The sequence below is a fragment of the Protomyctophum bolini genome, assembly GCF_963924005.1.
Source record: "Protomyctophum bolini genome assembly, chromosome: 5".
Taxonomy (NCBI): domain Eukaryota; kingdom Metazoa; phylum Chordata; class Actinopteri; order Myctophiformes; family Myctophidae; genus Protomyctophum; species Protomyctophum bolini.
Genome location: NC_137866.1, coordinates 1,240,239 through 1,312,327, shown reverse-complemented (window position 1 = coordinate 1,312,327; position 72,089 = coordinate 1,240,239). Strand labels below are relative to the sequence as shown.

At 43.4% G+C, this 72,089-nt stretch overlaps 2 protein-coding genes across 2 annotated transcripts; both read right to left on the bottom strand.

Moving 5' to 3' along the window:
• Positions 1 to 3,241: 3,241 nt before the first annotated feature.
• kif3b (kinesin family member 3B) lies at positions 3,242 to 23,880 on the bottom strand (the record flags this gene model as incomplete). Its single annotated transcript, XM_080764445.1, has 8 exons — positions 23,654 to 23,880; positions 20,604 to 21,063; positions 19,175 to 19,417; positions 15,325 to 15,752; positions 6,978 to 7,536; positions 4,339 to 4,440; positions 3,683 to 3,805; positions 3,242 to 3,271 (listed from the first exon to the last, which is right to left on the bottom strand). The coding sequence occupies exons 2-8, from the start codon at positions 20,823 to 20,825 to the stop codon at positions 3,242 to 3,244; spliced, it is 1,707 nt and encodes a 568-aa protein (XP_080620571.1). The 5' UTR covers positions 20,826 to 21,063; positions 23,654 to 23,880.
• A 6,787-nt stretch (positions 23,881 to 30,667) lies between these two features.
• On the bottom strand, positions 30,668 to 56,784 carry pofut1 (protein O-fucosyltransferase 1). Its single transcript, XM_080763842.1, has 7 exons — positions 56,615 to 56,784; positions 54,660 to 54,781; positions 44,073 to 44,255; positions 39,994 to 40,106; positions 36,302 to 36,494; positions 33,162 to 33,404; positions 30,668 to 31,420 (listed from the first exon to the last, which is right to left on the bottom strand). Exons 1-7 carry the CDS (start codon positions 56,766 to 56,768, stop codon positions 31,226 to 31,228), a joined length of 1,203 nt encoding a protein of 400 aa, XP_080619968.1. The 5' UTR covers positions 56,769 to 56,784; the 3' UTR covers positions 30,668 to 31,225.
• Positions 56,785 to 72,089: the final 15,305 nt, after the last annotated feature.

Genomic DNA, 72,089 nt, shown 5'->3' with positions numbered 1-72,089 from the left:
TAGACTGTGCATTACATTCACCCATTCATTCACACATTCACACTCCTTTACATAGACTGTGCATCACATTCACCCATTCATACACACACATTCACACTCCTTTACATAGACTGTGCATTACATTCACCCATTCATTCACACATTCACACTCCTTTACATAGACTGTGCATTACATTCACCCATTCACACATTCACACTCCTTTACATAGACTGTGCATTACATTCACCCATTCATACACACATTCACACTCCTTTACATAGACTGTGCATTACATTCACCCATTCACACACACATTCACACTCCTTTACATAGACTGTGCATTACATTCACCCATTCATACACACACATTCACACTCCTTTACATAGACTGTGCATTACATTCACCCATTCATTCACACATTCACACTCCTTTACATAGACTGTGCATTACATTCACCCATTCACACACACATTCACACTCCTTTACATAGACTGTGCATTACATTCACCCATTCATACACACACATTCACACTCCTTTACATAGACTGTGCATTACATTCACCCATTCATTCACACATTCACACTCCTTTACATAGACTGTGCATTACATTCACCCATTCACACACACATTCACACTCCTTTACATAGACTGTGCATTAAATTCACCCATTCATACACACACATTCACACTCCTTTACATAGACTGTGCATTACATTCACCCATTCATACACACACATTCACACTCCTTTACATAGACTGTGCATCACATTCACCCATTCATTCACACATTCACACTCCTTTACATAGACTGTGCATTACATTCACCCATTCATTCACACATTCACACTCCTTTACATAGACTGTGCATTACATTCACCCATTCATACACACACATTCACACTCCTTTACATAGACTGTGCATTACATTCACCCATTCATACACACACATTCACACTCCTTTACATAGACTGTGCATTACATTCACCCATTCATTCACACATTCACACTCCTTTACATAGACTGTGCATTACATTCACCCATTCATTCACACATTCACACTCCTTTACATAGACTGTGCATTACATTCACCCATTCATTCACACATTCACACTCCTTTACATAGACTGTGCATTACATTCACCCATTCATACACACACATTCACACTCCTTTACATAGACTGTGCATTACATTCACCCATTCATACACACACATTCACACTCCTTTACATAGACTGTGCATTACATTCACCCATTCATACACACACATTCACACTCCTTTACATAGACTGTGCATTACATTCACCCATTCACACACACATTCACACTACTTTACATAGATTGTGCATTACATTCACCCATTCACACACACATTCACACTCCTTTACATAAACTGTGCATTACATTCACCCATTCACACACACATTCACACTCCTTTACATAGACTGTGCATTACATTCACCCATTCATACACACACATTCACACACCTTTACATAGACTGTGCATTACATTCACCCATTCATACACACACATTCACACACCTTTACATAGACTGTGCATTACATTCACCCATTCACACACACATTCACACTACTTTACATAGATTGTGCATTACATTCACCCATTCACACACACATTCACACTCCTTTACATAAACTGTGCATTACATTCACCCATTCACACACACATTCACACTCCTTTACATAGACTGTGCATTACATTCACCCATTCACACACACATTCACACTCCTTTACATAGACTGTGCATTACATTCACCCATTCATACACACACATTCACACTCCTTTACATAGACTGTGCATTACATTCACCCATTCACACACATTCACACTCCTTTACATAGACTGTGCATTACATTCACCCGTTCATTCACACACATTCACACTCCTTTACATAGATTGTGCATTACATTCACCCATTCATACACACACATTCACACTCCTTTACATAGACTGTGCATTACATTCACCCATTCATACACACACATTCACACTCCTTTACATAGACTGTGCATTACATTCACCCATTCACACACACATTCACACTCCTTTACATAGACTGTGCATTACATTCACCCATTCACACACACATTCACACTCCTTTACATAGACTGTGCATTACATTCACCCATTCACACACACACACATTCACACTCCTTTACATAGACTGTGCATTACATTCACCCATTCATACACACACATTCACACTCCTTTACATAGATTGTGCATTACATTCACCCATTCATACACACACATTCACACTCCTTTACATAGACTGTGCATTACATTCACCCATTCACACACACATTCACACACCTTTACATAGACTGTGCATTACATTCACCCATTCATACACACACATTCACACTCCTTTACATAGACTGTGCATTACATTCACCCATTCATACACACACATTCACACTCCTTTACATAGACTGTGCATTACATTCACCCATTCACACACACATTCACACTCCTTTACATAGACTGTGCATTACATTCACCCATTCATACACACACATTCACACTCCTTTACATAGACTGTGCATTACATTCACCCATTCACACACACATTCACACTCCTTTACATAGACTGTGCATTACATTCACCCATTCACACACACATTCACACTCCTTTACATAGACTGTGCATTACATTCACCCATTCATACACACACATTCACACTCCTTTACATAGACTGTGCATTACATTCACCCATTCATACACACACATTCACACTCCTTTACATAGACTGTGCATTACATTCACCCATTCATACACACACATTCACACTCCTTTACATAGACTGTGCATTACATTCACCCATTCACACACACATTCACACTACTTTACATAGATTGTGCATTACATTCACCCATTCACACACACATTCACACTACTTTACATAGATTGTGCATTACATTCACCCATTCACACACACATTCACACTCCTTTACATAGATTGTGCATTACATTCACCCATTCACACACACATTCACACACCTTTACATAGATTGTGCATTACATTCACCCATTCACACACACATTCACACACATTTACATAGATGGTGCATTACATTCACACACATTCACACACCGATTGTGGTGGAAACCATGCAAGGCACCAACCAGCACATCGGGAGCAATCTGGGGTTCAGTGTCTTCTTGCCCAAGGACACTTGACACAGGAGGAGGAGCCGGGATTCGAACCGCCGACCCACGGATCATTGGACGACCTGCTCTACCTCCTGAGCCACAGTCGCCCCGCGGTCTGTGCGTCAGATCACATGTGTTAACACATCTCACACCGGGTGAGCAGCGACGCGGCAACGCCCGGAAAATAGAACGGTGGCGTATCGGAGCGTCAGGCGAGGCGCCGGCGCGTGTCGGACGCCGCCGGTGTGCGATATAGGTTCATTGAAAATAACGGAGGCGGCTGTTTTGACGCGCGGCGTTCGCAGACGGTGTGTGTTGGGCTTCACAGTGTGTCCCACGGTGTGTGTGTGTCAGATCAGAGGTGTTACAGTAGAGGGAGCACAGTGTGTCCCACGGTGTGTGTGTGTCAGATCAGAGGTGTTACAGTAGAGGGAGCACAGTGTGTCCCACGGTGTGTGTGTGTCAGATCAGAGGTGTTACAGTAGAGGGAGGAGATAGAAGCTACAGTAGGGAGGAGATACTGTACCTTTTTCAACTTCTTGGTCTTGATGTCCACCTCCTGCTGCAGAGAACTGTAGGTCTCCTTCAGCTCCAGGGTCTCCTCATCACGACACTCCACCTGCTGCTGCATCTCACGCTCTCTCCGTTTCTACGCGCACACGCACACACAGGCACAGGCACACACACACACACACACACACACACAGGCACACACACACACACACACACACACACACACACACACACACCTGCTATTTTTCAATAGCTAGAGCATAACCTAATGCTAACACCAGAATGGGTTAAACAGGTTGAGAATCACTTCTAGAGCCTCACAAATCTTCTCTTATGGGGGTTGTCGTCATATCTTTTCAAACGGGGGTCCGCGGGATAATAAATGTCAATTTAGGGGTCAATTTACAATTTAGGCATTTATCAGACGCTCTTAATCCAGAGCGACTTACATTAAGCGAGAACAAAAAAGCATGGGAATACATCACATAAAAACATTTATCAAGAAACATGCGTAAGCTAAGAAAGTAACAGTGGAATATCTATATAATGAAACTATACATATAAACTATACATCTATACTACTATGCTATACATATGTACTATGACGTGCTATGAATATATATACCCTTAGACACCCAGGACCATGGTGTGAATGGCCCATAACTGTACCTGCTCAGCGATCTCCTGTCTCTTCTGCTCCAGGATCTTCTGCTGTTCGTTGGTGTGGTCTACGATGTTCTTCCCCCCAACCAGGAGCTTACTCTCCATCGCCTGGATGGAGAAAAGGTCAAAGGTCAAAGCCACACGAGGAGAAAAGAAAGGGTTTCTCTCCGAGGTCACATACTTCCGTAGACTCGATGCCAACGGGCCGTTCTGCCTTCACACTGCGCCGTCATCCGCAGAAATTGGAAACGCAGCGCAGGGACCTTATCAATGTGTTCAATTAATAATAAACTAATAAACTACTAGGCATGTAACGATACTCTCAACTCACGATACGATACGTATCACGATATTTTCAACACAATTATTTTCCCCCAAGCTTTTTTCACAAATTTTATTTAACTACATTGCAAAAGTAGCATTACTTTTCATGTAAAATGACTTAATTTCTGTGCAACAACTGTAAACATGCTTTCATGTTTAAACCTAGCTCGAGTTAACATTTCTTAGATGGCATCTTAGGATAGATGTAGACCTATTTGACAGTGCAGAAACATCTTAGGATAGATGTGGACCTATTTGACGGAGCAGAAACATCTTAGGATAGATGTAGACCTATTTGACAGAGCAGAAACATCTTAGGATAGATGTAGACCTATTTGACAGTGCAGAAACATCTTAGGATAGATGTGGACCTATTTGACAGAGCAGAAACATCTTAGGATAGATGTATACCTATTTGACGGAGCAGAAACATCTTAGGATAGATGTAGACCTATTTGACGGAGCAGAAACATCTTAGGATAGATGTAGACCTATTTGACAGAGCAGAAACATCTTAGGATAGATGTGGACCTATTTGACGGAGCAGAAACATCTTAGGATAGATGTAGACCTATTTGACAGAGCAGAAACAACATAATTGCCTTCCTGGATGTATTAATGAGCATCAATAACGACCATCACCTGTGTCACACACACAGCAGGCTACTCTCTACTACTGAAAGTGACTGCATGGAGTCTGTCTCGTTTCTCTCCAAAAGCACGTGAATATGATGGAATATGATTACAGCTCACATTTCATATCACACACCAACCCCATCAACAACAAAAAAACGATATTCATTTTTAATTCTCCCCTGCTCTCCCCTGCTCCTCGTACAGTGAGGTCGCTTCGCTCGCCTATTGTCGGAATATAATATCGATAAATATCGATAAATCGATATATACAATATATCGTTACATGCCTATAAAAACTATGGTGTTAAAATTATACTCATAACATGCAAGTGTCGTGACTGGATCTCTTATAAAAATGTTTAACCCATTCTCTTATAAAAATGTTTAACCCATTCTGACCTGAGATCAGATTCATACGAGGTTTCCACTGGACACACACTGGATCTGATTGACCCATTCTGACCTGAGATCAGATTCTAAAAATGTCAGTCGCTCTTCGAATTTTCAAAAATAGCAGACCTACAAGCTCGTATCGCGCCACTCGGTGGCGCGATATGAGCTTGTAGATCTGCTATTTTTCAATAGGTAAAGCATAACATGATGCTAACACCAAAATGGGTGCCCGGTCAGAATGGGTTAAGGAGATGAAGACTCCATGTTTACGCAGACAGACAGACAGACAGACAGACAGAATATGCTGTGTAGGCTGCAGTGTTTTTATGCGTTTCCTTGAGCAATGAATGTCCTATAATTAAGGTAATGTTCCATCGGACAGAGACTCAGGCCTTAAAGTGGGTTAAAGTGCTCCGGCTGTGCATTAGGAGGAGTAGCTAGATAAGTGCAGGTTCCCCAATGATGCTGGCATGAGCGTACAGAATGCCATTAACTGGCGGGCAAACGTCCAATTTAGCAAGAGCTAAATCTGCCTACCGTACCTTGACTTTGGCCGACAGAAGCTCTCCGGCCTCCTCCTCCTTTACGGTACCTTGACTTTGGCCGACAGAAGCTCTCCGGCCTCCTCCTCCTTTACCGTACCTTGACTTTGGCCGACAGAAGCTCTCCGGCCTCCTCCTCCTTTACGGTACCTTGACTTTGGCCGACAGAAGCTCTCCGGCCTCCTCCTCCTTTACGGTACCTTGACTTTGGCCGACAGAAGCTCTCCGGCCTCCTCCTCCTTTACGGTACCTTGACTTTGGCCGACAGAAGCTCTCCGGCCTCCTCCTCCTTTACGGTACCTTGACTTTGGCCGACAGAAGCTCTCCGGCCTCCTCCTCCTTTATCGTACCTTGACTTTGGCCGACAGAAGCTCTCCGGCCTCCTCCTCCTTTACGGTACCTTGACTTTGGCCGACAGAAGCTCTCCGGCCTCCTCCTCCTTTACGGTACCTTGACTTTGGCCGACAGAAGCTCTCCGGCCTCCTCCTCCTTTACGGTACCTTGACTTTGGCCGACAGAAGCTCTCCGGCCTCCTCCTCCTTTACGGTACCTTGACTTTGGCCGACAGAAGCTCTCCGGCCTCCTCCTCCTTTACGGTACCTTGACTTTGGCCGACAGAAGCTCTCCGGCCTCCTCCTCCTTTACGGTACCTTGACTTTGGCCGACAAAAGCTCTCCGGCCTCCTCCTCCTTTATCGTACCTTGACTTTGGCCGACAGAAGCTCTCCGGCCTCCTCCTCCTTTATCGTACCTTGACTTTGGCAGACAGAAGCTCTCCGGCCTCCTTCTCCTTCCTCAAGTCCTCCATCTTCTTCTCCTTCTGCCTGAGCAGGCGGACCTTCTCCTCGGCCACCAGGCTGTGGTCCTCCATGATGGCGTTCCGCTCCCTCTCCAGCTTTTCGTGCTTCTCGCGCCAGTAGTCCCCCCCGCCGCCGCCGTCGCCCCTGTCCTCCTCGCCGTCCTCGTCCTCCCCGTCCTCCCCGTCCTCCTCCTCCTCCGTCTCCGTCTCCCCGTCCTCCTCCTCGTCGCCTTCCCTCCTGACGCGCCTCCTCTTCCTCCTCTTCCCCGAGCACCTCCTCTCCAGCTGCTCCTTGAGCCGGGCGATCTCCTCCTGGAACTGGCGCAGCAGGGCGTCCTTGGGGTCCTCGTTGATGCGCGGCTTGTTCTTGATGTTCTTGGCGCGGTTGGCGTAGCGCAGCGTGGTCAGCGTCTCGTCCAGGTTGTAGGAGGCGGGGCCGATGTTGGCCACCATCACCGTGCGGGCGTTGCCGCCCAGAGAGTCCTGGAGGAGACGCGTCAGCTTGGAGTCCCTGGATGGACAGAGAGAGGTCACTTACTACCACTACTACTACATCCCTAACGCTAACCCTGGATGGACAGAGAGGTTACTTACTACTACTACTACTACCACTACATCCCTAACCCTAACCCTGGAGGAGACGCGTCAGCTTGGAGTCCCTGGATGGACAGAGAGAGGTCACTTACTACTACTACTACTGCTACTGCTGCTGCTGCTGCTGCTGCTGCTGCTGCTGCTGCTGCTGCTGCTGCTGCTGCTGCTACTGCTACTACTACTACTACTACCACTACCACATCCCTAACCCTAACCCTGGAGGAGACGCGTCAGCTTGGAGTCCCTGGATGGACAGAGAGGTTACTTACTACCACTACTACTACTACTACTACTACTACATCCCTAACGCTAACCCTGGAGTAGCAAAAACCTTTTTATTTACGCTAAAGAGGAGAGGCTGGTCTGCATTCATGCGAGCGGCGGAAGTTGAGAGTAACATAGCTCTAAATGAAACGCATTGGAGCTATATGGACCAGAGCTAGGGACGCGGGTGATTATGGAAAAATATAATATCACAAAACGATACTTTTTCAAGCAGTATCACAAGCTTCGTTTTTCTTATTACCCCCTCCCCTCCTCCCCCCTACATCTACAGTTGATTTAGTCGACTAAAATGTATTTTGTATTGATGCCGTCGTAGTGACTGACTTGACTTTACACTTGCTGAAAATAGCCGATCTACAAGCTCACACTTGTTAGCCTGGGCACCATTTCATTTAGGGTATATGATCCTGTCGGGAGCGGATGATATCGTTACGTCATGTTGTAGTATTGTGCTGTTCGGTGTGACTGGGGAGGCGTTGGTTCACTTCTACAGAGCCACTGTGGAGAGGGTCCTCGTCTTCTCAGTCACAGTGTGGTATGGAAACACCACTGACTTAGAGAGGAAACGGCTGGACAGGGTGGTACGCACAGCGTCAAAAATCATTGGCCTCGACCTCCCATCCGTCTCCTCTATCTACACCATACGCACTAAGCGCAGAATGCAGAAGGTGATCGCCGACCCCTCCCACCCTGCCTGCTCTCTGTTTGCACCCCTGCCCTCAGGTAAGAGACTCCGGTCTCTAAAGTGCAACACCTCCCGCTTCAAGAACAGCACTTATCCCGAGGCTGTTCGCCTCTTGAATGCTGACCCTCTTTTCACTCGCACTTTACAGCGTGAAGCTGCCTTGTAAAACGATGAACTGTGATGAATTTGCTATTTATTTATTCAACATGAATTGTAACGTTTTGCATTCTTCTTATTTATTGATCCCCCTCAGTGGCGGAAAGTTCTTATAACGGCAGGGGGTTCATGCAGCCCCCCCCCCCCCCAGCGGTGGAAAAAAAACGAGTTTTGTTTTTTCGGTTGGTACCAACACCTATCTTGCCCAAGCGCCCCCAACCCCCTAAAGGTATGTGACTACGTGCATGACAACATGACCACTGGGGAAGGGAAATTTCAGTGGACAGTGGGTGCATATACTGCATATTGATATATTTTGCCAAAATGCCAGTGGGTTCAGTCGCGCCTCTGAACCCACGGAGTTTCCGCCACTGATCCCCCTCATATGATGTCTGTACTTTTGTATCGTGTTTTGTCTGATTATGTGATGTGAATATGTGTATGTATCGTATGTATGTTTTTAGTGCACTGAAACTAATTCCAATCAACTCTGTTGACATGGCAAATAAAGTCTTGAATCTATCTTGAATCTTGTAGTCGACAGGCAGGAACAACAGGCGGCAACTTCCTTTCCTTCCCTCAAACCGATTTCTCTCAATAAAAGCTACAGGCTTTACGAGAGCTTTTATTGAGAGGGAAAAGGAAGGAACCTTCCTTTTCTCTCAATAAAGTTGCCGCCTGTTGTTCCTGCCTGTCGACTACAAAACAATACTACAACATGACGTAACCATATCATCCTGATGACTACAAAACAATACTACAACATGACGTAACGATATCATCCTGATGACTACAAAACAATACTACAACATGACGTAACCATATCATCCTGATGACTACAAAACAATACTACAACATGACGTAACCATATCATCCTGATGACTACAAAACAATACTACAACATGACGTAACCATATCATCCTGATGACTACAAAACAATACTACAACATGACGTAACGATATCATCCTGATGACTACAAAACAATACTACAACATGACGTAACGATATCATCCTGATGACTACAAAACAATACTACAACATGACGTAACGATATCATCCTGATGACTACAAAACAATACTACAACATGACGTAACGATATCATCCTGATGACTACAAAACAATACTACAACATGACGTAACGATATCATCCTGATGACTACAAAACAATACTACAACATGACGTAACCATATCATCCTGATGACTACAAAACAATACTACAACATGACGTAACGATATCATCCTGATGACTACAAAACAATACTACAACATGACGTAACGATATCATCCTGATGACTACAAAACAATACTACAACATGACGTAACGATATCATCCTGATGACTACAAAACAATACTACAACATGACGTAACGATATCATCCTGTCGACTACAAAACAATACTACAACATGACGTAACGATATCATCCTGATGACTACAAAACAATACTACAACATGACGTAACGATATCATCCTGATGACTACAAAACAATACTACAACATGACGTAACGATATCATCCTGATGACTACAAAACAATACTACAACATGACGTAACGATATCATCCTGTCGACTACAAAACAATACTACAACATGACGTAACGATATCATCCTGATGACTACAAAACAATACTACAACATGACGTAACGATATCATCCTGATGACTACAAAACAATACTACAACATGACGTAACCATATCATCCTGATGACTACAAAACAATACTACAACATGACGTAACGATATCATCCTGTCTACTACAAAACAATACTACAACATGACGTAACGATATCATCCTGATGACTACAAAACAATACTACAACATGACGTAACGATATCATCCTGTCGACTACAAAACAATACTACAACATGACGTAACGATATCATCCTGATGACTACAAAACAATACTACAACATGACGTAACGATATCATCCTGTCGACTACAAAACAATGACTACAACATGACGTAACGATATCATCCGCTCCCGACAGGATCATACGGACTTTTGAAACAGAGACCAGGCTTTCCTCCGAGGTGGTGGAAAGCCTGGTGAGGCGAGGTTACACACTTGTGGGTTTGTAGATCTGCCATTTTCAGCATGCAACCAAGTGTAAAACGACTTGCATGCATGTTTTACTTAGATATACTGGATCTCCTGTCTACTAGTCCTTTCCTAACATTTTAGTCTAGTTGTTGACGAAATTGTCAATATATTTAGTCTCAGTTTCAGTCATCGTAGCTTAGTTCTCATTTAGTTCTCATTTAGTTTCCATTTAGTTTTCGTCAAGTGAAAAAAAAAAGGTAGTCTAGTCGACGGAACATTTTTCGCCTTAGTCTTTAGTCAAGGAAATCAACAACCACCGATCGACCTAGGGTAGGTACCCACTACCCACTACCCACTACCCTCACATGTTCTCCCCTAGGGTAGGTACCCACTACCCTCACATGTTCTCCCCGTGTCCCCTAGGGTAGGTACCCACTACCCTCACATGTTCTCCCCGTGTCCCCTAGGGTAGGTACCCACTACCCTCACATGTTCTCCCCGTGTCCCCTAGGGTAGGTACCCACTACCCTCACATGTTCTCCCCGTGTCCCCTAGGGTAGGTACCCACTACCCTCACATGTTCTCCCCGTGTCCCCTAGGGTAGGTGCCCACTACCCTCACATGTTCTCCCCTAGGGTAGGTACCCACTACCCTCACATGTTCTCCCCGTGTCCCCTAGGGTAGGTACCCACTACCCTCACATGTTCTCCCCTAGGGTAGGTACCCACTACCCTCACATGTTCTCCCCGTGTCCCCTAGGGTAGGTACCCTCACATGTTCTCCCCGTGTCCCCTAGGGTAGGTACCCACTACCCTCACATGTTCTCCCCGTGTCCCCTAGGGTAGGTACCCTCACATGTTCTCCCCGTGTCCCCTAGGGTAGGTACCCTCACATGTTCTCCCCGTGTCCCCTAGGGTAGGTACCCACTACCCTCACATGTTCTCCCCGTGTCCCCTAGGGTAGGTACCCACTACCCTCACATGTTCTCCCCGTGTCCCCTAGGGTAGGTACCCACTACCCTCACATGTTCTCCCCGTGTCCCCTAGGGTAGGTACCCACTACCCTCACATGTTCTCCCCTAGGGTAGGTACCCACTACCCTCACATGTTCTCCCCGTGTCCCCTAGGGTAGGTACCCACTACCCTCACATGTTCTCCCCGTGTCAACTAGGGTAGGTACCCACTACCCTCACATGTTCTCCCTGTGTCCCCTAGGGTAGGTACCCACTACCCTCACATTTTCTCCCCTAGGGTAGGTACCCACTACCCTCACATGTTCTCCCCGTGTCCCCTAGGGTAGGTACCCACTACCCTCACATGTTCTCCCCGTGTCCCCTAGGGTAGGTACCCACTACCCTCACATGTTCTCCCCGTGTCCCCTAGGGTAGGTACCCACTACCCTCACATGTTCTCCCCGTGTCCCCTAGGGTAGGTACCCACTACCCTCACATGTTCTCCCCGTGTCCCCTAGGGTAGGTACCCACTACCCTCACATGTTCTCCCCGTGTCCCCTAGGGTAGGTACCCACTACCCTCACATGTTCTCCCCTAGGGTAGGTACCCACTACCCTCACATGTTCTCCCCTAGGGTAGGTACCCACTACCCTCACATGTTCTCCCCGTGTCCCCTAGGGTAGGTACCCACTACCCTCACATGTTCTCCCCGTGTCCCCTAGGGTAGGTACCCACTACCCTCACATGTTCTCCCCTAGGGTAGGTACCCACTACCCTCACATGTTCTCCCCTAGGGTAGGTACCCACTACCCTCACATGTTCTCCCCTAGGGTAGGTACCCACTACCCTCACATGTTCTCCCCGTGTCCCCCAGGGTAGGTACCCACTACCCTCACATGTTCTCCCCGTGTCCCCTAGGGTAGGTACCCACTACCCTCACATGTTCTCCCCGTGTCCCCTAGGGTAGGTACCCTCACATGTTCTCCCCGTGTCCCCTAGGGTAGGTACCCACTACCCTCACATGTTCTCCCCGTGTCCCCTAGGGTAGGTACCCACTACCCTCACATGTTCTCCCCGTGTCCCCTAGGGTAGGTACCCTCACATGTTCTCCCCGTGTCCCCTAGGGTAGGTACCCACTACCCTCACATGTTCTCCCCGTGTCCCCTAGGGTAGGTACCCACTACCCTCACATGTTCTCCCCGTGTCCCCTAGGGTAGGTACCCACTACCCTCACATGTTCTCCCCGTGTCCCCTAGGGTAGGTACCCTCACATGTTCTCCCCGTGTCCCCTAGGGTAGGTACCCTCACATGTTCTCCCCGTGTCCCCTAGGGTAGGTACCCTCACATGTTCTCCCCGTGTCCCCTAGGGTAGGTACCCTCACATGTTCTCCCGTGTCCCCTAGGGTAGGTACCCACTACCCTCACATGTTCTCCCCGTGTCCCCTAGGGTAGGTACCCACTACCCTCACATGTTCTCCCCGTGTCCCCTAGGGTAGGTACCCACTACCCTCACATGTTCTCCCCGTGTCCCCTAGGGTAGGTACCCACTACCCTCACATGTTCTCCCCGTGTCCCCTAGGGTAGGTACCCTCACATGTTCTCCCCGTGTCCCCTAGGGTAGGTACCCTCACATGTTCTCCCCGTGTCCCCTAGGGTAGGTACCCTCACATGTTCTCCCTGTGTCCCCTAGGGTAGGTACCCTCACATGTTATCCCCGTGTCCCCTAGGGTAGGTACCCTCACATGTTCTCCCCGTGTCCCCTAGGGTAGGAACCCTCACATGTTCTCCCCGTGTCCCCTAGGGTAGGTACCCTCACATGTTCTCCCCGTGTCCCCTAGGGTAGGTACCCTCACAAAAAACATGCGGTAATCCTGGTCTCTAAACTGCCTCCCCCTGGCCAGCCGGGGCGCCTGATGGAGGGGAAAGGAACTGGTTGGAATAACGTGTTCCTTCCACGCACTACGTCTAACCAGGGAAACTCCCCCCTGTCAGGTTGTAAAGGAGCAACTTGGACACTCAGGCATGAAGGAAGCATGAGTTCAAGTCCGTTGCTCTCCCCAGGTTGGCGGAGGGTGTGTAGAGCCCAGGATCACAGGGTTCAGGGTTAAAATGGGTTACAAAATCGTTGGATAATTATCATAAATACCTGTAGGAGACGTGGGTGTTATTATTAATTATTATAAATACCTGTAAGGGACGTGGGTGTTATTATTAATTATCATAAATACCTGTAGGAGACGTGGGTGTTATTATTAATTATCATAAATACCTGTAGGAGACGTGGGTGTTATTATTAATTATTATAAATACCTGTAGGAGACGTGGGTGTTATTATTAATTATTATAAATACCTGTAGGAGACGTGGGTGTTATTATTAATTATCATAAATACCTGTAAGGGATGTGGGTGTTATTATTAATTATTATAAATACCTGTAGGGGACGTGGGTGTTATTATTAATTATTATAAATACCTGTAAGGGACGTGGGTGTTATTATTAATTATTATAAATACCTGTAAGGGACGTGGGTGCTATTATTAATTATTATAAATACCTGTAAGGGACGTGGGTGCTATTATTAATTATTATAAATACCTGTAAGGGACGTGGGTGCTATTATTAATTATTATAAATACCTGTAAGGGACGTGGGTGCTATTATTAATTATTATAAACACCTGTAGGAGACGTGGGTGTTATTATTAATTATCATAAATACCTGTAAGGGATGTGGGTGTTATTATTAATTATTATAAATACCTGTAAGGGACGTGGGTGCTATTATTAATTATTATAAATACCTGTAAGGGACGTGGGTGCTATTATTAATTATCATAAATACCTGTAAGGGATGTGGGTGTTATTATTAATTATTATAAATACCTGTAGGGGACGTGGGTGTTATTATTAATTATTATAAATACCTGTAAGGGACGTGGGTGTTATTATTAATTATTATAAATACCTGTAAGGGACGTGGGTGCTATTATTAATTATTATAAATACCTGTAAGGGACGTGGGTGCTATTATTAATTATTATAAATACCTGTAAGGGACGTGGGTGCTATTATTAATTATTATAAATACCTGTAAGGGACGTGGGTGCTATTATTAATTATTATAAACACCTGTAGGAGACGTGGGTGCTATTATTAATTATTATAAATACCTGTAAGGGACGTGGGTGTTATTATTAATTATTATAAATACCTGTAAGGGACGTGGGTGCTATTATTAATTATTATAAACACCTGTAGGAGAAGTGGGTGTTATTATTAATTATCATAAACACCTGTAAGGGACGTGGGTGTTATTATTAATTATCATAAATACCTGTAAGGAGACGTGGGTGTTATTATTAATTATCATAAATACCTGTAAGGGACGTGGGTGTTATTATTAATTATTATAAACACCTGTAGGGGACGTGGGTGTTATTATTAATTATCATAAACACCTGTAGGGGACGTGGGTGTTATTATTAATTATCATAAACACCTGTAAGGGACGTGGGTGCTATTATTAATTATCATAAACACCTGTAAGGGACGTGGGTGTTATTATTAATTATCATAAATACCTGTAAGGGACGTGGGTGCTCCGCCCGTCCACCAGGGCGGAGATGACGTTGCCCAGCGCCGACAGCGACAGGTTGATCTTGGTGGCCTCCTTCAGACGCTCGCCCTGCGCGCCCGACTTGGCCTGCCGCTCGCTGCCCGCCAGGTCCACCAGGTTGAGCTTGCCCACGCGGATGTGGTCCTTGCCGTCCACGCCCAGCTCGCTGCATTCCACCGTGATCACGAAGATGGCGTGGGAGCGCGAGCTGTGCTCGTTCATGTTGGTGGCGCCCACCGAGCGGTTCTGGTTGCCCACGTTCATCACGTGCTCGATCTCGCGCACGCTCTTGGTGACGAAGGACGAGAGGTCCTTGACGTAGACGCCCGTGTCGGGGCGCTCCTTGAGCTCCAGGCGCCGCCGCTGGTCCTTGGCGAGGAGGTCGCGGATCTCCTAGTAGTAATAGAGTTAATTAATTTGTTTTGGTCATTATAACAAATCAATCAAATCAATACTTTTTGCAAAAGAAACAGACCAAAAAGGTGTAGGCTGAAGCCGAAGCTTATAGTGAAAATAAATGGCTTTCATAAGTAAAATAATACAACGAAGCAAACAGAAGGGGGAAAAAACTATACAGTTAACAGGAACAAGACAATAAAAAAGAACAAAAATATTTGGTCTGGTATTGCAGACTTGGTTAACCCATTCTGACCGGGCACCCATTTTGGTGTTAGCATCATGTTATGCTTTACCTATTGAAAAATAGCAGATCTACAAGCTCATATCGCGCCACCGAGTGGCGCGATACGAGCTTGTAGGTCTGCTATTTTTGAAAAATTCGAAGAACGACTGACATTTTTAGAATCTGATTTCAGGTCAGAATGGGTTCATCAGACCAGTGTGTGTCCAGTGGAAACCTCGTATGAATCTGATCTCAGGTCAGAATGGGTTAAGGACATGATTTAGTCATTATTATGTATTTATTGTATGTTCCCATTGCACAGTGGTAGGAGCCCTGACATTGTCTTTTCGTGGCATCTTTGGCCCCGGGGGGGGGGGGGGTGGGTGGGATTGTTTGTTTTTGTGTTCCTTGCTTTTGCTGTTATGTGTTGTTTTTACATGCGTTTTGTTTTCTTTATTCATTCATGGTGTTAACATCTTATTGTGAAAATTAAAAAAAGAACAAAAATAGAACAAAACAAAAAAAAACACAAAACGAGAAAACAAAACATCATATCAATGTTCTATAATTGTGTTTCTACTATTTTTGATCTATACAATTTTTTTAATTTTTTTATTGTACTACAGTTTTTTAATTCATCGTCTAATCCATTCCACAGCTTGACCCCTCTGACCCATATGCACCTCTCTGACTGATATGCACCTCTCTGACTGATATGCACCTCTCTGACCCATATGCACCTCTCTGACCCATATGCACCTCTCTGACTGATATGCACCTCTCTGACCCATATGCACCTCTCTGACTGATATGCACCTCTCTGACCCATATGCACCTCTCTGACCCATATGCACCTCTCTGACTGATATGCACCTCTCTGACCCATATGCACCTCTCTGACCCATATGCACCTCTCTGACCCATATGCACCTCTCTGACCCATATGCACCTCTCTGACCCATATGCACCTCTCTGACTGATATGCACCTCTCTGACTGATATGCACCCCTCTGACTGATATGCACCTCTCTGACCGATATGCACCTCTCTGACCCATATGCACCTCTCTGACCCATATGCACCTCTCTGACCCATATGCACCTCTCTGACTGATATGCACCTCTCTGACCCATATGCACCTCTCTGACTGATATGCACCTCTCTGACCCATATGCACCTCTCTGACCCATATGCACCTCTCTGACTGATATGCACCTCTCTGACCCATATGCACCTCTCTGACTGATATGCACCTCTCTGACTGATATGCACCTCTCTGACCCATATGCACCTCTCTGACTGATATGCACCTCTCTGACTGATATGCACCTCTCTGACCCATATGCACCTCTCTGACCCATATGCACCTCTCTGACCCATATGCACCTCTCTGACTGATATGCACCTCTCTGACCCATATGCACCTCTCTGACTGATATGCACCTCTCTGACCCATATGCACCTCTCTGACCCATATGCACCTCTCTGACCCATATGCACCTCTCTGACTGATATGCACCTCTCTGACCCATATGCACCTCTCTGACTGATATGCACCTCTCTGACCCATATGCACCTCTCTGACTGATATGCACCTCTCTGACTGATATGCACCTCTCTGACCCATATGCACCTCTCTGACCCATATGCACCTCTCTGACCCATATGCACCTCTCTGACCCATATGCACCTCTCTGACTGATATGCACCTCTCTGACCCATATGCACCTCTCTGACCCATATGCACCTCTCTGACCCATATGCACCTCTCTGACCCATATGCACCTCTCTGACTGATATGCACCTCTCTGACTGATATGCACCTCTCTGACTGATATGCACCTCTCTGACTGATATGCACCTCTCTGACCCATATGCACCTCTCTGACCCATATGCACCTCTCTGACCCATATGCACCTCTCTGACCCATATGCACCTCTCTGACTGATATGCACCTCTCTGACCCATATGCACCTCTCTGACCCATATGCACCTCTCTGACCCATATGCACCTCTCTGACCCATATGCACCTCTCTGACTGATATGCACCTCTCTGACTGATATGCACCTCTCTGACTGATATGCACCTCTCTGACTGATATGCACCTCTCTGACCCATATGCACCTCTCTGACCCATATGCACCTCTCTGACCCATATGCACCTCTCTGACCCATATGCACCTCTCTGACCCATATGCACCTCTCTGACTGATATGCACCTCTCTGACCCATATGCACCTCTCTGACCCATATGCACCTCTCTGACCCATATGCACCTCTCTGACTGATATGCACCTCTCTGACTGATATGCACCTCTCTGACTGATATGCACCTCTCTGACTGATATGCACCTCTCTGACCCATATGCACCTCTCTGACTGATATGCACCTCTCTGACCCATATGCACCTCTCTGACCCATATGCACCTCTCTGACCCATATGCACCTCTCTGACCCATATGCACCTCTCTGACCCATATGCACCTCTCTGACCCATATGCACCTCTCTGACTGATATGCACCTCTCTGACCCATATGCACCTCTCTGACTGATATGCACCTCTCTGACTGATATGCACCTCTCTGACCCATATGCACCTCTCTGACCCATATGCACCTCTCTGACCCATATGCACCTCTCTGACTGATATGCACCTCTCTGACCCATATGCACCTCTCTGACCCATATGCACCTCTCTGACCCATATGCACCTCTCTGACTGATATGCACCTCTCTGACTGATATGCACCTCTCTGACCCATATGCACCTCTCTGACCCATATGCACCTCTCTGACTGATATGCACCTCTCTGACCCATATGCACCTCTCTGACCCATATGCACCTCTCTGACCCATATGCACCTCTCTGACTGATATGCACCTCTCTGACTGATATGCACCTCTCTGACTGATATGCACCTCTCTGACCCATATGCACCTCTCTGACTGATATGCACCTCTCTGACTGATATGCACCTCTCTGACTGATATGCACCTCTCTGACTGATATGCACCTCTCTCTGATGTTTATTCTAGTATTTGTTTGTTTGAATAATGGAAGTGTCTCTAAGGTTGTAGCGGCTCTCTCTCTCTCTCTCTCTAGGCCAGAACAGCTCCTGGATACAGCTCGGGAGCAGGTGACCGTGTGCCTTGTACATCGTTATTGCGGTATTTAGATCTACTGTACCTCCTGGTAGATCTCCAGGTAGGAGGCGCGCACCAGGTACTTCTGGCCCTGCGAGCGGGAGATGTGCGTGAAGACGTGGTCGAAGGAGTTGGGGATGACCCCGCGGCGCTCCGGGTCGTTCTTCACGCCCTCCATGGTGTAGGTCTTGCCCGTGCCCGTCTGCCCGTAGGCGAAGATGGTCCCGTTGAAGCCCAGCAGCACCGAGTCCACCAGGGGGCGGAAGGTCTCGTCGTACAGATCCACCTGGAGACATTATAGTACAGGTACATTACAGATTACAGTACAGGTATATTACAGTATGTCCACCTGTTATTTGTATTTGTATTTATTTATTCGGCACAGTACAGTGTTGTTTTCGTCGACTAAAACTAAGACGAAAAATGTTCGTCGACTACCTTTTTCCACTGACAAAAACGAATGGAAACTACATGAAAATTAAGCTACGATGACTAAAACTATAAGACTAAATATACTGACAATTTCGTCAACAAATAAAAACTAGACTAATAATTTAGGGAGGGACTATAGTGGACAAGAGTTCCAGTATAAGTAATTTTACACTTTGGTTGCATGCTGAAAATAGCCGATCTACAAGCTCACAATGTGTATTTTCAGCAAGTGTAAAAACACTCATTACGACGGCATCAAGACCCGCCAAAATACATTTTAGTCGAAAGAATAGATGATACAAAGAAATATAATTAATTAGGTAATCTGGTCAATTAAGTGGGTCCTAAACTTATGTTTGAAATGTTTTAATGAAGTAGAATTTGATGAGATTGCTGTATAGGTGTTCCATAGCTGGGCCCCCCTGTATCTTTTTTTTTTAATATATTTTTATCCCACGATTTTGTAACCCATTTTTCACCCCTGTGTCAATCATCTACTGTGATCCTGGGCTCTACACACCCTCCGCCAACCTGGGGAGAGCAAAGGACTTGAACTCATGCTTCCTTCATGCCTGAGTGTCCAAGTTGCTCCTTTACACCTGACAGGGGGGAGTTTCCCTGGTTGGACGTAGCGTGTGGAAGGAACACGTTATTCCAACCAGTTCCTTTCCCCTCCATCAGGCGCCCCGGCTAGCCAGGGGGAGGCAGTTTAGTGACCAGGATTACAGCATGTTTTTGTGAGGGTATCTACCCTAGGGGACACGTGGGAGAACATGCAAACTCTACACAGAAAGGCCCTTTCGCCAACCCCGCCTTCGGGTATGGGCACTGATGACGCGGAGGAGGAAACACGCCACCAGCACCCACAGCGGGAATCGAACCCAGGACCTTCTAGCTGTGAGTCGACAACACTACCAACTGTGCCAGCGTGTCCCCCGCCTGTTATCTGACGGAGAACTGACACAGACTGCAGTACGGAACTTTGGGAGATGTAAATGATGTGCCTGTCGTGATCGTATTGAAGTGGTGCAAGACGTCACCTGCTTGGAGCTCTGGTCGTAGACCGAGTCGAAGGTGAACACCTTGGGGTGCTCGCTGTGCGAGGCCGACGCCTCCTTGGGGTTCCGCACGATGATCTGGCCCAGCTTCACGTCCACGGAGACCACGCGGCTGTGATTGGCCGCACGCTCCTTCTCGTTCATGGGCCGGAGACGCACCACCACCTTCACCGCCTCCGGGCTCTTGTTGAGCTTAGACGTCATGGTGGTGGGGAGGCCGTGTGGTGGGTGGGCTGACCACTACCCCGGTGGTGGTGGGGAGGAGGCCGTGTGGGTGGGCTGACCACACCCCTCAGTGCTCCGGCCTCTCTATGGTCCAAGTCCGGCTCGGATTCCAGCGGCTGGTAAACGCGTCCCAGACGTCCACAGCGTCAGAACCTCGGAGAGCAGCCGACGATGGTGTCCGTCCGCTCAGCGACCATCATGGTGGTGACACGCCCACCTTTAAAACCACAACACATGAATGACTCAACAACACCTTTAAAACCACAACACATGAATGACTCAACAACACCTTTAAAACCACAACACATGAAAGACTCAACAACACCTTTAAAACCACAACATATGAATGACTCAACAACACCTTTAAAACCACAACACATGAATGACTCAACAACACCTTTAAAACCACAACACATGAATGACTCAACAACACCTTTAAAACCACAACACATGAATGACTCAACAACACCTTTAAAACCACAACACATGAATGACTCAACAACACCTTTAAAACCACAACACATGAATGACTCAACAACACCTTTAAAACCACAACACATGAATGACTCAACAACACCTTTAAAACCACAACACATGAATGACTCAACAACACCTTTAAAACCATAACACATGAATGACTCAACAACAAAACACCTTTAAAACCACAACACATGAATGACTCAACAACACCTTTAAAACCACAACACATGAAAGACTCAACAACACCTTTAAAACCACAACACATGAATGACTCAACAACACCTTTAAAACCACAACACATGAATGACTCAACAACACCTTTAAAACCACAACACATGAATGACTCAACAACACCTTTAAAACCACAACACATGAATGACTCAACAAACAAAAGCCATAATAGCAAAACTCACAACACAGACAATCAAATGCACGAACCAACTGTACTACAGACCTATATTAAACGCTACCTTTCTCTCTACGAGTCTACACCGACATCTTACATTTAAACATGATAATAAAGCCCGAAAAGTAACGCTTAAAGTGTAACCGGCGTTGACAGCTGTCACCTCCAGGTTGGTTCTTTGTCTTATACTAGGTTGATGTGACTCAGTGTCTCATCAGAAATGTACTCTGTGTGGAATGGACTCACTGCCAGAGAGACGGTTTGACTGCTTTATGTAAGAACAGCCCGTGGCGAGTATTGAGTAATGATCCCAACTATAAAAACGTTATCTAATGTCCTGTAATGGAGCGTTATTTAACACAGCTATAGTCAGTGTTGGGCAGTAGCTAGCTACAAGTAGCGAAGCTACATAGCTTACTACATTTATCAGTAGCTTGATGGTAGCTTCACTCCTTTTGAACCAAGTAGCGTTTTTTGTAGTGTAGCTATTTTTAGACCCAAGTAGTGACGTAGCTTTCAACAAAAGCTATAAGTTACAAATTGACTGTTAAATAAAGTTTTGTGGGGGGAAAAAATTCCTGGAAAGAAATCCATGATTGGTTGGTTTAGATAAGAAGAGTCTGACACAAACAGTTATGTTGTTAAGCAGCAAGAGGATCCCACGCAGCAGCTGTCCTTTTATCTCTAGCACAACACAATGAATTACTCACCTAATGCTCCCTGCAGGTTCCATGTTTAATTCCAGTGTGTGTAACCTACATTATTGTCTAAGTGAAAGTTTTCATATTGTAAATTTGATCGCTAACGTGGTTTAGGACTAGTACTTTGACAGCTCATTCATCGTAGCTTGTTTACAAGTCAAACGGACTTCTTGTGCAGAAACTGCCCCATCAAAATAAGAGCCACTTGTATTGATTAGTCAACACTAGTTTTATTTCTAAGTCTACCTACAGGACATTAACATCTCATTTAAGTGCCTGTCAGCATTCTCTCAATCAAATATTCTCTCAATCAAATATTCGGTAAAACAGTGCCTCCCCGAGGCAACAGGCTGTCTTGAGAGACCACCCGCATTCTCTAGTCTAAATCCCTGTCTCTCAGCTGGTGCGCAAATGGCTAGGCTGTGGCAATAATAATAGAACAAAAAATAACTAAAATCGTTCATTTTTTGGAACCATGAACTTTAGTTCAAAATGTTGAATTATGAACTGAATTAGTTCCTTTAAAAAAAAATAACTGTGAACTGAACTATAGTTAATAAAAAAAAGAACTTTCCCAACACTGAACACATGAATCAGCCACACCGCAAGGTACATTAATACAAGTAAATGTGAAAAAGTTGACACCAAAAGCCAGACAGAGGGCTTGTTTCCAGTTTGTTTTTTAATAAACAACCAAACTCAGCATTTTTGCCTGCCTATTAGGCTTTTTGTTCGGTGGAAACTTGATCATGAAGTTGATAAAAAATATTTAAAAAAAAAGTAGTGTCCATGTAGCTAGCTACTTTTGCCATGTAGCTTTTAGTGTAGCTTGCTATAATTATCTGGGGATAGCTTTGTTGTAGTTGAGCTATATTTAATAGAGAGTAACTGGTAGTGTAGCTTACTACATTTTCCAAGTAGCTTGCCCATCACTGGCTATAGTGTACATTTAGCTCCAGTTGTGATGAATGATCACCCTGCAGTCTCTCTGAAACGTCCGCCTCACCCTGTCAGTCCGTCCGTGTATAACAATAATAACACTTTAACAGAATAAATGCATGTCACAAATAATGCCAACAACAGTGCCCTGCCCGGTGACACACACACACACACACACACACACACACACACACACACACACACACAGGCCGCCCTATAGCAACGATCACACCGGCCTAGCAACGACAAAACAGACCGGGGGGGAACCGACGATACCTTACCCGGCTAAAAGGAAATGCTAGCAGATCGGTGTCATTCATGAGCGAAACATCTGACCGCTCCGTGGCGACTACACTGGCGTCTCAGAGCCGTCCGACGCGCGGAGGAGGAGGTTAACAGGTGTCCGGGTGGATCGGATATAACAATACATACATTAGTAGTATTATTAAAGCACCGTTAGCTAATCCAGAGCTGCTCCCAGTCAGCCGTTAGCCGCTGTGTGTGTCCATCATCATCCCCCGAGTGGGAATGGTTGCCAGGTTGTGCTGCTGCTGGCGCTCAGTCAGTCAGTACGATGCCTGGTGTAGTGTGGTGTAGTGTGGATTCTGAATAGATCTAGGGACAATTAAACTATTTAGTTTTAGTTTTTTTATATATATTTTATATAATGTTTTAGCTGTTGCCTGTTCGTATACATTTCTCGCCCTAACTTCAGTCACTGCCCCCCCGGTGTTTGTTTTCTTTTGTAAAAAGCATTGGAAGCGGAATAGCGGCCAAACCTGGCAACCCGTATGACAACTAGGCAGCCTTGCCAAATTGAACACATCAGCTGATGAATCCACTATGCTTATTGCTTTGTCACGGTGAGTTGAGCATATAATATATAATAATATATGTATTATAATACAATAATATGTCATATATAATATGACAATAATAATAAAACAATAAATTAATAATAAGGAAAGGCTGATGTTTATATATATGGAAAAAATCTATTTATTGATTAAAAACATTAAAAATACAAATAACATCACTGCATTCATTGACCGCACACAAAACACAACCACTTTTGTCATTCATTCATAAATTCGCAGTAAAAAACAGTTAAGAGCCATTTTCAGACTTCGGACAGTATAATTAATATAATCAGTTTTCTGGTCCCGTTAGCCCAACAAACACCACCCATGTGTTCTCATTCAGAAACAGTAGCAGGGACGTGCAGAGAGGACTGAAATCTCCTAAGAGGGCACTTTTGAAGAAAAATAGCAGATCTACAAGCTCACAACGCGTCGCACTGCGACGCGTTGTGAGCTTGTAGATCTGCTATTTTCAGGGGTGCAACCCCCAGCACTCTTTATTTACTGGAGATGCGGTGTGTAACGACCTGGGTTTAGAAACAACGCAAAAATGCTGAGTTTCAAGTTCAGGAGACTTCGGGGAAAAAAAGCTATATCTCCTGAACGCTGCCTTCCTTCCAGCATGGCATGGAAAGGAGAGGAGAGGAGAGGAGAGGCGTTTGCATTTATTTCACCATGTAGTAAACGCTGCATTCGTGGTCTGGAGACGGGCAGTTGTTTTACAGACGGGTAAAAGGGGCAGTTGTTTTACAGACGGGTAAAGGCTCATACATATAGTCTAGATTTTCGGTGGTTATAGGTGACCACCCAACTACAACATGACGTCACTGAGCCGCGGTGAAGAGCAAACCACCGCCACCGCTCCAGCCCTTCTCTCTGTTTTTACTCACCACCGCTCAACGTTATTTCAGCTCCGGTGGTCAGCTCACCACCGGAGCGGTGGTCAGCTCACCACCGGAGCGGTGGTCAGCTCACCACCGGAGCGGTGGTCAGCTCACCACCGGAGCGGTGGTCACCTCATCACCGGATCGGTGGTCAGCTCACCACCGGAGCGGTGGTCAGCTCACCACCGGAGCGGTGGTCAGCTCACCACCGAAGCGGTGGTCAGCTCACCACCGGAGCGGTGGTCACCTCATCACCGGAGCGGTGGTGGTCACCTCACCACCGGAGCGGTGGTCACCTCACCACCGAAAATCCAGACTATGAATAAGTCCTTTAAAGGGCAGTTGTTTTACAGACGGGTAAAAGGGCAGTTGTTTTACGGGGGCTGAATCCCTGATCAGTGTATGGACATGTCGGTGCACACAGAGTCTGTGTATACTGATCCCTGATCAGTATATGGACATGACGGTGCACACAGAGTCTGTGTATACTGATCCCTGATCAGTGTATGGACATGTCGGTGCACACAGAGTCTGTGTATACTGATCCCTGATCAGTATATGGACATGACGGTGCACACAGAGTCTGTGTATACTGATCCCTGATCAGTGTATGGACATGTCGGTGCACACAGAGTCTGTGTATACTGATCCCTGATCAGTGTATGGACATGACGGTGCACACAGAGTCTGTGTATACTGATCCCTGATCAGTGTATGGACATGACGGTACACACAGAGTCTGTGTATACTGATCCCTGATCAGTGTATGGACATGTCGGTACACACAGTCTGTGTATACTGATCCCTGATCAGTGTATGGACATGTCGGTGCACACAGAGTCTGTGTATACTGATCCCTGATCAGTGTATGGACATGACGGTACACACAGAGTCTGTGTACACTGATCCCTGATCAGTGTACGGACATGACGGTGCACACAGAGTCTGTGTATACTGATCCCTGATCAGTGTATGGACATGTCGGTGCACACAGAGTCTGTGTATACTGATCCCTGATCAGTGTATGGACATGTCGGTGCACACAGAGTCTGTGTATACTGATCCCTGATCAGTGTATGGACATGACGGTGCACACAGAGTCTGTGTATACTGATCCCTGATCAGTGTATGGACATGTCGGTACACACAGAGTCTGTGTATACTGATCCCTGATCAGTGTATGGACATGTCGGTGCACACAGAGTCTGTGTATACTGATCCCTGATCAGTGTATGGACATGTCGGTACACACAGAGTCTGTGTATACTGATCCCTGATCAGTGTATGGACATGTCGGTACACACAGAGTCTGTGTACACTGATCCCTGATCAGTGTATGGACATGTCGGTACACACAGAGTCTGTGTATACTGATCCCTGATCAGTGTATGGACATGTCGGTACACACAGAGTCTGTGTATACTGATCCCTGATCAGTGTATGGACATGCACACAGTGGTATAGGAGGAAGCACATATACGTTTCCTTCCTATAATTAGTATGCACAGGATCCGTTACTGGCTTCTGACCCAAGTATCCTATTATAGGACGAACAGAGAGAGAGAGAGAGAGAGAGAGAGAGAGAGAGACAGGGAGACAGGGAGACAGGGGGAGAGAGAGAGAGAGACAGAGACAGAGAGACAGGGGGAGAGAGAGAGAGACAGGGACTAGGGAGACAGGGAGAGAGAGAGAGAGAGAGAGAGAGAGAGAGAGAGAGAGAGAGAGAGAGAGAGAGAGACAGGGAGAGAGAGACAGGGAGACAGGGGGAGAGAGAGAGAGAGAGACAGGGAGAGAGAGACAGGGAGACAGGGGGAGAGAGAGAGAGAGAGAGAGAGAGAGAGAGAGAGAGAGAGAGAGAGAGAGAGAGAGAGAGAGAGAGAGAGAGAGAGACAGAGAGAGAGAGACAGGGAGACAGAGAGAGAGAGAGAGAGACAGAGAGACAGAGAGAGAGAGACAGGGAGACAGGGGGAGAGAGAGAGAGAGAGAGAGACAGAGAGAGAGAGAGAGAGAGAGAGAGAGAGAGAGAGAGAGAGAGAGACAGAGAGAGACAGGGAGACAGGGGGAGAGAGAGAGAGAGAGAGAGACAGAGAGAGAGAGGGAGAGACAGAGAGAGAGAGAGAGCATCACAAGTTCACAACAGATTGACATCACCATCAGTCTTTCCCAGGAGGGTTCAATGGGGTGACTCGACAGGAATGCAAAACATGTGGTTACAGCTACTAAATATGTTACTGTAAGACAGTAAGAAAGAAAGTGAACACATCATGTCAGGGTGAATAGTGTACGGTACTTTGATCCCAGATAAAAGGAACACCTGTTTTGATATCAACAACTATGAAGAGTCCAGACATTAGTGCAGACAACACACTAACGTGTGTCGTAAACGATGCACGACAGGGTATGACATAATTATGGTACAGTGACAATGTGTAATTTAATCCTAAACCAAAATCCATTCCAACGATCTAGGCTGCACCCTGACTGACTGTTCCCAATGCCACTACTTCAGACCAGGGTTGGTTTCGTCGACTAAAACGAATGTGCAAAAATGTTCGTCGACTACCTATTTCCTGCACGGACGAGAAGAACTACATGGGAAACGGTTAGGAAGGGACTAGTGGACAAGAGATCCTTTTAGGAAGGGACTAGTGGACAAGAGATCCTGTTAGGAAGGGACTAGTGGACAAGAGATCCTGTTAGGAAGGGACTAGTGGACAAGAGATCCTGTTAGGAAGGGACTAGTGGACAAGAGATCCTGTTAGGAAGGGACTAATGGACAATAGATCCTGTTAGGAAGGGACTAGTGGACAAGAGATCCTGTTAGGAAGGGACTAGTGGACAAGAGATCCTGTTAGGAAGGGACTAGTGGACAAGAGATCCAGGTAGATCACATGACATGACTTGTCCCTATAAAAAAATAAGGGATCTACCACTTGAATTCAGGCGACTTGATTGATTGATATCAAAAAGGTCCTCTCGACTCAAACCCACAATGAAATACGTTGATGTTGTGTTGCACACAAATGTCAGTTCAGTAGCATTAAAGAGACGTACAGGGGGAAAAGCCCTGGTAGTTAAATTCCCACGTCCCTGTCGGTCTCATATGTAACGCCAACACCACTATATTCCAAAGGCCCCTCAGGTAGACATTCTTTGCGTATTATTGTTCTGTATGTAGAGCTTGTTGAGCCGGTCATTTTGAAAGTAGCTGTCAAGTAAAAAAAAACAAGTGTGGGCACCTCTGCTCTACATTCTACACTGTATACAGTGTAGTATCTACACTGTATACAGTCACTTAGTGTGGTCACCTCTGCTCTACATTCTACACTGTATACCGTCACTTAGTGTGGTCACCTCTGCTCTACATTCTACACTGTATACCGTCACTTAGTGTGGTCACCTCTGCTCTACATTCTACACTGTATACTGTCACTTAGTGTGGTCACCTCTACTCTACATTCTACACTGTATACAGTCACTTAGTGTGGTCACCTCTACTCTACATTCTACACTGTATACTGTCACTTAGTGTGGTCACCTCTGCTCTACATTCTACACTGTATACAGTGTAGTATCTACACTGTATACAGTCACTTAGTGTGGTCACCTCTGCTCTACATTCTACACTGTATACTGTCACTTAGTGTGGTCACCTCTACTCTACATTCTACACTGTATACAGTCACTTAGTGTGGTCACCTCTACTCTACATTCTACACTGTATACTGTCACTTAGTGTGGTCACCTCTGCTCTACATTCTACACTGTATACAGTCACTTAGTGTGGTCACCTCTGCTCTACAGTCTACACTGTATACAGTCTCTTAGTGTGGTCACCTCTACTCTACATTCTACACTGTATACTGTCACTTTTCACTTGTTCACATTCATGCCACAGTTTGGCACTCAAACCGTCTCGAAATATGTAGTTCCAGGGACCCCCCCCCCCCCCTCCCACCGAGAAGCAAAGAGGAGTAAAAAACGTTGGCTCTGAAAGTATTTTTCAAAAATAGCAGACCTACCAGCTCGTAGCGCGGCAATCGGTGCTGTGCCGAGCTTGTAGATCTGCTATTTTTCAATAGCTAAAGTATAACATCATGCTTAAAACACCAACAAGGGGTTCAGAATGGGTTTAATGGTGCTTTTCTACTGCATAGTACCAGCTCCACTGAACCCTTTTTGCAAAAAAATATATGTTAATGACGTTTAGAAGCTTTAGATCACTTTCCTGGGGGTATTTATGTGTGTAATATGTGGTTTTAGATATTTTAGATAGTAGCAGTGAGCCTGTTGTTTCTGATGTCATGGACACTGGTCTCACTACCTTCCTGGACTACAATTCCCTAAATTCTTTGGTGCACTCCTTGTGGATAGGGGGGAGAGCTGTCTTACTGAGACAACATGTAGTCCAGGAAGGAAGTGAGCCCAGTGCCACTTTCCCCCAGGAAAGTGTTCTAAAGCTTCGAAACGTCATTAACATATTTTTTTTGCAAAAAGGGTGAATTGTCCCTTTAAGATAAGACATTTCCTGGTTTTAATCACTCAGTACAATGCAATACATGTAGACCGTGTGTGTGTAGATCTTTGGTCAAAAATATGACATTTTATTTTGTTCCCAAAATCTGTCGCCCAGCCGTACCTGAACTGCACAGCAGCTCCCCAATACTGTCAAACGTATCAATTAACCAATCAGTGTTGAGCAATTATCGCACGGCCTATTTCTCAGCTAAGAGCAACACCATCATCAGAAACGTGTGTTGGACCCCGACGGGTGAAATAAAGATGGTTTCCATGTTCCAGACACTGTTGGACGTCACCTTGAAGAAGGGCTGCACAGCCTACTATCGGCCGTGGAAAGTGAAGGCGGTGATTTTAACCCATTCTGACCTGAGATCAGATTCTAAAAATGTTCTTCTACATCCTGACAGTTTTCTGAAAAAGCTACGTTTCTATGTCAGTCGTTCTTTGATTTTTTTCACAAATAGCAGACCCTACAAGCTCGAGAGACAACGTTTCGATCTCGCTGACGGAGATCTATCGAGATCGAAACGTTGTCGTTTGTTAATTCAATAAAGTAACTACCAAAATAATGTTGTGTGGGCCCTATACCTCCTTCCATAATAATTGCCTTATTGTCCCTGCTCCCACTGTTGAGGTGCGCTGAGGTTCCACACATACAATCTTTCGTTGCAGTCACAGTCGGGGGGTAAATAAGCATAATGCCGTTGATCACAACCGTCCGGTTCACAGCTCTCACTGAGTAGAAGTCTGGCATTGAACCGTTTCACCAGGTAACGATGAAAGAGTAACGACAGACAGAAGAGAAAGAAACATCCACACACTAGTTCGTAGAGCTCAGAGACAGCACATCCTGACAGTTTTCGACCTTTTTGACCTGAGATCAGATTCAAAAAATGTCTTCTACATCCTGACAGTTTACTGAAAAAGCTATGTTTCTATATGTCAGTCGTTCTTTGATTTTTCAAAAATAGCAGATCTACAAGCTCGTAGCGCGCCACCGAGTGGCGCGCTACGAGCTTGTAGGTCTGCTATTTTTCAATAGCTAAAGCATAACATGATGCCAACACCAAAAGGGGGTTCCCGGCGCCCAAAATGGGTTAAAACGTTAGCAATGTGTTGCCTCTCTAAATAAAGTAAGTCTCAGAGCTCTACAAACTGGTGGGCGGAGGTTCTTCCTCTATACCTTGATGTTTCAACTGTAGATTTAAATCGACTAAAATCTTATATTTAATCGTCTTCTACGCTGATGTTTGCCTCGATGCCTGACATCCAGGACCTGGCCTGAATATACGTAGGCATTGAGATGTGCACAGTCTTCTCTGTGCCAGGTCTGTATCAGAACAGAGCCTCCCCCCACTCATACCTTTAGAAATAATTTGAAAGGCGCACTGGCGTTAACGTTGACAAAGAAAAAAACAATCTGCTCAAAAAGGTATGAGTTAGCATGGCGGGCGGCACAACGGGCCGGTACAAGTCTAGGGGTAAGGGAAAAAAAAACACTGCATTTGAGAACGAACGAACGCTTTGAGATAGAACGAACGCCGCGCAGAACCAGAACGACCCGCCCTGATCCAACAGCGCTCTGCGGTCAGAGCTCCTCCCTGGCGTTGACCTTCCCGGGCTTGTCCATGCCGAAGAAGGAGGAGGGGCGTCCGTGCACGTCCCGCTCTCTCTTCACGAAGGCGGAGAACGAGGACACACAGTTGCCCACGAAGTGGTCGGCCTGGCCGAGCAGGTACAGGTCCATTTGGGCCGAGTCCGAGCGCAGGTTCACCACCTTCACCTGGAGGAGGAGACACGTTACAATGAGCGTCATAATGAGGTTCACCACCTTCACCTGGAGGAGATATGAGCGTCATAATGAGGTTCACCTTCACCTGGAGGAGGAGACACGTTACAATCCTATGAGCAGCATCTAACCCATGTAGACCGGAGGCCGATTCTTAAAAGAAAAGTGGGCTTCTAAATCCTAATGGTTTTCTGAAAAAACCTGTGTTTCTGTGTCAGTGGTTCTCAAACGTTTTCATGCCAAGGACCCCCAGAATGATATGAATTTGGCCGCCGACCGCCATCTGAAAATATGTAGTTCCGGGCCACTGGCAACGCCTGCACCTCATTAGGGACAGGGTTAAATACCCTCCCTGTAACCATGGCAACCTGAACTAGATTGACAAATGACAATAATAATAATAAAACTTTATTTGTATAGCACCTTTCATGACATGAAATGCAGCTCAAAGTGCTTTACAGAAAAATGGAGAATAAAAGAAAAGCAAGGCAACAACATTAAGAACAAGCAGTAATGCAATACAGTGAGGACATGAATAACAAAAACAAATAAAAGATCAATAAAAGCAATGTTGTAGAAGTGGGTCTTGAGCTGAGCTTTAAAAATGTCTACAGAGGCTGCCTGTCGAAGGTACAGTGGGAGCTTGTTCCATGCCGTCGGCCCATAGAAGCAAAAAGCTGCTTCCCCGTATTTCTTAGTTGCCATTTTTTTTGGCAAAGCGAGCAGGCCAGCAGTGGAAGACCTTAGGGGGCGGTTTGGGACATATTTAGGCAGGCAGTCATGTAGGTAGGAAGGTGCGAGACCATTGAGAGCTTTATAGACAAGTAAAATAATTTTAAAATCAATCCTAATAACAACCGGAAGCCAGTGCAGTGAAGCCAAAACTGGAGTAATATGTTCTCTCATCTTAGTTCTAGTTAAAACTCTGGCTGCTGCATTTTGGACAAGTTGTAATCTGTCAGTTGTTGTCTTAGACAGTCCTGAAAAAAGTGCATTGCAGTAATCAAGCCGAGAAAAAACAAAGGCGTGGATTAGCGTTTTTGCATCGTCCAAAGACAAATAGGCTCTGATTCGTGCAATATTTCTAAGGTGAAAAAAGGCAATCTTGGTAACATGATTAATGTGTGAATTAAAATTCAATTCAGAATCAATAATAACCCCCAGGTTCTTTACTGTACTGTTACTTTCTACAGTCAGGTTACCAAGTCTGCTTATTATTGATTCTTTCTGCTCACTAGAACCGATGAGAACTTCTGTCTTATCCTCATTTAGCTTGAGAAAGTTCTCACTCATGAGGTAGAGGACAGTGAACCTCACCTTGCTGTGGGACTGAGGTAGAGGACAGTGAACCTCACCTTGCTGTGGGACTGAGGTAGAGGACAGTGAACCTCACCTTGCTGTGGGACTGAGGTAGAGGACAGAGAACCTGTCCTTGCTGTGGGACTGAGGTAGAGGACAGAGAACCTGTCCTTGCTGTGGGACTGAGGTAGAGGACAGAGAACCTGTCCTTGCTGTGGGACTGAGGTAGAGGACAGAGAACCTGTCCTTGCTGTGGGACTGAGGTAGAGGACAGAGAACCTGTCCTTGCTGTGGGACTGAGGTAGAGGACAGAGAACCTGTCCTTGCTGTGGGACTGAGGTAGAGGACAGTGAACCTCACCTTGCTGTGGGACTGAGGTAGAGGACAGAGAACCTGTCCTTGCTGTGGGACTGAGGTAGAGGACAGAGGACCTCACCTTGCCCTTGAAGAGCCTGTCGATGTCCCTGCTGTGGGACTCGGAGTCCGTGGCGATGAAGACGGAGCGCGCCGCCGTCTTCCTCACCCACAGCCGGACGGCGCGGCGGATCTCGGCCAGGTCGGGCAGACACATGGTCGCGGTGAGAGGCAGCGCCGTCTGGCGGTGGTGGCCCACGCACTGGGGCGACGCCATGAAGTGAGGACCCGTCTCCCCACTCTGGAGCATCTTACAGGCGTTTTGCTGTGGGGGATGGGGGGGGGGGGGGGGGCAGGAGAGAGAAATGGAGAATCAAATGTATTCTTTGGCCCGACGTCGAAAAAAAAAAAAAGATTTGTGCCGCATTTTTACGATATATATATATATTTTTTTTAACCCATTCTGACCTGGCACCCATTTTGGTGTTAGCATCATGTTATGCTTTAGCTATTGAAAAATAGCAGATCTACAAGCTCATATCGCGCCACCGAGTGGCGCGATACGAGCTTGTAGGTCTGCTATTTTTTGAAAAATCGAAGAACGACTGACATTTTTAGAATCTGATCTCAGGTCACAATGGGTTAATCAGACCAGTGTGTGTCCAGTGGAAACCTCGTATGAATCTGATCTCAGGTCAGAATGGGTTAAGGAGCTTGTAGCCAATAGCTAAAGTATAACATAATGCTTACGGCCAAGCTACACCAGGTTTTTCTCGTGCGGGCGTGGCCGTGCGGACCGTGCGGGCATGGCCGTGCGGACCGTGCGGGCATGGCCGTGCGGACCGTGCGGGCATGGCCGTGCGTGTGTAAGCCAAATGCCCTGCAGGCTACATCCATCTGTCAGACGCGCGGCAGGTTTGTGCGGGACCTTCCGGGAGGATATATAGATACGTGCGCATGGGGGGCATTATACGCACGTAAAAAAATTAGAACCGATCCTATTTTTAGAGCACGCGTAGGACGGCCCGCGGTATCCGTGCGTCTGGTGTAGCTGGTATCATTGACATATATTGGTCCTATCCAAACGCACTGTACGCGCGCAGTAAACGCATACGCACGCGCGCAAAATTGCCTGGTGTAGCTTGGCCGTTAGTTAAAACACCAAAAGTGTGTGTTGTGGCCAAGCTTGCTGTTGCGGACATGCCCCTCCCTACTGCTTGCCTTGCTGTCATGCACGCACGCACGCACGCACCTACATGACACATCGACATCACATCGCCATGAATGGAATACGTTTGTAGGCTGGCCTATATTAATTTTACCCATTCGTGTGCAGTGCACGGCGAAGGCGTGAGACTGCGCACTGCTGTGATAAGTCCTGTGGGTGAGTGATGCCTGCATGAGAGATAGGCTATCATGTCGTCAAGGCAGTCATAATCAACGTTTATGTAGTGATTTGATCATTGATGAACGAATCATAAACATATGGATGAAGGCGTGCCGCTTGCATGTGTGCTGGTATGTGTTGGCGACGCACGCCGCGGTCCCGTCCTCCCGACCCCCGAAAATGATCTCGCTTTTATCTGAACTGTCAAAGCACTTATTTAAATGGTGAATGATTAAGCCCCTTACGCCTATAGCCTGCTACAATTGCAAATAGGCAAGCTGTATGCTTGTCATTGTCACTTGGAAATTAACCTCGATACCCAGGCTTTCATTTCGTCTGCGCGAAAAATGAAAGCCTGGATTTACGATTTTACGAGCGAGTATTTTTTGAGCGGTGTGCACCGCTCAAAATAACACCGTGAGGAAATCATTACCAGTGGAACTTCAAACGAGGCAATGCGAGAAAATGAGGAGAGACCGGGGCTGACGGACAGATCGTGAACCAATCAGGGTGCGCGTTTTTCTGAGCCGCGGCCCTCCCATCTAGGCCAGAAGTGTCTAGCGTTAGCTAAGGCTACTTGGAAATAAAGGCGTGCAGTCCATTTATGCCTTTTTTCCATAATATCACAGTACAGTGATATAGGCATCTGATGTCATGCCGCATGCGCTCCCAAAATCATCTCACAAGTGCGCTCGCATAACAAGGCCGGTAAAGCACCGTTAGATTAAGCACAAACTAATACATTGTAAAAACATGTTTAATTGCGCGAATTGAATTACTTGTAAAGTTGGAAATCTCTCTTTTTTTTTTACATGTATATACATAGTTTTATATTAACATTTTAGGAGTGAAAACAGATGTTTAGATGCCTGTGACAGCGTGTCAGCAGTTCAGACAAGGCTGCTCCGCTTGTGTACGACAGAAAAACAGCCGAGGACAAAGCGTACGACAGCTCCCAGCCAGACGTGACTTTTTGTCCTACTCAAGTTCAATTTCAAGCTTTGGCGGAAATGTTATAAATGCCGAAAGTTTGGGTAATTTCGGCGTGCACCCATATTTTTGCGTACGTATGGTTGATAAATGAGGGCCGTAGGGTTTTCAGAAAACTGTCAGGATGTAGATCAGCCAACGCAGGGAAGCTGGAAGTACCCTCACTAAAAACGCCGGGACAACAACGCTCCACACGTCCCAAACTCTTCTCCCTTCTGGCTCCAAAACTGTGGAATGCACTTCCCATTGCAGTCAGAACTGCAGCATCACTCCCAATCTTCCGCCGTAGTTTGAAAACCCACCTTTTCAGACTCCATCATGGCCTATAGCACTTACCCCACCCCCTTAGATAGCATTTCTGTAGACTTAGATAGCATTTGATACAGACTTATAGCATGTTATGTAGACAGCACTATAATTGCATTGTATGTAGTCATAGCACGTCATAGTACATATGTATAGCATATAGTATATATGTATAGTTTAAATATGTATAGCTTCATTATATAGATATTCCACTGTTACTTTCTTAGCTTACGCATGTTTCATGATAAATGTTTTTATGTGATGTATTCCCATGCTTTTTTGTTCTTGCTTAATGTAAGTCGCTCTGGATTAAGAGCGTCTGCTAAATGCCTAAATTGTAATTTGATGTAGAAGACATTGGGCTGTATTTTGCGTGTCTTAAGTACCAGGTCTTATTACCTAACTTGAGTAAACTAAAGACCTGGAGGCGTGATCAATCCCATTTGGCTATTCTGAGTGGCCAAAGACACGCAAAATACAGCCCTTTGTGTAGAATCGTCCTCAGGTCTAAATGGGCTATATTAATAATATCATCTCACCCAGTCGATGCCGATGCGTAGGTGGATGCCCACGTAGGGCCGGGCCAGCAGGGCGGCGATCTTCTCCTCCCCCTCCCGGACCATGCTGTCTGACCACACCACGTAGCGCTGCAGCGCCACATGCTCCTCCAGCACGGGGAACTGGGCCGGGGCGCCGGGCATGGCCAGGACCGGGTGTTCTGCTGGGGGGAACCTGGTCAACAGGGAGGGGGTGTTAGAGGGGAAATGTGAACTGGGCCGGGGCGCCGGGCATGGCCAGGACCGAGTGTTCTGCTGGGGGGAACCTGGTCAACAGGGAGGGGCTGTTAGAGGGGAAATGTGAACTGGGCCGGGGCGCCGGGCATGGCCAGGACCGGGTGTTCTGCTGGGGGGAACCTGGTAGGGCAGGGAGGCACGGCAAGGCATTTTTTTTATATAGCACCTTTCATACTCAAGGCAATTCAAAGTGCTTTACAGAATAAACACAAACACAGAGTGCAACAGTGCACTTTAAAATGAATACAGATAATAGATACAATTACATTACATTACAACAGATACTCCCACCTTTAATAGAAACAGTTAATTGGGATATGCAATGTTAAATAAATACGTTTTTAAATTTGACTTAAAAACGGCTATGGTTGGGGATTTTCTAATGTAACCTGGAATGCTATTCCAGGTTTGTGGTGCATAATGGTGGAATGCTGCTTCACCATGTTTTGTTCCAGATATCGGGGTGAACTATCAGTAGGCCAGCCTCAGATGACCTAAGGGTTCTGGAGGGCCCATATGGCTTCAGCATGTCTGAGATGTAGCTGGGCCCAAAGCCACAAACACATTTATAGACAAGTAATAACATTTAAAAATCAATTCTCTGGGACACTGGTAGGGAGGGGGTGTTAGAGGGGAAATGTGCAGAAATCCAGACTTGAGAGGATAAAATGCATAGACAGTCCATTAACCCATTCTGGGCGGGAACCCCTTTTGGGGTTTTAAGCATTATGTTATACTTTAGCTGTTGAAAAATAGCAGATCTACAAGCTCATAGTGCGCCACTCGGTGGCGCGCTACGAGCTTGTAGGTCTGCCATTTCAGGAAAAAAATCGTGAAAATGTGGCGCGAATCTTTGAATATATATTCTTTCAGAGTGAAGATTTTTAACTCAAATCTTCTGTGGGGTCCCTGGCTGGAACAACATATTTTCGAGAGCTAAATACAGATAATGTTTGGGGGGTCCTTGACATGAAATAGTTTGAGCACCACTGATATAGAAACAGGTTTTTTTTTCCCCAGAAAACTGTCATTATTTAGAAATAATTTAGAAGAATCGTCCTCATGTCTAAATGCATGCAATGGTTTGAAAAAAATAAATACCGGTTTGATATTCAATAAAAGAAAAACGACTAAATGGTTTTTGACCACTTGAGGGTGCACTTGAGTCATTTTGGGGTTTTTTTCCCCTATAGCTGTGACCATATTATTCATGTTGGATTGTAAACACCATCATTTGGACAACAGAGTGACACATTTCACACATTTGTCTTTATTTCTCAATGCTCACACAAATGGAAACGAGCCACAGTGTTTTCTTGCCTTCTTGGGCTCAATTCTTTAAGCATTGTATTTGTATTAAACTGTACGTTTTTCTTACAAACTGTACATAAAGTATTACATAAAAAAATAAATCTCAAAACTTCTCAGTGAGTGCAAATGGACGTGAAAACAAAAATGTAAACATTCTCAAATACCAACACAATGCTGCTGATACTTAAACCATCCATAAACAACCAACGCATCGTGATCTGCACAAGAGGTCTCATATCTGTGGGGATTTCCTAGATTTAAATGACCATGTCAAAATGGAGATATGTTTTGTGAAAGGGACTTTTGTTGTGGCAGATTTTATTCGTGAAGCTTGGGAAAGAAGACGGAGTATAAATCTGAGTTGTAATATAATGATGTAATGTAAAACATGCTGTAAATGCAATTGTGAAACGGTGTCTTATAAACCCCATGAGGGTTGGGCACGTTGTGTGCATGACACGAAAATAAATAAACAATCAAATCATCATCATATAGATGCCTCTGCGCGTCCACCAGCTACTGTATATGGAGAACGCCGAGTCCAAATAAAACATGAACACAACGCTGTCGTGTCTCGTCCAGATGTGAGCAACCTGCCTACTGTACTGACCCATTTAGACCCAAGTTTGATTCTACAAAATGAATGTCTTCTAAAGCATGAGTGTTCAGAAAACCCTATATATATATATATATCTCTCTATGTCGGTTGTTCTCAAACTATTTAATGTCAAGGAGCCCTAGAATTCTATGTATTTGGAATACAACGCTGGTGTCCAGATGTGAGCAAAACCACTGGACACTTTTCTTTATTAACACTTATACCACCATTGGCCTCCTAGATCCACGACAATTAAAGCTCTTTATTCAATAAAACCCTCAACGCCATTGCCGTAGATTAAAACCCCAAGTGCACAGGACGAAGTTCTTCCGGCCCTTTCAATTAGTAGGACGGAGACTGATCAAAAGGACGGATATTATTGATATCAAAACCGGTCGTCTGTTGCAAAAAGATGTAGCAGATAGAACACCAACGTCTGACGTCAATATCAGTAGAGGGCGCTAAGTCCACGGGTTCATGTCCTTTTGATTTGCATTATAAATCCCCATAGAGGGATTTTAGATCGCCTCATATAAGAAATGCGTTTGTCATTCAGGCCGTTTTCACAGAAAACGCTATTGTTACTGCTGCTGAATTAGTTACATTTTCGCTAGAAACAGACTGTATCATATATGAGTGACTGACTCTATAACTAACTCTATGAGGAGTCTGAAACTAGGCAACAAATATTAAGTCATGCGGTGTGGCTCGCTTTGCCAACAACAATTTAAGATGAATTTTGCAGCATTGAAATGTTTAGTCATGCTAAACCATGTTGTTTTAAATGTTTAGTCATGCTAAACCATGTTGTTTTAAATGTTTAGTCATGCTAAACCATGTTGTTTTAAATGTTTAGTCATGCTAAACCATGTTGTTTTTGGCTGCACATTTTGATTTTAGTTTTAGTCACATTTGGTCACCTGGAATGTTTTAGTGTTAGTCTAGTTTTAGTTGACTAAATATCATAGGATTTTAGTTGACTAAATCTACAGTTGATTTAGTCGACTAAAATGTATTTTGGCGGGCCTTGATGCCGTAGTAATGGCTGATTTTACACTTGCTGAAAATAGGCGATCTACAAGCTCACAACTCCACACAACACTGTAAATGACTTATACTGCATCTCTTGTCCACTAGTCCCTTCCTAACATTTTAGTCTAGGTTTATTTGTTGACGAAATTGTCAAAATATTCACTTCAGTCTTAGTTTTAGACAAAATAGCTTTCATTTAGTTTCCATTTAGTTTTCGTCAGTGGGAAAAAAAAAAGGTAGTCTTCGACGAAATCAGCACTGATGGTAAATAGTGTTGGGCCGTGGCTCAGCGGTCCAGGCACCGTGGGCCGGTAGTCTGAGTCCGGCAGTGTGCCGCGGGTTCCATCACGACGGCCTTTACTGCATGTCACCCCCCCCCCCATCTCTCTCTCACCCATTTCCTGTCAGCCTACCGTCTGTCCCTCCATAAAACTTATAAAATACATGCAAAAGCCACAAAAACATAAAAAACCCGGTAATGTAAACGCCAACTCACTTCTTCATCCAGCTGGACTGGTGGTAGCTGCTGAAGGAGACGCCTCCGAACAGGACTGACTGGTCAAAGTCCACCCCCACGTAGTCCCAGAATGGACCGAACGGGTTCCCGTCCTGAAACAAACAAACAGGACTGACTGGTCAAAGTCCACCGGACCCCACGTGGTCCCAGAATGGACCCAACGGGTTTCCCTCCTGAAACAAACAAACAAACAAACAGGACAGACTGGTCAAAGTCCACCCCCACCCCACGTGGTCCCAGAATGGACCCAACGGGATCCCGTCCTGAAAACAGAGAAGAAATATTGATCTGTGTGATATTATAAATATTGAACAGACCAAGGTGGAGCAGTGCTAGTGAGTTATTCTGTAATAATAATAATAAAACTTTATTTGTATAGCACCTTTCATGACATGAAATGCAGCTCAAAGTGCTTTACAGAACAATGGAGGAAAAAAAAGAAAAGCAAGGCATAAACATTAAAAAACAAGCAGTAATGCAATACAGGACATGAATAACAAAAAATAAAAGATCAATTAAAAGCAATGTTGTAGAAGTGGGTCTTAAGCTGAGCTTTAAAAATGTCTACAGAGGCTGCCTGTCGAAGGTACAGTGGGAGCTTGTTCCATGCCGTCGGCCCCTAGAAGCAAAAAGCTGCTTCCCCCGTATTTTTTAGTTGCCATTTTTTTAGGCAAAGCGAGCAGGCCAGCAGTGTAGTGTGGGAGTATACACTTTTCATGCCTTACTGAGAAACTTAATGTATACATTACATTTATGTGTCGGCTCAATGAGTCTAAAAACTGTATAATTATGCTGCTATGTAACCCCAGCTTCAGTAGCACCAGGTACCGGTCTGCTTTTTGGAAGCACTGGTATGAATGTTTATTGTAAAATATGATGTTTTTATGGGTTAGGGGTGTCTCTTCTCTGTATGTAGTGTTTTATGTTGTCTGTTGTTTATTGGACCCTGAGTCTGACTCTGAACAAATAAAGTTGATTGATTGATTGATTGATCTGTGTCGGCCAAATTAAATGGAAATTAATATGCATGTGATTATTATGCGTTTAGAAAAAAGGTGCATAGCAGGCGAACGAGTGCACATCAATAAGAAAAGAAAATATGAAAAGGACACGCCTGTACAGTACGGTACGGTACAGGAGTAGATTAAAGATTATTTTTTAATCCATTCAGACCCGAGAACGATTCTACAAATGTCTTCTAAATGTTTCTAGATCAGCGGCTCTCAAGCATTTTCATGTCAAGTACTCCCATCTGAAAATATGTTGTTCCAGAACTACAATACCCAGAGTACATTGATGAGCTGTCTCTAGCGTAAAGCAGAAGCCATAATGTCACATAATAATATATAATAATAATAATAATAATAATAATAATAATAATGGCACATGACGGCCAACGAGACAAAAAGCCATGCCAACGACTTCTCCTGTGTTTGGTGGAAGATCAGCAAGGCTTCAAAAGTCTAAATGTAAAGTCTAAAAAAAAAAAGGCAACTAAAAAATACGGGGAAGCAGCTTTTTGCTTCTAGGGGCCGTCGGCATGGAACAAGCTCCCACTGTACCTTCGTCAGGCAGCCTCTGTAGACATTTTTAAAGCTCAGTTCAAGACCCACTTCTACAACATTGCTTTTAATTGATCTTTTTTTTTTTTTTTTTGTTATTCATGTCCTCACTGTATTGCATTACTGCTTGTTTTTTAATGTTGTTGCCTTGCTTTTCTTTTATTCTCCATTTTTCTGTAAAGCACTTTGAGCTGCATTTCATGTCATGAAAGGTGCTATACAAATAAAGTTTTATTATTATTATTATTATTATTATTAATATTAGTAGTAAACACTACATTTCGGTGTTAGCATTGTGTCATGCTTTAGCTATTGAAAAATAGCAGATCTACAAGATCATAGCGCGCCACCGAGTGGCGCGCTATGAGCTTGTAGGTCTGCTATTTTTGAAAGATCGAAAAACGACATAGAAACACAGCTTTTTCTGAAAACTGTCAGGATGTAGAAGACATATTTAGAATCTGATCTCAGGTCAGAATGCGTTAATTTAATACAAATATATCTCTTTTGTCAAAACTTAGGAAAATAGGAACCTACATGAATCTGGTCATAATTAGTTTATGGTGAATGAACTTCAATAGACAAGTCTTGTTAGACTAAGTGGAACCTTACTTCCAGGTCAGGTTACATGTTTCATACTGGCCAGCAGAGGGCAACATTTCATATCCATATCGTTTCTGCAGAGCCACAATAATTATTTCCACAGTCAGATCCAGCATTTTAGACATTATTTTGTTGAGCTTGTAGATCAGCTATTTTTCGGGGCGCAACCCAGCACTCTGTAGCTAGTGGAGATGCGGTTGTACGACATGGATTTATAAACAAATTAGTTCCAACACAAAAATACTGTGTTCAAGTTCGGGAGAAAAGGCAATTCTCCTGAACGCTGCCTTCCAGCATTTTGAGGAAAGGCATTTTGCATTTCTTTCACCATGTAGTAAACGCTGCATTCATTGGTCTGGAGAGGGCAGTTGTTTTACAGACGGGTAAAAGGGCAGTTGTTTTACAGACGGGGTAAAAGAGCAGTTGTTTTACAGACAGGTAAAAGGGCAGTTGTTTTACAGACAGGGTAAAAGGGCAGTTGTTTTACAGACAGGGTAAAAGGGCAAAGGGAGTCAAAATTTGGCTCTCAATACGAAAGCATTTCGGTTGGCACCCGGGCTCTGTGCGCGCACCACTGGTCGCTAACCATGCTTTTTTACCGTCCCTCTCTGACTCATTATTTAAAGTGTGGCATAGAAATGGTATTCACTCCTTCAAAGATCTTTATATTGATGGGTTATTTCCGACCTTTGAACAAATACGACGCAAATTCAATTTACCCCAATCACATTTCTTTAGATTTCTACAGATACGACATTTTTTAACACAACACACTGATTCATTTCTAAACATACCTCCCAACTCATCAATGGAATCTATATTTCTACCTGACCCATTGCTCAAAGGAGGTGTTTCTATTATTTATAACTCTCTCTCATGTTTAGATAATAATGCCTCCTTGGAGTATTTAAAAACTGCTTGGGAAAACGACTTAGGAATATCTATCACTGACGAGCAATGGTCTACATCCCAAAAGTTTGTGCACTCTTCTTCAGTATGTGCCAGGCACGGTCTTATACAGTTTAAAATATTACACAGGTTACATTTGTCAAAGGAAAAACTCAACAGAATGTATCCAAATGTGAATCCAGCCTGCGATAGATGTGGCCAGTCGCCGGCCACTCTAGCTCATATGTTCTGGCATTGCACAAAACTAAGATCATATTGGCAAAGTATATTTAAATCACTGTCAGACATTGTTGGAAGACCTTTTGACCCGGATCCACTGACAGCAATTATGGGAGTCACAGGGCCCGGGGTCAAACTGTCTACTTTCCAATATAACATGGTAAAATATGTGACTCTACTGGCTCGCAGACTGATACTGTTGAATTGGAAACAAGCACAGGTTCCAACTCACACTTCACTTATGAAGGATGTTATGCACTACTTACAATTGGAAAAGATTAAATTTGAATTGAGAGGGAGTGAAGATAGATTCTACCAGACATGGCAACCCTTCATTGAATATTTTAATAGGTGCACGCTAACCCCTCCTACACAATAGATAGCACAATAGAAAATTGGAAAGAAAGAAAAGGAACTGAAAGAAAAGGAACTGAGTGTTTTTTCTTTATTTTATTTTTTATTATTTAAAAAAGAATGTCTAACTTACTTAATTCACAACATGTTGGAAGTTTGAGAGCAAGAGTGTCTGTCCTGTTGTCTGTTTTGTTTGTCTGTTTTTTTGTTTTACACTTATGTCTTTTTTTATTATACTGTATGTGGAACATTTACATTGCTTGTTATTTTTTTCATTTTTATTTAACTGGATTACTTATTATCATTGTCTAAATCTGAAATTGTCTTACAAAAATGCCTAATAAAAACAGTATTAAAAAAAAAAAAGGGCAAAGGGATAACCCCACGATAACCCCGTTCTGCGGTGCTCACCTTCATGGGGCAGGACTTCTTGTCCGTGCTGCGGTGGGCGGTGGTCTCAAAGCAGTAGGCGGTCCTCTGTCCCGGGGGCCAGTGCTCAGGGGCCAACTGCTCCATGAAGGCCTCCAGGCTGACCACCCGGTGGTACGCCGACAGGGCCTCCAGCTGGAAGAACTCGCTGTAGGGCACGTGGACCTGAGGACAGAATAGAACTCGCTGTAGGGCACGTGGACCTGAGGACAGAATAGAACTCGCTGTAGGGCACGTGGACCTGAGGACAGAATAGAACTCGCTGTAGGGCACGTGGACCTGAGGACAGAATAGAACTCGCTGTAGGGCACGTGGACCTGAGGACAGAATAGAACTCGCTGTAGGGCACGTGGACCTGAGGACAGAATAGAACTCGCTGTAGGGCACGTGGACCTGAGGACAGAATAGAACTCGCTGTAGGGCACGTGGACCTGAGGACAGAATAGAAGTCGCTGTAGGGCACGTGGACCTGAGGACAGAATAGAACTCGCTGTAGGGCACGTGGACCTGAGGACAGAATAGAACTCGCTGTAGGACACGTTGACAGAATAGAACTCGCTGTAGGACACGTGGACAGAATAGAACTCGCTGTAGGACACGTGGACAGAATAGAACTCACTGTAGGGCACGTGGACCTGAGGACAGAATAGAACTCGCTGTAGGACCTGTGGACAGAATAGAACTCGCTGTAGGGCACGTGGACCTGACGACAGGACAGAATAGAACTCGCTGTAGGACACGTGGACCTGACGACAGGACAGAATAGAACTCGCTGTAGGGCACGTGGACCTGAGGACAGAATAGAACTCGCTGTAGGGCACGTGGACCTGACGACAGAATAGAACTCGCTGTAGGGCACGTGGACCTGACGACAGGACAGAATAGAACTCGCTGTAGGGCACGTGGACCTGAGGACAGAATAGAACTCGCTGTAGGGCACGTGGACCTGACGACAGGACAGAATAGAACTCGCTGTAGGGCACGTGGACCTGAGGACAGAATAGAACTCGCTTTAGGACACGTGGACAGAATAGAACTCGCTGTAGGGCACGTGGACCTGAGGACAGAATAGAACTCGCTGTAGGACACGTGGACCTGAGGACAGAATAGAACTCGCTGTAGGACACGTGGACAGAATAGAACTCGCTGTAGGACACGTGGACAGAATAGAACTCGCTGTAGGGCACGTGGACCTGACGACAGGGCAGAATAGAACTCACTATAGAGCGTCACAGTCCCTCCCCCTTTCAGAACGACGAGTGGCCCAGGAAATAAATCCCAATGCATTTCTCTCCAAAGGCTTTTCTTAAAGTATTTATTTAAAGACGGTTACGCCGCGGACAAAGCCAACTCGGATCGTGACAAATCATGACAATGAACACAATATTTTGGGGCCGATCAAATCATTAGAAAGAAGAAAATAAAGGCAGGAGACAAACAACACTATTTGTTTTGTTTTTCTTCTTATAAATTATTTGATCGGCCCCAAAACATAGTGTTCTTTGTCATGATTTGTCACGATCCGAGTTGGCTTTGTCCGCGGCCGTAACCGTCTTTAAATAAATACTTTAGGAAAAGCCTATGGGGCAAAATGCATTGGGATTCATTTCCTGGGCCACTTGTTCTGAAAGGGGGAGGGACTGCAACGCTCTATAGTATACGTACGTTAGTGTATGGGGGTGAATAGATGTCTCTATAGTATACGTACGTTAGTGTATGGGGGTGAATAGATGTCTCTATAGTATACGTACGTTAGTGTATGGGGGTGAACAGATGTCTCTATAGTATACGTACGTTAGTGTATGGGGTGAATAGATGTCTCTATAGTATACGTACGTTAGTGTATGGGGTGAATATATGTCTCTATAGTATACGTACATTAGTGTATGGGGTGAACAGATGTCTCTATAGTATACGTACGTTAGTGTATGGGGGTGAACAGATGTCTCTATAGTATACGTACATTAGTGTATGGGGGTGAATAGATGTCTCTATAGTATACGTACGTTAGTGTATGGGGGTGAATATATGTCTCTATAGTATACGTACATTAGTGTATGGGGGTGAACATATGTCTCTATAGTATACGTACATTAGTGTATGGGGTGAATAGATGTCTCTATAGTATACGTACGTTAGTGTATGGGGTGAACAGATGTCTCTATACTAGTATACGTACGTTAGTGTATGGGGGTGAACAGATGTCTCTATACTAGTATACGTACATTAGTGTATGGGGGTGAACAGATGTCTCTATAGTATACGTACATTAGTGTATGGGGGTGAATAGATGTCTCTATAGTATACGTACATTAGTGTATGGGGTGAATAGATGTCTCTATAGTATACGTACGTTAGTGTATGGGGTGAATAGATGTCTCTATAGTATACGTACGTTAGTGTATGGGGGTGAATAGATGTCTCTATAGTATACGTACATTAGTGTATGGGGTGAATAGATGTCTCTATAGTATACGTAGTACGTTAGTGTATGGGGGTGAATAGATGTCTCTATAGTATACGTACGTTAGTGTATGGGGTGAATAGATGTCTCTATAGTATACGTAGTACGTTAGTGTATGGGGTGAACAGATGTCTCTATAGTATACGTACGTTAGTGTATGGGGTGAATAGATGTCTCTATAGTATAAGTACGTTAGTGTATGGGGGTGAATAGATGTCTCTATAGTATAAGTACATTAGTGTATGGGGGTGAATAGATGTCTCTATAGTATACGTACGTTAGTGTATGGGGTGAATAGATGTCTCTATAGTATACGTACGTTAGTGTATGGGGTGAATAGATGTCTCTATAGTATACGTACGTTAGTGTATGGGGTGAATAGATGTCTCTATAGTATACGTACGTTAGTGTATGGGGGTGAATAGATGTCTCTATAGTATACGTACGTTAGTGTATGGGGGTGAATAGATGTCTCTATAGTATACGTACATTAGTGTATGGGGGTGAACAGATGTCTCTATAGTATACATACATTAGTGTATGGGGGTGAATAGATGTCTCTATAGTATACGTACGTTAGTGTATGGGGGTGAATAGATGTCTCTATAGTATACGTACGTTAGTGTATGGGGGTGAATAGATGTCTCTATAGTATACGTACATTAGTGTATGGGGTGAACAGATGTCTCTATAGTATACGTACGTTAGTGTATGGGGGTGAATAGATGTCTCTATAGTATACGTACGTTAGTGTATGGGGGTGAACAGATGTCTCTATAGTATACGTACGTTAGTGTATGGGGGTGAATAGATGTCTCTATAGTATACGTACGTTAGTGTATGGGGTGAACAGATGTCTCTATAGTATACGTACGTTAGTGTATGGGGTGAACAGATGTCTCTATAGTATACGTACGTTAGTGTATGGGGGTGAACAGATGTCTCTATAGTATACGTACATTAGTGTATGGGGTGAACAGATGTCTCTATAGTATACGTACGTTAGTGTATGGGGTGAATATATGTCTCTATAGTATACGTACATTAGTGTATGGGGGTGAATAGATGTCTCTATAGTATACGTACGTTAGTGTATGGGGGTGAATATATGTCTCTATAGTATACGTACATTAGTGTATGGGGGTGAACATATGTCTCTATAGTATACGTACATTAGTGTATGGGGGTGAATAGATGTCTCTATAGTATACGTACATTAGTGTATGGGGTGAATAGATGTCTCTATAGTATACGTACGTTAGTGTATGGGGTGAATAGATGTCTCTATAGTATACGTACGTTAGTGTATGGGGGTGAATAGATGTCTCTATAGTATACGTACATTAGTGTATGGGGTGAATAGATGTCTCTATAGTATACGTAGTACGTTAGTGTATGGGGGTGAATAGATGTCTCTATAGTATACGTACGTTAGTGTATGGGGTGAATAGATGTCTCTATAGTATACGTAGTACGTTAGTGTATGGGGTGAACAGATGTCTCTATATTATACGTACGTTAGTGTATGGGGTGAATAGATGTCTCTATAGTATAAGTACGTTAGTGTATGGGGGTGAATAGATGTCTCTATAGTATAAGTACATTAGTGTATGGGGGTGAATAGATGTCTCTATAGTATACGTACGTTAGTGTATGGGGTGAATAGATGTCTCTATAGTATACGTACGTTAGTGTATGGGGTGAATAGATGTCTCTATAGTATACGTACGTTAGTGTATGGGGTGAATAGATGTCTCTATAGTATACGTACGTTAGTGTATGGGGGTGAATAGATGTCTCTATAGTATACGTACGTTAGTGTATGGGGGTGAATAGATGTCTCTATAGTATACGTACATTAGTGTATGGGGGTGAACAGATGTCTCTATAGTATACATACATTAGTGTATGGGGGTGAATAGATGTCTCTATAGTATACGTACGTTAGTGTATGGGGGTGAATAGATGTCTCTATAGTATACGTACGTTAGTGTATGGGGGTGAATAGATGTCTCTATAGTATACGTACATTAGTGTATGGGGTGAACAGATGTCTCTATAGTATACGTACGTTAGTGTATGGGGGTGAATAGATGTCTCTATAGTATACGTACGTTAGTGTATGGGGGTGAACAGATGTCTCTATAGTATACGTACGTTAGTGTATGGGGGTGAATAGATGTCTCTATAGTATACGTACGTTAGTGTATGGGGTGAACAGATGTCTCTATAGTATACGTACGTTAGTGTATGGGGTGAACAGATGTCTCTATAGTATACGTACGTTAGTGTATGGGGGTGAACAGATGTCTCTATAGTATACGTACATTAGTGTATGGGGTGAACAGATGTCTCTATAGTATACGTACGTTAGTGTATGGGGTGAATATATGTCTCTATAGTATACGTACATTAGTGTATGGGGGTGAATAGATGTCTCTATAGTATACGTACGTTAGTGTATGGGGGTGAATATATGTCTCTATAGTATACGTACATTAGTGTATGGGGGTGAACATATGTCTCTATAGTATACGTACATTAGTGTATGGGGTGAATAGATGTCTCTATAGTATACGTACGTTAGTGTATGGGGTGAACAGATGTCTCTATACTAGTATACGTACGTTAGTGTATGGGGGTGAACAGATGTCTCTATACTAGTATACGTACATTAGTGTATGGGGGTGAACAGATGTCTCTATAGTATACGTACATTAGTGTATGGGGGTGAATAGATGTCTCTATAGTATACGTACGTTAGTGTATGGGGTGAACAGATGTCTCTATAGTATACGTACGTTAGTGTATGGGGTGAACAGATGTCTCTATAGTATACATACATTAGTGTATGGGGGTGAATAGATGTCTCTATAGTATACGTACGTTAGTGTATGGGGGTGAATATATGTCTCTATAGTATACGTACATTAGTGTATGGGGGTGAACATATGTCTCTATAGTATACGTACATTAGTGTATGGGGTGAATAGATGTCTCTATAGTATACGTACGTTAGTGTATGGGGTGAACAGATGTCTCTATACTAGTATACGTACGTTAGTGTATGGGGGTGAACAGATGTCTCTATACTAGTATACGTACATTAGTGTATGGGGGTGAACAGATGTCTCTATAGTATACGTACATTAGTGTATGGGGGTGAATAGATGTCTCTATAGTATACGTACATTAGTGTATGGGGTGAACAGATGTCTCTATAGTATACGTACGTTAGTGTATGGGGGTGAACAGATGTCTCTATAGTATACGTACATTAGTGTATGGGGTGAACAGATGTCTCTATAGTATACGTACGTTAGTGTATGGGGTGAATATATGTCTCTATAGTATACGTACATTAGTGTATGGGGTGAACAGATGTCTCTATAGTATACATACATTAGTGTATGGGGGTGAATAGATGTCTCTATAGTATACGTACGTTAGTGTATGGGGGTGAACATATGTCTCTATAGTATACGTACATTAGTGTATGGGGTGAATAGATGTCTCTATAGTATACGTACGTTAGTGTATGGGGTGAACAGATGTCTCTATACTAGTATACGTACGTTAGTGTATGGGGGTGAACAGATGTCTCTATACTAGTATACGTACATTAGTGTATGGGGGTGAACAGATGTCTCTATAGTATACGTACATTAGTGTATGGGGGTGAATAGATGTCTCTATAGTATACGTACATTAGTGTATGGGGTGAATAGATGTCTCTATAGTATACGTACGTTAGTGTATGGGGTGAATAGATGTCTCTATAGTATACGTACGTTAGTGTATGGGGTTAATAGATGTCTCTATAGTATACGTACGTTAGTGTATGGGGTGAATAGATGTCTCTATAGTATACGTAGTACGTTAGTGTATGGGGTGAACAGATGTCTCTATAGTATACGTACGTTAGTGTATGGGGGTGAATAGATGTCTCTATAGTATACGTACATTAGTGTATGGGGTGAACAGATGTCTCTATAGTATACGTACGTTAGTGTATGGGGGTGAATAGATGTCTCTATAGTATACGTACATTAGTGTATGGGGTGAATAGATGTCTCTATAGTATACGTACGTTAGTGTATGGGGTTAATAGATGTCTCTATAGTATACGTACGTTAGTGTATGGGGGTGAATAGATGTCTCTATAGTATACGTACATTAGTGTATGGGGGTGAATAGATGTCTCTATAGTATACGTACATTAGTGTATGGGGGTGAACATATGTCTCTATAGTATACGTACATTAGTGTATGGGGGTGAACAGATGTCTCTATAGTATACGTACGTTAGTGTATGGGGTGAATAGATGTCTCTATAGTATACGTACGTTAGTGTATGGGGTGAATAGATGTCTCTATAGTATACGTACGTTAGTGTATGGGGTGAATAGATGTCTCTATAGTATACGTAGTACGTTAGTGTATGGGGTGAATAGATGTCTCTATAGTATACGTACATTAGTGTATGGGGTGAACAGATGTCTCTATAGTATACGTACGTTAGTGTATGGGGTGAATAGATGTCTCTATAGTATACGTACGTTAGTGTATGGGGGTGAATAGATGTCTCTATAGTATACGTACGTTAGTGTATGGGGGTGAACAGATGTCTCTATAGTATACGTACGTTAGTGTATGGGGTGAATAGATGTCTCTATAGTATACGTACGTTAGTGTATGGGGGTGAATAGATGTCTCTATAGTATACGTACGTTAGTGTATGGGGGTGAACAGATGTCTCTATAGTATACGTACGTTAGTGTATGGGGGTGAATAGATGTCTCTATAGTATACGTACGTTAGTGTATGGGGTGAATAGATGTCTCTATAGTATACGTACGTTAGTGTATGGGGGTGAATATATGTCTCTATAGTATACGTACGTTAGTGTATGGGGGTGAATATATGTCTCTATAGTATACGTACGTTAGTGTATGGGGGTGAATAGATGTCTCTATAGTATACGTACGTTAGTGTATGGGGGTGAATAGATGTCTCTATAGTATACGTACGTTAGTGTATGGGGGTGAACAGATGTCTCTATAGTATACGTACGTTAGTGTATGGGGTGAATAGATGTCTCTATAGTATACGTACGTTAGTGTATGGGGTGAATAGATGTCTCTATAGTATACGTACGTTAGTGTATGGGGGTGAACAGATGTCTCTATAGTATACGTACGTTAGTGTATGGGGGTGAATAGATGTCTCTATAGTATACGTACGTTAGTGTATGGGGTGAATAGATGTCTCTATAGTATACGTACGTTAGTGTATGGGGGTGAATATATGTCTCTATAGTATACGTACGTTAGTGTATGGGGGTGAATATATGTCTCTATAGTATACGTACGTTAGTGTATGGGGGTGAATAGATGTCTCTATAGTATACGTACGTTAGTGTATGGGGGTGAATAGATGTCTCTATAGTATACGTACGTTAGTGTATGGGGGTGAACAGATGTCTCTATAGTATACGTACGTTAGTGTATGGGGTGAATAGATGTCTCTATAGTATACGTACGTTAGTGTATGGGGGTGAATAGATGTCTCTATAGTATACGTACGTTAGTGTATGGGGTGAACAGATGTCTCTATAGTATACGTACGTTAGTGTATGGGGGTTAATAGATGTCTCTATAGTATACGTACGTTAGTGTATGGGGTGAATAGATGTCTCTATAGTATACGTACGTTAGTGTATGGGGTGAACAGATGTCTCTATAGTATACGTACGTTAGTGTATGGGGTGAATAGATGTCTCTATAGTATACGTACGTTAGTGTATGGGGTGAATAGATGTCTCTATAGTATACGTACGTTAGTGTATGGGGGTGAATAGATGTCTCTATAGTATACGTACGTTAGTGTATGGGGTGAACAGATGTCTCTATAGTATACGTACGTTAGTGTATGGGGTGAATAGATGTCTATACGTACGTTAGTGTATGGGGGTGAATAGATGTCTCTATAGTATACGTACGTTAGTGTATGGGGTGAACAGATGTCTCTATAGTATACGTACGTTAGTGTATGGGGTGAACAGATGTCTCTATAGTATACGTACGTTAGTGTATGGGGTGAATATATGTCTCTATAGTATACGTACATTAGTGTATGGGGTTAATAGATGTCTCTATAGTATACGTACGTTAGTGTATGGGGTGAATAGATGTCTCTATAGTATACGTACGTTAGTGTATGGGGGTGAATAGATGTCTCTATAGTATACGTACGTTAGTGTATGGGGTGAACAGATGTCTCTATAGTATACGTACGTTAGTGTATGGGGTGAATATATGTCTCTATAGTATACGTACGTTAGTGTATGGGGTGAACAGATGTCTCTATAGTATACGTACATTAGTGTATGGGGTGAATAGATGTCTCTATAGTATACGTACATTAGTGTATGGGGTGAATAGATGTCTCTATAGTATACGTACATTAGTGTATGGGGTGAATAGATGTCTATACGTACGTTAGTGTATGGGGTGAATAGATGTCTCTATAGTATACGTACGTTAGTGTATGGGGTGAATAGATGTCTCTATAGTATACGTACGTTAGTGTATGGGGTGAATAGATGTCTCTATAGTATACGTACGTTAGTGTATGGGGTGAACAGATGTCTCTATAGTATACGTACATTAGTGTATGGGGTGAATAGATGTCTCTATAGTATACGTACATTAGTGTATGGGGTGAATAGATGTCTCTATAGTATACGTACATTAGTGTATGGGGTGAATAGATGTCTCTATAGTATACGTACGTTAGTGTATGGGGGTGAACAGATGTCTCTATAGTATACGTACGTTAGTGTATGGGGTGAATAGATGTCTATACGTACGTTAGTGTATGGGGTGAATAGATGTCTCTATAGTATACGTACGTTAGTGTATGGGGTGAATAGATGTCTATACGTACGTTAGTGTATGGGGTGAATAGATGTCTCTATAGTATACGTACGTTAGTGTATGGGGGTGAATAGATGTCTCTATAGTATACGTACATTAGTGTATGGGGTGAATAGATGTCTCTATAATATACGTACGTTAGTGTATGGGGGTGAATAGATGTCTCTATAATATACGTACGTTAGTGTATGGGGGTGAATAGATGTCTCTATAGTATACGTACATTAGTGTATGGGGGTGAATAGATGTCTCTATAGTATACGTACGTTAGTGTATGGGGTGAATAGATGTCTATACGTACGTTAGTGTATGGGGTGAATAGATGTCTCTATAGTATACGTACGTTAGTGTATGGGGTGAATAGATGTCTCTATAGTATACGTACGTTAGTGTATGGGGTGAACAGATGTCTCTATAGTATACGTACATTAGTGTATGGGGTGAATAGATGTCTCTATAGTATACGTACATTAGTGTATGGGGTGAATAGATGTCTCTATAGTATACGTACATTAGTGTATGGGGTGAATAGATGTCTCTATAGTATACGTACGTTAGTGTATGGGGGTGAACAGATGTCTCTATAGTATACGTACGTTAGTGTATGGGGTGAATAGATGTCTATACGTACGTTAGTGTATGGGGTGAATAGATGTCTCTATAGTATACGTACGTTAGTGTATGGGGTGAATAGATGTCTATACGTACGTTAGTGTATGGGGTGAATAGAGTTCTCTATAGTATACGTACGTTAGTGTATGGGGGTGAATAGATGTCTCTATAGTATACGTACATTAGTGTATGGGGTGAATAGATGTCTCTATAATATACGTACGTTAGTGTATGGGGGTGAATAGATGTCTCTATAATATACATACGTTAGTGTATGGGGGTGAATAGATGTCTCTATAGTATACGTACATTAGTGTATGGGGGTGAATAGATGTCTCTATAGTATACGTACGTTAGTGTATGGGGTGAATAGATGTCTATACGTACGTTAGTGTATGGGGTGAATAGATGTCTCTATAGTATACGTACGTTAGTGTATGGGGTGAATAGATGTCTCTATAGTATACGTACGTTAGTGTATGGGGTGAATAGATGTCTCTACTCTCTATAGTATACGTACGTTAGTGTATGGGGTGAACAGATGTCTATACGTACGTTAGTGTATGGGGGTGAATGGTGGCGATACACTATCCAGGGTGGCACTGCCAGGGTGCGGTTCAACATCTTGGCGAACGCCAGGGAGCCCAGCAGGTGGTCGGCCTGGTTTCCAAAGCGACCTGAAGGACCAACATGGAAGGAATAACAATAACACAACAATAATAATAATAAATACATCAGACCCGCTGCACAAAATGGTAAAATTCCAAATAAAATTAAATCAACACAGGAGGGTTGCACAGGGCGGTCATTGAAATAAAATAAAATAATACAATAAATAAAAAGGGTGGAGAGACTCACTCACTGGTGAGTGAGACTAGAAAGTTGCCCAAATCGGTGAAAAACCTTTTTTACCGTCCATGTTATTTGAGATGCTGGATGAAAGCACAGCGATACACATACGGTAAATATAAAGTCGCATTCCCGTCACTAGTCACAGCTCAGCCGCAAATTTGCAACTCTAGATTTGTTTTTAACCCATTCTGACCTGAGATCAGATTCATACGAGGTTTCCACGGGACACACACTGGTCTGATTAACCCATTCTGACCTGAGATCAGATTCTAAAAATGTCAGTCGTTCTTCGAATTTTTCAAAAATAGCAGACCTACAAGCTCGTATCGCGCCACTCGGTGGCGCGATATGAGCTTGTAGATCTGCTATTTTTCAATAGGTAAAGCATAACATGATGCTGAACACCAAAATGGGTGCCCGGTCAGAATGGGTTAAACAACGTTAAACTCACCAACATTGCAGCTCTGGGCCAAGCTTGAATTACCCTCTTTCAATCTGCCGAGCTATTGTTTCATAAAAATCCACCGTAGACACGTTATGAGCTACTTTCTGTCAAGAAATTCTATGCGGGTGATTCTTTTTTTAAGTGCTGGAGTTTGGAAGCACTTGTCGAAGTCACTGAACAGCCCTGCGTACCACCACCTGTTTTGAATTTGCACATAATGCAGGAGGCAGCAGCGCGACCCGTTAATAAAAACAAGTGCTTCCAAACTCCAACACTTAAAAAAAAAAAATCACCTGCAGAGAATGTATTGACAGAAAGTAGCTCATAACATCTCTACGGTGGATTTTTTGACGACACAAAAGCTTGGCAGATTGAAAGAGGATAATTTAAGCTTGGCCCTGAGCTGCAATGTCGGTGAGTTTAACATTGTTTAATACAAGCAGATCGCAAATGCAAATTGGATGAGCGGGGAGTCAATGGAGGGTATTGCAACTCTAGATTCATCCCATTATTTAAAAAAAAATCTAGAGTTGCAAATTGCGGCTATAATCACAGCATGCACTAATCACAGCATTCACACTGTCTGATACAGCTACTGTTGGATGACTTATTGACTTGTAGGCTGTACTGTAGCTACCAGAGCCATAGAGTAAGACACAGTTACACAAACTCTGTTCACTTCATGGGGACTGGAAGTAGGCATACAGAAATGCATTGGACCCAGGCGGCAACAGCCCAGCTTTAATGATCTTAAATTCCATTTTATTTTAGATTGTTTTGTAGTAATCGTACAACATAAACATTACATAGACCCTAGTTGTCACTGTACAATACTTTAAAACAGTTGTCATGTTGCACACATGCCTGAAATAGCTCTTATGTGCGCCGAACTCGTTGAAAACAATGCATTTCAAACTCCAGCTTGTCCCTCTTTTCAGGCTGCATGTAATGAACAGCGCTGGGTTTCTGCCCCCTCAATGTCGTAATTAGATGGCTCTGGCAGCTAGCATGTAGCTGCTAGCTCGGGGCTATCGTAGGATAGGATCCTAATACGGGCTCTACTGTGTTCCCAGAGCAGCTGCTAGCTCAGTCACTAGTAGGATATGATCATACTACGGGCTCTACACTAGTGTCCCAGAGCAGCTAGCATGTAGCTGCTAGCTCCACTACCGTCACTAGCAGCAGGATAGGATCCTAATACTGTGGTCTTTACCCATGCAGGGACAGTACAGCACGTATCCGCCTCCATCCCACTGCAGCTCGGCAGCCACGGCCGGCCTCGCCCGGAGCAGGAGGGCCCAGAGCAGGGAGCAGAGAGAGGGAAGGAGACGGAGGCTCCAGGCCGGGTGTTGTTGATGCGCCGCCATTGTTGTGGACGTTCCTTCCTTGAGTTCCTCCTCCGTCCTGCCTGTATCCCAGCATGCACTGCTGCACTGCGCGTGCGCACTGCGCATGGACTTGGACAGGGAGCTGCCTGCTGGATTGATTGATTGATTGATTGATTGAAGTATTTATTAACAGTTTGCATAATTACAGTACAATTCAAGCACAACTCATTACAAAGACTGTTAACTGTGAGTGGACGACACCATAAAGCATTACACTTGTTTACAAGAGGGTCCACCTTATTGTTCAATTCATCAAAACATTTAGAGACGAACAAATATATACACTTTGAATATGCTGAAGTGTTTAATTGTCCCAATTAATCAATATATGAATATGTCATAATACCATTGTCATTCAGGCATATCATTTTGCATAACTGACTGTCCGAAACGGAGTTGGAAAGGCTGTCTTAAAAGGTGTGTGTGTGTGTGTGTGTGTGTGTGTGTGTGTGTGTGTGTGTGTGGCTGGCTGGCTAACTGACTGACTGACTGACTGACTGACTGACCGATCAAATTAAAGGGGTGTATATTGACGTTGTAATCTGACAGAACAAAAATAACACATATTTCCTGTAAACCTAAAAATCCATCATAAACAATAGTCGCTGCGAGGTCCAGGCACCCTGGCTGGTAACCCAGTCTGGCAGTGTGCCGCGGGCTCGACTCCCGATCCCTGCAACGGCCTTTACTGCATGTGTCCCCCCCCCCCCCCCCCCCATCTCCCTCCCCATTGCCTGTCAGCCTATACTGTCTGTCCCTCCATTAAAAATATAAAATGAAGGGGAAATAAAAGATAATAATCGCGGCCCAGACGGTTAGCTCAAACCGTCTGCTGGGCACCTATAGGCTGCTGAGCCAGCCTGACGGCGTGCCGTGGGCCCGACTCCCCTCTCCCCATGTCCTGCATGTCAGTCTACCTTCAACCTATCAATAATGGCAGAAGAAGCTAAAAAAAAAAGATATATATAAAAAATAAATAAAATTAGTCGCTGAAAATATCTCATGATGTTTTGGCTGATATTGTCTCTGGCGGCTATATATCTATTCTGCTGCAGAATGATAAAAAAGAACTATACGTTTTCCCTCGTGGTGGTCAGAGAAAGTTCACATTGTATGAATTGCATTAAGCTCCTCTGACTGCAGTCTGCTGTTCTCCTGGAAATCAGATGGACCCAATCAGTGTTCTGTCCAATATGAAGACAAATCAGATGGACCCAATCAGTGTTCTGTCCAATATGAAGACAAATCAGATGGACCCAATCAGTGTTCTGTCCAATATGAAGACACGCATGGAACGAGGAGCAGTGATCCCAGATCTCTGTCATTAAGTCCTTCATCCCAAATGCACATGTGGGCACAACATGCCCAAGGAAGCCCACTGTTCAGGGTCTAGTCCATATAGGCCCAGAACAGAATTTTCACTATTGAGGAACATTCAAGGTGGCAAATGCTTTGTCATGTTTTTTTTTTAAAGGTCTATATCCCTAGATAATATTTCAACGTGATAGCAGTTCCCAAGTGGTAGCGTAGTTGCAGTTATCAGCTTTCAAAGACACCAACGATATTGATTCACAGAATGAAAAATCTGTTTTTTGACATGTCATACAGAGGGGAAAATGAAGAAATATCTGTCATTCACTCACTTTAACCAATGAACATCATCATAATCATCACTGTCATATCAATATCAATTCTTCAGTATTCATCATCTTCATCATTATCATCACATAATCAATCAATCAGTTTCACTTCAGGTTTGTATAGCTTGCACATTTCTGTGCAATTTAATTTAATTTAAAGCGTACACACTTGCAGGCCATGGTTCCAGTTCCAGTATAGCCTATACACACAATAAACGACTTGTTGTGTGTTGTTGCATGCCGGGTACAGTACAGTCAGTGTCAAACCTTTGTCTCTTTACTGTAAAATCCTCTGTGTGCATTTAACTCTGAGAGTGTACAACATGTGTGTACACTCTCAGAGTTACAAATGAATATATATTAACAGTGGATTTTACTGTGTTTAATTTAAATCATAGCTGAGCTCTCCCTCTCTCTCTCTCTCTCTCTGTGTCTGTGTCTGTCTCGTATACACACTGTCTCACTTTCATCCTTGTGGTTCAAATAATAACATGTCAAAAAGCAGATGCCAACGATGCCTTGTTTGACTCAACGGAGTGATAATTGCTTAAACATGTCACACTAAAGACATCATTATCTGTGCCAGGAGACGGTAGGCCTACGGTAGGGTATGTCAGAGCAGCTCAAATGTCCATACACATTTAGTCATGTATTATTAGTATTCGTCACAAGGGACACAATAAAATTCACACCAATGTCTCTGACTTAGCAGTAAGTCTAGTATGTATGAATACAAGTAACTACAGACAGTTATATCGATCTGGGGGCCCCCAGGGTCCTTGAGAGTGGTCCCCAGGGTCCTTGAGAGTGGTCTCCAGGGGTCCTTGAGAGTGGCCCCCAGGGGAAGTATTAATTATAGAAATCGATTCACATAAATTATTACAATACAAAAAAAAAGTTTCATTATCACCACTATTCATACACATGTTTCTTTTATAATTATGTAATTTAGTAATTTAATTTAAATGTAAACCAAACAACCAAGCATAATAATTTTCCTTTGGTGATCCACATGGCTTTAAAAACTATATATCCATGCAAATGTGCATCTATAAGTAAATATGTACAGCAGTACATTATATAATTATAATAGTCATTTATCATCCCCATTATTCCTCCAAATGACTCAATCAGATTCTGTTACAAGTGCAATGAATATAACGATATACAAAAACTAACTATCATTCATGGTCCCCAAAGCAAATAGCTGAAATCGGGCCGTACAATAAAATGCTAAATCTTCTGTTTACTGTATATTTACTGTAGTTTACTGTATGTTTACTGTAGTAGGCCTACTGAAATTACTGAAAGTGAAAGTTTGTTTTTCAGCTGCAGATGAGACATACTGGTTACATATGAAATATATGGAGACATTTCCACATTTGCATAAGATATTTATAACAACAACCTCATGAAATATTGATATATGTTGTTTCTCAGTAAAAAACTGTTTCTGAGAGTATGCAAATAGAATCAAACAGACCCTTATTACCACGGTACCACCCTTTGGGTCCCTTGGATTCCATTGGTACACTAACTAACATCGAGGGTTTTAACAGAGTGCACAAATCATCTGTCACAGAGAAATGATAGAATCAGAATGAGAAGTCTGAAGAGGTGAACTTAGGATAGGGTGCAGAGGATGTGGGGAAGAGGTGAACTTATTCAACATGTCCTCAACTTGCTACATCTTTGCACCTATACGTGTTTCAGAAGGAAATAGATCCAGCTGACCTTTCAGTGTTGTCACTGAAAACATGGCGTCCAACACACCTGGAGGTGACGTTTACTATCACAGGCTCTGAACACACTGAAAGCATGGCCTCCAACACACCTGGAGGTGATGTTTACATGGCGTCCAACACCACTGGAGGAGAGGTTTACTATCACAGGCTCTGAACACACTGAAAACATTGCGTTAAACACACCTGGAGGAGAGGTTTACTATCACAGGCTCTGAACACACTGAAAGCATGGCCTCCAACACACCTGGAGGTGATGTTTACTACCACAGCCTCTAAACACACTGAAAACACAACAACACACCTGGAGGAGAGGTTTACCATAGTTCTAGACAGTAGACACACTCCATCTGCTCTTGTCCAAAAACACAAAGCACACAAACCAACATCGAACTAATAAACAACAACAAAAAGTACACAAATGCTTAGTATAACATGGCATAAACAAATTAACAATACAGCATATAATGCATGAATGAAATAAAGAAGATACAGTCCAAAATAACATGCAAACAGTATTCAACATACCTTACTGGCTGCTCTACAAGCATAAGGGAATGAGAAGATCACTTGTGCCCGTGCCATGGCCATGAACACAGCGACACATATATGAACTTCTGCATCACACTGTCAAATGACAGGTGTGCAACCATGTCTCTCGTCTACCTGACACCAGACGGCCATATAAAGGGTTCCGCAAGAGCCAAAACAATGGCACTTCCGGTCCAACTTGGACATGTACGTATGCATAAATAACTTAAATTAAATACAAAACAAATAATGAGGAATAATTGCAGCAGTTATACATTTATTTACCAGTAAAAACACAACATAAAAGGGAAATCCTTTATGATGATTTCTTGTTTTTGGCTTTATATAGAAGTGTCTATCTGTACGTCTCTAAATGTCATGATGAATTGAACAAGGTGGACGCTGTTGTAAACAAGTGTAATATGCTTCATGGTGTCGTCCACTCACAGACTACAGTTAACAGTCTTTGTATTGAGGTGTGCTTGAAATGTAGGCTACTGTAATTCTACAAACTGTTAATAAATACTTTAATCAAGCAATCAATGAATCAAAAATGAAGTTAAGAAGTTAATGAAGCGCAACTCAGGGTATTGCCTGCATGGAATCTGAAGGGATTTGTGGAAAAAAAAGTCTGTCAAAAAACTAAAGGAAAGTTCATAAAAATGAATATGTTGACAAACATATTTCTCTATCCTTTCCATCTCCTCGGTGAGGATCCCCCTGTGGCAGCGACCGGGCCTTGTGACGTGGTTGTGTAGGCGGACAGCCAGGCGACTCCCTTCAGCCTTATCAGAACCCTGCAGCCCGGCTGGGACCCGATAGCCCTCATCAAACAGCTCCTTCCTACCTCTAATTCTGGCCTTTCAGCCCCGAACGGCCCGAGCGTTATCGCACAGCAAATGTTCCTAATTACGTCACTGCCACAAGTTATGCCACAGCACGGGGGATTGCCTGCTAAGGAGTGGATATATATGCTAGGCCTGAAAAAATGACAGTTTTCTGAAATACCTAAGTTTCTGTATCAGTGGTGCTCAATATTTAATGTCAAAAGGACCCCAGAAATTATACGTAATTGGCCTCCGACCCCCATCTGAAAATATGTTATTCCAGGAAAAAGATTTGAGTTTAAAAACGTTTGCTCTGAAAGAATATACAGTTTTAATAGGGATCATAATATAATAGCAATGTCTCAAGTTTGAGAGACATTATGCGATTATTTTTAGGCTGCATGGAGACCTGTGTTGTGCATGTGTCACCCTGAGTTCATGTCTTTCTACATTATATAATGTGTGTGTGAATGGGTGAATGTAATGCACAATCTACAGTATGTAAAGGTGTGTGAATGTGTGTGTGTGTGTGTGTGTGTGTGTGTGTGTGTGTGTGTGTGTGTGTGTGTGTGTGTGTGTGTGTGTGTGTGTGTGTGTGTGTGTGTGTGTGTGTGTGAATGTAATGTCACGATCTATGTAAAGGTGTGTGAATGTGTGTGTGAATGTAGCCTAATGCACAATCTATGTAAAGGTGTGTGAATGGGTGAATGTAATGCACAATCTATGTAAAGGTGTGTGAATGGGTGAATGTAATGCACAATCTATGTAAAGGTGTGTGAATGTGTGTGTGAATGTAGCCTAATGCACAATCTATGTAAAGGTGTATGAATGGGTGAATGTAATGCACAATCTATGTAAAGGTGTGTGAATGGGTGAATGTAATGCACAATCTATGTAAAGGTGTGTGAATGGGTGAATGTAATGCACAATCTATGTAAAGGTGTGTGAATGTGAATGTGTGTGTGAATGGGTAAATGTAATGTCACGATCTATGTAAAGGTGTGTGAATGTAGCCTAATGCACAATCTATGTAAAGGTGTGTGAATGGGTGAATGTAATGCACAATCTATGTAAAGGTGTGTGAATGTGAATGTGTGTGTGAATGTAGCCTAATGCACAATCTATGTAAAGGTGTGTGAATGTGAATGTGTGTGTGAATGTAGCCTAATGCACAATCTATGTAAAGGTGTGTGAATGTGAATGTGTGTGTGAATGTAGCCTAATGCACAATCTATGTAAAGGTGTGTGAATGTGAATGTGTGTGTGAATGTAGCCTAATGCACAATCTATGTAAAGGTGTGTGAATGTGAATGTGTGTGTGAATGGGTGAATGTAATGCACTAATCTATGTAAAGCGCCTTCATGGATAAAGGCGCTATATAATATATAAATGCACCATTTCCCCTGGCTGGGATGCAGAGGCTCATTCATATACATACTGTATATAACTGTCTGATATGTGCTTGCTGCCTACAGCAGAGAACAGGCCCGTGACCCATTTACTCTTGTCTTGTATATTATGTCCCAAACTGTATATGTGAAAAAAAATGCTGAGCCAAAGTAAAGGAAATCTCTCATCGACAGCACATGGCAAAGGAACTTCCTCCGTGCGCACCACATGCACTGTGAGGCAACGGCATGGACGCACGTGCCATCTCTACAACACTGGAGGGGCTGTGATCTGTCTCTCTCTCTCTCTCTCTCTCTCTCTCTGTCTCTCTGTCTCTGTCTCTCTGTCTCTGTCTCTCCGTCTCTCTGTCTCTCTCTCAATTTCAAAAGGCTTTATTGGCATGATAAATATGTTTTACATTGCCAAAGCGTACATACAACAAAACAAAAGTCAATAAACATCCCAACAAAAATGAACAACAAGCAATACAGTAACAATGAAAATAAATTAACAAACATAAACATAAACATAACAGCAACTTAATGACCCTGTTCAGACAGATATACCTGTCTCTTCTGTCCACTGGCTGTCCCTCAGTTGATGAAAACTCCATACATATTTTGCTGCCAAAACTGTGCATTTGGACTGTTCTCCCAGAACATATTGGAGTGATGAGTTAATAATGGTGGATTCAAATTATTTATATTTTTCTTTAAATTTAGGGAAGAATGATTCTCTGATGTCTTTATACTTGTCGCATTGTAACAGAAAGTGTAGTTCCGTCTCCACCTCCCCTTGAGAGCAGAGTGAACACAGTCTTTCTTCTCTAGGCAGCCAGTTCTGTCTGTGTCTGCCTGTTTCTATTGCCAGGCGGTGGTCGCTGAGTCTGTACATAGTCAACATCTTCCTCAGTTTTGGATCAGTAACTCTGTCTCTCTGTCTCTGTCTCTGTCTCTGTCTCTGTCTCTGTCTCTGTCTCTGTCTCTCTCTCTCTCTCTCTCTCTCTGTCGCAGCGGTTTCTTCAGACTTTCTAAGCTGTTTATCACTAGTCTCTGCTATACAGCGTAAAGTGAACCACCCATCTGTGTTAAACCAAACATTCATATAGCCAATGTGGCACTGTGTGGAACCCCCAAAAAGGGAGGGATTCTGGGTATTCTGGTGGCAATGAAATACACTCCAGATGTGGTCCAAACTGTCCCGCTGCTAATTGTGTTTTCACTGATGTTACTTTTTTTAAGGATCTCTCTCTCTCTGGGTTTCCAGTAAACGGGAATGGAAATGATCAGTTCCATTTTAGAAGTGTTCGCGTGTGTTTATAGCAGGGGAGGGGGGGGGGGGGGGGGGGGGTGACAAGGAGAGATTGGGACGGATTGGACTACTGTTAGAGAACGGATTCTCTCTCTTTATTTAAGAGAGAGAGACTACTGTTAGGGAACACATTCTCTCTCTCTTTATTTAAGAGAGACCATCCGTTTGTGATGGCTGTCCCTCTCTCTCTCTCTCTCTCTCTCTCTCTCTCTCCCTCCCTCCCTCCCTCTCTCTCTCTCTCTCTCTGTCTAATCAGGACTCATTAGGTGTGTGGTGAACACAGTTAAGGGAGTGGCTGACTTGGAATCAGCTCGATGTGCTGCATGGTGGTGTTGTTCTCATGTGGTGGCTTCATGTGAGAGGGTTCCTGGACCCTGGTGGCACGAGCATGGTAGAGAGACAGAGAGAGAGAGGGAGGGGGGGTGGCAGATGCACCGGGAGAGTGCACGGGAGACTAAAGACTAGTCATTGTTGTGTATATTCCTGCACTATACCTGCATCGAGTGATCTTGGTACATAGAAGTTGATCTATTGAAGATTCTGACCTTCAAATGTACATCATTTTTGTTTTGATTGTATTACTGTATTGTTGTATTGTTCTTTCTGCTTTGGCAATGTAAACGTATGTTTTCTCATGCCAATAAAGATCCTTTGAATTGAAAACGTTAAGTGGCATAAATGCTAAATGGGTTTACATACATTGCGCATTCAATTCAATTCAGTTCAATTCAATTCAATTCAATTCAATTCAATTCAATTCAATTCAATTCAATTCAATTCAATTCAATTCAGCTCAGCTCAGCTCAGCTCAGCTCAGCTCAGCTCAGTTCAGTTCAGTTCAATTCAATTTAATTCAATTCAATTAGCTTTATTGCCATGAATGTAATAACTAGGCTACAGTATTGCCAAAGCATACAATGCAGCAAAAATATATAAAAATATAACAGAAAACAATATCAAACATATATACAAATAGAATATTAACTTACAATATTAACTTATATTGCTTTGCTCTGGGTGGATCTTTGTTGGTTGTAAAGTGTCTTGAGACAACTTGTTGTGATTTGACACTTTCATAAAATTGAATTGAATTGAATTGAACAATAAAATATGCAAATGATCAAAATGTACAGTATTAAAGTGTCCGTGGTGTGTGTGTGTGTGTGTGTGTGTGTGTGTGTGTGTGTGTGTGTGTGTCAATATAGTTTTGTGTTGTTTTCTATTTGTCCCTCATTTTGTGACATACTGTAGTCACATACTGTACTGTGTAGCCAGCTGTGCTGCAGGTCCCTCTTCTAACAGAATGACTTGTTTGTCATCTAGTTCCTTAAAACTTGGGATCTACAACTCAAATTTCCTGAAAATATTCTGCTCTTATATTATCATATTTATTGCATTTTAATATAAAGTGTGTCTCAGACAGTCTATATATACATCCACACGCCGATGGCGGCGGAAACCATGCGAGGCACCGACCTGCACATCGGGAGCAATCAGGGGGTTCAGAGTCTTCTTGCTCAAGGACACTTCGACTCTAACTCTGGGGGTGGGAGTCCTGCACACATACAGGGTTCGAACTGGCAACCTTGCGGTTCCCATCCGGGCCACTCTACCCTTGAGCCACTCATGTGGCATCTGGTGAGATAGTTAAAAATCAATCCACACGGCTCTAAATAGCCGACAGCAAACAACCAACCAGTCCGTCAGCAGCAATCAACCTGAATGTGGCCTCAGACCACCATGTCAACAAACAACTCCCCAGTTATACCGGGAAGTCATTCCCCCTCTGTCTTCCTTTCTGACTGTCTGTCCTCCCTCTGTCTCTCTCTCTCTCTCTCACTGGGTACTGCCACACTATCAAAAGAGCTGCGCAAAGTTTTCGGCTGCGCGCAGCTTCAAAACCGGGTTTTTAGGCGGCTGGTGGATCGGGGGAAAAAGCTCCACTTCCGCAGACGACTTAAAAGCCCAACACGTGACACACCGTCTGTGAACGCCGCGCGTCAAAACAGCCGCCTCCGTTATTTCCAATGAACCTATCGCACACCGGCGGCGTCAGACTCGCTCGCCTCACACTGGGTAGAGGGTACTGCCACACTATCAAAAGAGCTGCGCAAAGTTTTCGGCTGCGCACACAGCTTCAAAACCGGGTTTTTATAGACGGCTGGTGGATGGAGAAAAAAGCTCCACTTCATGGACGACTTGCGCGACGGCCAGCTTCCCGGAAAGCACTCTCCTCCTCCGTGGCAAGTCGTCTGCGGAAGTGGAGCTTTTTCTCCATCCACCAGGCTAGTGGGGTAATCGTGTCGTGTTCGGGTTCTTGGAAACGCCCCCCTGAGGTTAGGTATAGGTATAGTTTTACTGAGGTTAGGGTTAGGGTTACGTATAGTTTTACTGAGGTTAGGGTTAGGTTTAGGGTTAGGTTTAGGTATAGTTTTACTGAGGTTAGGGTTAGGGTTACGTATAGTTTTACTGAGGTTAGGGTTAGGTTTAGGGTTAGGTTTAGGTATAGTTTTACTGAGGTTAGGGTTAGGGTTACGTATAGTTTTACTGAGGTTAGGGTTAGGTTTAGGGTTAGGTTTAGGGTTAGGTTTAGGTATAGTTTTACTGAGGTTAGGGTTAGGTTTAGGTATAGTTTTACTGAGGTTAGGGTTAGGTTTAGGGTTAGGTTTAGGGTTAGGTTTAGGTATAGTTTTACTGAGGTTAGGGTTAGGTTTAGGTATAGTTTTACTGAGGTTAGGGTTAGGTTTAGGTGTAGTTTTACTGAGGTTAGGGTTAGGTTTAGGGTTAGGTTTAGGTATAGTTTTACTGAGGTTAGGGTTAGGTTTAGGGTTAGGGTTACGTATAGTTTTACTGAGGTTAGGGTTAGGTTTAGGGTTAGGTTTAGGTATAGTTTTACTGAGGTTAGGGTTAGGTTTAGGGTTAGGTTTAGGTATAGTTTTACTGAGGTTAGGGTTAGGTTTAGGCGTAGGCTGTCAATCACAGCGACTGGCCAGTCACAGCGCACCATTTCCTCAAACGCGACACGGAAACCTTCTTTTGTCCGCGGCGCAAAACCGTTTTCCGCTTATAGGTCTGGAAACGGGGTCTGTCCATCTCTCTGTCTCTCTCTCTCTCTCTCCCTCTCTGCCCTTGGGAATCCTGCAGGAATGAAACCGTGTAGAGGAAAAGCAACCCAAACATCCCCAGCGAGTGATGTGGTGCCGTGCCCATCATGTGGTGCCAATCACATCCTAACAGTAGCTCTAGGTTAAACCACTGGTTTAAAACCAGTGAATCTCAACCTTATTTTAATGACCCCCCTGGGGGACCCCAATCTATATACAATGTCAAAGTAATCCTTGTTTATTTCACTCTGTTTATGTAACGGTGAGATTCAAAAGGGGCCCATGTGTGTTCCATGTGTTACAGTCTCACAGGTAAATGTATACGAGAGGTTCAGACTGTGCATGATGCCTCACATGCTTTATTATATACATTGTCAATATTCTACTTTTTACTGCCTGTTCATATTTGTTATATACTATAAACATCTCCTGAGGGGGGCAGCAATAACAGCCTGAGCTTTAAATAATTGCGAACGCAGTGATTGCGAACGCAGTGAGCACTTACTATGAGACCTAGCAGATCATGTCTGTGTGTCTGTGTGTCTGTGTGTCTGTCTGTCCCGCTATCCAAATATGGAGTGTGTTGCATCAACTCCATATATGGGCACAAAAGGGGCCAGGTCCACATATACAGTAACAGCGGGACAGACACACAGACAGACAGACATGATCTGCAGGGTCTCAGCTGCGTTTGCGCGTCTTACTGGTGTAACACAATGTGCCGCAAAAACACCTGAATCCTTTCCACCAAAATATACCCATGGTTCCAGAACTGGTTCCGTAATTATATAGAACTATAGATTCTTGGAACCTTTGGTGTTTTCACAGAACCGGCGGACATTTTCTGGGTTCCAGTACCGAACCAACTTTTATGGTTCTGAGTCAGAACCATAAAAGTTGGTTCGGTACTGGAACCCAAAAAATGTCAGAACTTCTGACTTAACCAGTTAATTATTGAAACACACAATATTATAGGCAGGAGAAAAAGAAGCGACCTGGTTCAATATCAATATCAATATAGCGCCTATCAGACCCGCTCCATAAGGTTCCTCCGGCCCTTTCCTTTTATGGACCGAAATACAATCTATCTATCTAGAATTGAGAGAGAGAGAGAGAGAGAGAGAGAGACAGAGAGACAGAGAGAGAGAGAGAGAGAGACAGAGACAGAGACAGAGAGACAGAGAGACAGAGAGACAGAGAGACACAGACAGACAGAGAGACACAGACAGACAGAGAGACAGACAGACAGACAGACAGACAGACAGACAGACAGACAGACAGACAGACAGACAGACAGACAGACAGACAGACAGACAGACAGACAGACAGACAGACAGACAGACAGACAGACGAATGTTTAGATTTAGTATAAGTATTAAGTATAAACTCTATAATTTGTGTGTGATTGTGACCAGATTACCATATTAGATTTTATTCCATAAAAACATAATATATAGCCTATAAATATATAGAAAACAAAATGTGTGAATTTGACAAATGTTTTTGGATGATTTGGTATTTATGGACCTACGAGCTGAATGTGTTTAATTGGTGTCGAGGCCTGCATTTACACATTAGAATAACATGTGTTGCTTTCATAGAGATCTTGGTTACATATTTATCAACTGACACAAATCTGAAAGGAGGTGATCATGTGAATGCATTTTTAAGTTTTACACCATGTCAACATCATGCTATATAAGCATGTTGTGTGAAACAGTGAATTTATTTCTCAGATCTCTTATTAAAAACACAAGAGAAGCCATGGCAAAACATACAAAATAAAAAAACTAAAAACAAGGATTACAGGCTGCATTCTCATAGAATTCATCATTTGTTTTCGGGTGTTGGCTTTGAGGAAACCACTTATTAGAAATACACTTTATAGGAAATTCGTTTTTATGCATATATATGTTTTTATATCAGTATCAATCACGTCTTATAAAGTAGTGTCTATAAACGTTTCATATAGCCTACAGTTAAAATAGTCAGTTTTAAACAGCTAGCTTTTTGTCTTAACACTAAACAACAATTAATCTTTAACAAATCGTGCATTGTGTGAAATCACAAAACCGCTATTTACTCGGTATATGTTTGCTATAGATCATGGCTTGATTGTTTAAAATGAGCAGCGTCTTCCTTGAACTATATATATATATATATATATATATATATATAAACAAAATTCCGACCATCGGGGATTCATTCGTGGTTGAGAAATACCTGCAGACTAAAAGTCCAAAATGACATCTCTCCTCACGCACAAACATGTAAGCTCTTCATATCCTGACACCATTATATTCCTCACTGCATTTCTTATTAGCGTACACTAGGCTATAAGCACAATTAACTCAGCAACAACAACAACAGGTATATATATATAATGAACTTTGCGCATGCAGGGGATCGAGGCATGCATGTTCCTGTGGAGTGTGGACTGGACAACACAATTGTACAACAGCAGACTCCAGGTCTTCTGTATTGAACCCTCCGAGAGGCTGAAGACTGACTGCCCCATAGCCATGCACCCCACCCCCAACACTCTCTACTCAACTCTAGCCTACTCTACACACACACACACACACACACACACACACACACACATCCACCACCCGCGGCTTCTGGCTTGGTCCAACTTAACTTTGGTTTGTTTTGCATGGTTCACTCACTGTCAAATAAAATGAAAAATAAAATAAAATCCCCAGTGTTCATTTAAGTTAACTATATGAGACTATATAGCTATATATATATATAGGCAAGGCAACACATGGAACCAAAAACCATCCTTAAGGGTCATATATAAATATATAAATATTATATACCTCTCAGAGAGTCTCCCATCATGCAGTTAAATCACTCAGGGTTTTTTTTACTGTGTTGTGTGTGTTGGGTAACTTGGGTTGGGTTGGGGGTTGGTAGGTTGGTTGGTTGGGGAGGGAGGGAGGGGGGTATGGGGGAGGAGGGGGGGAGGAGGAGGGGGGGGGGGTAGAGGAGAGGAAACGGCTTGATGTGCCCTGGAAGTAATTCCCCCCCCCATGCAAAACAACAAGGTGGAGAAACGGGACCACCGGAGGAATTGCACATGGTGGGTCCCCCCCCCCCCCACATCCACATTCCATGCTGCTGCTGAGGGCATTCCGCGCGTCAAGCCCCCCCCCCCCCCCCCCCCCCCCTCTCCTCTCGGACCCTCCTCCTCCTCCTCACCGAGAATCTCGCAGAATTCCACCCTTATGTTGTCAACATTGAGGGGGGAAAAAAGCCATTGAAACGAGATAAAAAATATAATAATAATAATAATAATAATAACCCCCGCAAAACAATTAAAGTGCCACATATTATAAGGCTATATAAAGACGAATTCATATTATTGGAACTCTCATGCTATATATTAAGATATTGTTTTGTTTTTGGGGGGATTTATTTGGGGTGCATTTTTTTTTGGTTTATTAATTTTATTTCTTTTATATTTTATTTTTTATCTTTATGTAGAAGTAAATTGAGAAATACAAACAGAATTTGGGGTGCATGTTTGTGGAGAGCCTTAATAGTTTGCATCCGTTAATTATAGCCCAATTATGAATTTGATTAATTAATTGGGCCCTTTGATGTTATATAATCACTTGAATTCAACGTCCTTTATGGTGGAGAAAACCTAAAACTTCTTATATTATGAAAGAGACAGTTAAAAGTCAGACTTCTCTTCATGGCAATATATAATGCCAGGGAAGATTAGCCTACAAATGAATATGTAATTAAACGTGTGCAAAATGTAATTTCTAATATGGTACATATTATTTTTCGTTCACTAAAATAAGGAAACGTGTCTGCACCTTCATGAGCATCACATTCACTCATTAAAAATAGCTATAAATAATTATTATGAATTAAATTGTGAACAGTAGCACAGCATATCCATATAATCCATCATCATGGCTCTATTTAATTTAAGGTCGCACGATGCAGTTTAAGTTTGGACGTTATTAAAATGAAACACTTTGAATACATTTACAAAATTATTGTAACCTATTTATATTCCTATAAAAAAATGCAGGGGTAATCTGGCGAAATTGATTAATAATTGTTTAATTGTTCTAAATTCCTTTGAAGTGTATCTTTAATAAAGTAGGCTAAATAAAACATGTTCTCTGTCGACGTGATCACCACAAGGTCTCAATAATAAAACCTCAACAACAGCTATAACTAATACTAGTTTTGATTATTATTTTTTAGACTTTTAGATTATAATACGCTATTTTAAACGGCCCTATATATATTATGCTCCCCAAATTAGATCGCATTATGAAGCATCTAAAAGTATTCTGCACACTTTATATTATTTCTGTGTGTTTGTGCATGTTTTTGTGTCAGAAGACAGACGAACAGACAAACAGACCGTGCAGGTGAACTATATTAAGGCAGTGTTTGCAGGGCTGTACAGTAGAGTAACAAGGCTGTGTACAGTATGGCAATAAAGGCTGTATAGCCTCTATACAGTAACATATAGTATTAAGGCTGTACAGTAACATACATAAGCTGTCCCTGCATGTTAGTGTAGGCCTATAGTCAAAAAGTTTGTGAAAGTGCCCTGACGTCACACTCCCACAATGCTCGCGCCCCATAACTGCTGTACTGCCCCGAGGTGGAGAGAGGAGAGAGAGAGAGAGAGAGAGAGAGAGAGAGAGAGAGAGAGAGAGAGAGAGAGCCGATCACACACACACACACACACACACACACCACTCTCTTTAGGCAGGCCCC

Bases quoted from the DNA above. Each gene is read 5' to 3' on its own strand.
- pofut1 (XM_080763842.1), bottom strand. From the start codon at position 56,768: ATGGCGGCGCATCAACAACACCCGGCCTGGAGCCTCCGTCTCCTTCCC. The intron at 54,782-56,614 runs GTAAAGACCACA...TTGGTCCTTCAG, and splicing joins GCTGTACTGTCCCTGCATGG to GTCGCTTTGGAAACCAGGCC. The intron at 36,495-39,993 runs GTGAGTTGGCGT...CCTGTTGACCAG, and splicing joins CAGTCCAGCTGGATGAAGAA to GTTCCCCCCAGCAGAACACC.